Source organism: Silurus aristotelis, assembly GCF_946808225.1.
Source record: "Silurus aristotelis genome assembly, chromosome: 24".
NCBI classification, from domain to species: domain Eukaryota; kingdom Metazoa; phylum Chordata; class Actinopteri; order Siluriformes; family Siluridae; genus Silurus; species Silurus aristotelis.
Window position 1 is genome coordinate 12,220,794 of NC_139597.1, and position 72,089 is coordinate 12,292,882.

The 72,089-nt window shown below is 39.8% G+C and overlaps 2 protein-coding genes and 1 long non-coding RNA gene across 6 annotated transcripts in view; 1 reads left to right on the forward strand and 2 right to left on the reverse strand.

Moving 5' to 3' along the window:
• tbc1d22a (TBC1 domain family, member 22a) overlaps positions 1-2,529 on the reverse strand; it is a 188,100-nt gene extending 185,571 nt beyond the window's left edge. For 2 of the 4 annotated variants that reach the window (XM_083528471.1, XM_083528472.1), the window contains exons 1-2: positions 2,289-2,528; positions 200-256 (exon numbers count right to left, since the gene is read on the reverse strand). In XM_083528471.1, coding sequence (XP_083384597.1) covers positions 200-256; positions 2,289-2,350 — 119 coding nt within the window. In that variant the 5' untranslated portion in view covers positions 2,351-2,528. Of the gene's footprint in view, positions 1-199; positions 257-2,288 lie in introns of all 4 variants that reach the window. The other 2 variants (XM_083528470.1, XM_083528473.1) reach the window with 2 other exon arrangements.
• A 5,442-nt stretch (positions 2,530-7,971) lies between these two features.
• On the forward strand, positions 7,972-33,512 carry cerk (ceramide kinase). Its single transcript, XM_083528481.1, has 13 exons — positions 7,972-8,430; positions 17,876-18,010; positions 18,833-18,955; positions 19,597-19,722; positions 20,386-20,452; positions 21,075-21,220; positions 22,403-22,477; positions 23,489-23,641; positions 23,742-23,847; positions 24,043-24,113; positions 27,224-27,429; positions 28,497-28,720; positions 31,712-33,512. Exons 1-13 carry the CDS (start codon positions 8,253-8,255, stop codon positions 31,797-31,799), a joined length of 1,698 nt encoding a protein of 565 aa, XP_083384607.1. The 5' UTR covers positions 7,972-8,252; the 3' UTR covers positions 31,800-33,512.
• Positions 32,634-36,207, reverse strand: LOC310719246. The gene is made up of 2 exons (XR_014531413.1): positions 34,388-36,207; positions 32,634-34,126 (listed from the first exon to the last, which is right to left on the reverse strand). It is a non-coding gene; the product is annotated as an uncharacterized lncRNA (long non-coding RNA).
• Positions 36,208-72,089: the final 35,882 nt, after the last annotated feature.

The following is a 72,089-nucleotide window of genomic DNA, read 5'->3' on the forward strand; positions in this document are numbered from 1 at the left end:
CATGTACGTCAGACACGATGAAATGACTATGCATCACAATAATCCTTTATTATATTAAAATAAAATAAAAATTGAAAAGAGGTGTTAATGACTTGTTTGAGAGCATGCATGTATTGTGAAAACGTTAGCACATCCCCCACTGCACATGTGTGGTATGTAAAGCTGATAATAATAGGGCATTATTGCATTAAACACTTACTTAGCATGTAGGAGAGGATCAAATGGAGGATGCTGGGCTCCATAAACATGTTGTATACTGCAAACAGGAAAAGATCCATACAGCTTGGGTTAATGTACATGAAATGGTTTTTCCCCACCAATGACCCATTTTCAAGGGTAGAAAACTCACACTAAAATCCAACCACCTTTAAATCCACCTTTATAAAACATGTAATAAAAGCTAATTCATTCAACACTGCCTAATCTACACATGAAGACATTTTCTTGTTTGAAGAGTTATTCCTCCAAAGTATTTTGCATTCTGTAAAAAACTCTTTCAGAGATACACTATAGGGTAAAAACTGTGACACCTGTCCATAAGATTGTGTCCTTTTTGAACATCCTGTTCTACATTTAGTCCTCGTTTGCTGCGATAATAACCTCCAATCTTCTGGGAAGATGTTCCAATAGATTTTGGAGTGTGCTTCTGGTGGTCTAGTGGTTAGGATTCGGCGCTCTCACCGCTGAGGCCCAGGTTCGTCTCCGGTCAGAGAACCAAACCCAGCCAGTAGGGTTGCAAAAGCCAGTGCACTCTTAGTGCCGGTCCCAAGCCCGGATAAATGGGGAGGGTTGTGTTAGGAAGGGCATCCAGCGTAAAAACATGTGCCAAATCGAACATGCGGATCACGAATACAGATGATCCGCTGTGGCGACCCCTAATGGAAGAAGCCGAAAGAAAGTAGGTAGAAGGCTTCTGGAGATTTATGCTCATTCAGACACAATGTTAAATGTAACTCGATCACCATAATGCAGAATCAGTGCAGGAGATTGGGACAAAATGGGAATAAAATAAAACATTAAATGATTTTATGCGTCTGCGTGCCCCGGAACCGAATAAACCATGGCCTGTCAGTCACTGCAAAAATGTGCGCATCCGTTCTGAATGGAACAAAACGAATGACTTAAGGAACTTTGTACCTATTTTTTTAAACATGCATGAAAATCTATAAGAAGCACTTTAATACAAGTACAAGAATGCTGTCCACCACTGGTTGCATGAGGGTGGAGAGGGGTGTTTGGAGGGGAACGGTACCTTTTTAAGGCCTCTATTTCAGAAAACAAAGGGGTCATATAGAGGCTGCGGCGGTCAGTAAGTCCTTGCTCTGATAATACAACCCTGCTCGGTTGAAGCTGCCTGTGAAGTGGTAGCTCAATGGTTAAAGCACCGAATACTGATTGAACGATCGGGGGGTTCAAGCCCCGGTATCGCCACTCTTGGGCCCCTGAGCAAGGCCCTTACCCTCCTGTAATGTAATAACGACAAGTATAATGCACCTTTCGTTCTCTATATTTTAGAAACTAATGCTGTCTGAAAGAAAGTATATCCAAAGCGATTATTTAGGGATATTCCCCACATCTCAAATCTGATGTGGATTTCCTCAAATATCTTTACTAATAATACCCTGTTGTATACGGAAGTTGTTCCTGCGTCATGAAACGTGGCCTGAATTGTCGGTGACGTCATCAGACGCCGCCTAGGAACTTTTCCAAGCAGCTACTTTCACTAAAGTGAAAAGCAAAGTGAAAGAGCAACAGTTGAATGTGCTCTCTCTCTATCTCCCTCTTTCTCCTATACCGGGCCAATCAAAGTCATTTAAACACTGTGATGGGAGCAGATGCAATGGATATTGATAGATCAACATTTAAACTTAGTGTTTTCTTTCCCCCTTGTACATCAGCACATCCATGGCATCCTGCTCTATCCACAGGTGCCAGATTACACCTTCCAGCACCTGATCATCAGGTAGAGCATTTTTTTTAAAGGTGTTAGAAGTTCTGCTGATCTTACACATTCCACACGAAGGACTGCTTACAGGGTCATTACAGGAAATGTGTCATTTCTGGACAAGTAGTCTTAGCTAGCCACAGGCTAATCAGCTAGCTCAGCTTTCCGAGCTCATTCAAAACAAGCGTGTGAAATCTCCAGGGCTGACAGTATGTAGTCTAAAGCAGCAAGCAGACAAAATACTCCTCGATTTCTGCCATCTTTGAGCTTTTTGAACCACTGGAACACGTTAAAGTCCAACATTAGCAGCTAATAGGAAGCTAGCATGAACACGTCACTTTACCTGCCAGGAACCTTGGCTGTGTTCCTTTTCCAGAACTGCTTTTTACTTCCGTCACTCGCCATGTTTTCTTTTTCTCTCTACAACACACCATCAACGCCTCGAGCAGCCCAAACTACTAACACACTCCCGGAATTAATGTGCACTTGCGATTTGTACACATTAGCTCGCTTTTCCCCTCTTCGTAAACTCAGAAAGCCGCCATGTTGGTGCAGCCCTACGGGGAGAAAGCAGCGATCTGATTCGTCGGGCTGAAAAAGTCCAGTGTGCGCCGACCAATCAGAAGGCAGTCTCGGTCCAATCAGAAGTGAGCACTACTGTAAGTCTGCTGACAGCAGAACGATCCAAGCTCATGACTGATGTCCTTAAAAAAACAAAAGGTTGATTCTTTTCCTGCAGATATCTCACCTACACTCTCACTCATAATGCATACAGTCCACCAACATTTTTATATCATGCATACAGTTTGATCCAGACTTCTAAAATGTCTTTATTTTCTAAAGGAGAATATATGAACCATAACCATAAGATTTCTATAAGACACACACACACACACACACACACACACACATATTGCATTATTAAAATCCAATACCTAAATGCTTCTGTCTTTAAACTTATCATGAGCCATGACTGGTGTCCAGCAGGACAATGATCCAAAACATACATCAAAATCAACACAAAAACAGGATCCTGCCATGACAATTTCATTTCCCTGATTTAAACCCTATAGAAAACATGTAGAGTGAAAGGATAAGGAGAGTCCACAAGCATCTCATTTAAAAGTTGAAGGATATGGAGAGAGTCTATGTGGAGGTATGACATTAAAATATTGACATTGACATTAAAATATATCCAAGTTTCATTTCTATAGTATTGTCCTTCGAAGATACTAAAATTGTTGCTGAAATGTGAGGGGTGTACATATATATGTGAGATACTGTACACACACCCACACAAATATACAGTATATATATATATATATATATATATATATATATATATATATATATATATATATATATATATATATATATATATATATATATATACTCCCATTGATATCAAACAACTGCAAACACAAATGACACCCACATGTGTGTGTGTGTGTGTGTGTGTGTGTGTGTGTGTGTGTGTGTGTGTGTGTGTGTGTGTGTGTGTGTATAAAATTTGTGTTTGCAGTTGTTTGATATCAATGGGAGTAGATGATTTTTGTGAATTTTTGGAACATTAAAAAAAAAGCCAAATTTTGGAAAATAAACAAAATTACTCATAGCTTTATTAGCTCACAGCACCAGTGGAGGGCAATAATATTTTTGGGCATTAAGAGGAAACCAACAAACCGAGAGGAAACCCAGAATACGTGTGAATTGCACAAACAGTACTAATACCAAAGCTATGAGGCAAAAGCATTAAATGTGGCATCTCCATGATGGCCTTTTTTTTTTTTACTTTATTCTTGTTTAACTGACTGTTTTATTGTTGAAGCCTTTTAAAATGAATACTTTTTGTCCCTTTTTATTAAACACTAGAGCACAACTTAGTATAGTCATTCCATTTACTAGCAGGTTTGGGAGGCAGAAGGAATCCAGATAACCTGAAAGAATGCCACACAGACCCAGTACAGACAAAGAAGAACATACAAAACTACACACAAACATTAACCTGAGCTCAGGTTTGAACCCAAGACACAGGAGGAGTCAGGCAGCAATGCAATTATCTGTGTCACATTTACATTTCAGTATCAGAAATATTTTAGTATACTGTATTGGTCACCATTTTACAGCTCATTCATTACAAATGACTTAGCAGTATATTGAGACTTTGGAATTCTAAAGTGGTATCTAAGTGTTATTCAGTTTCATTGACCTCAAACCTCCTATACCGTGGAAAGTTTCTTTGGTTAAATATTACCTCAGTAATGATCTATGCAGCATCTTATCACAAAATGCTGAAGTAAGCACTCACAACACATAAACTCCCACAGCACAGTATGTGTGTGAATGGCCTCGTGAATGTCCAGACAATTTACCGTTTTAATCTTCCAGAAGTAAGAGCCGAAAGACAAAATATGAGCTTTAAATGAAGTCTTATAGAGTTGACCAGGACCGATTTCTACTTACCATTATCCTGAATTTTAATATCTATAAAAGTATTTATATTGTGACCACAGTGAAGACAGTTTGAGCAAAAAGCAGTGTACACTGTCTATTATTGGCAACTCACACATATATTACAAATACAGGCTTAGTGGTTAGCCACAGTACTCACACAAAACCCACAGGGCTTCAGAACGGTGAACATTCAGATGTAGAGAATGTGTAAGCAAACAGCAAACACAAGCAAATAACACAAGGGCATTGAACATATTAACAAGGTAGCCACAAGACCTCATGAGCAGACAAAGTTGCACTTATTTTAGGAGAGCTTTAATAATGAATGAGTACACAAACTAGAAAACAAAGGAGCAGGGTTTCAGAACCTTTGATTCACGACCTTCTGTCAAAAAACCTGTACTTTAAGAAGTAAAATTGCTTTTTGTACATTCTGTAAGTGCTTTCTGTTTTGCCATACTAAATGTCAAATTTATTTGAAAACCCTTAAAGTCGAATAATTAGGATATTAATATCTTAATCAGGCCAGCAAACAAGTAATTAACAGAACAGTGATGCAGAGTTACAGAGTAGTCGTTTTCAAAATAGGGTGTTTGAAGTATAGCCTATAGGGGGGTCTGTAATATTAGTCTTTTCATGGGGGGGCACACACACACACACACACACACACACACACACACACACACACACACCTTTTACATCTAAGGGCAACTTATCATACAGGCATATTTTTAAGGGTTGGAGAAAACCTGTGACTATAGAGCAAGTAATGAAGTAGCTACAATCTGTCTTTTGAATTCATACCTGGATTGAATTAAAAACTCTTTCATTAATAAATAATTGGCCTAATTATGGGAAATCGACTTGGCTGGAATGAATAGACAAAATATTATTGTATAGAAGGTCCTTAACTCCACAAACATTAAAATACTAGCTCTACATGCCCAAGGTTTTGGGCATGTATTATGTGTGTCTTCTGGGTTATAGTTGGCCATTTTATGCATTTGTGATAGTTCTGAAAATAGTGCCGCACACTCGGCATTGTGTTTCATCAAGTTAGTCTCATTTGCAACTATATAAGGTTTAATTATTGCTTTTCGATGCATATATAAACGCATTATTTATATATAATGCGTTTATATGCCTTATCCAGAGCGACTTACATTGACCTCATTTATACAACGGGGCAGCTATGGGGATAAGGGCCTTGCTCAGGGGCCCAGGAGTAGCAGCTTGGTGTGGCTGGGATTTGAACTTATGATCTTGAGATCTAAAGTACAATGTTTTAACCACTAAGCTACCACCTCCCCATCAGCTTCACTGCATTTCAAGTCAAATATTTTTTTTACTCAACTACATTTTGTGAAATCATTCGGTCCTTTTTATTTATGAGCAGATAAAAACATAACTGGTCAAACACGCAGCAAACCACTAATCAGGGTAGAGCGCGCGCTCTGTTTTAAATGTGTTTTGATTGCAGTCATCATTGTCATTTCAACAGCAAGCAGTGAATGATGAAAACTTCTGACTCTGAATTGACACAACACCCGTGGCCTTTATTTGCGTGATTATATATACAGTGAGGAAAATAAGTATTTGAACACCCTGCCATTTTGCAAGTTCTCCCACTTAGAAATCATGGAGGGGTCTGAAATTGTCATCGTAGATGCATGTCCACTGTGAGAGACATAATCTAAAAAAATTAATCAATAAAATCACAATATATGATTTTTAAACTATTTATTTGTATGATACAGCTGCAAATAAGTATTTGAACACCTGTCTATCAGCTAGAATTCTGACCCTCAAAGACCTGTTAGTCTGCCTTTAAAATGTCCACCTCCACTACATTTATTATCCTAAATTAGATGCACCTGTTTGAGGTTGTTAGCTGCATAAAGACACCTGTCCACCTCAAAATTGTACACCTTCACAAGGCTGAAAAGGGCTACGGGGAAACTGCCAGGCAGCTTGGTGAAAAAAGGTCCACTGTTGGAGCAATCATTAGAAAATGGAAGAAGATAAACATGACAGTCAATCTCCCTCGGACTGGGGAGCAAGATCTCACCTCGTGGGGTCTCAATGATCCTAAGGAAGGTGAGAAATCAGCCCAGAACTACACGGGAGGAGCTGGTCAATGACCTGAAAAGAGCTGGGACCACCGTTTCCAAGGTTACTGTTGGTAATACACTAAGACGTCATGGTTTTAAATCATGCATGGCACGGAAGGTTCCCCTGCTTAAACCAGCACATGTCCAGGCACGTCTTAAGTTTGCCAATGACCATTTGAATGATCCAGAGGAGTCATGGGAGAAAGTCATGTGGTCAGATGAGACCAAAATAGAACTTTTGGGTCATAATTCCACTAAACGTGTTTGTAGGAAGAAGAATGATGAGTACCATCCCAAGAACACCATCCCTACTGTGAAGCATGGGGGTGGTAGCATCATGCTTTGTGGGTGTTTTTCTGCACATGGGACAGGGCGACTGCACTGTATTAAGGAGAGGATGACGGGGGCCATGTATTGCGAGATTTTGGGGAACAACCTCCTTCCCTCAGTTAGGGCATTGAAGATGGGTCGAGGCTGGGTCTTCCAACATGACTATGACCCGAAGCACACAGCCAGGATAACCAAGGAGTGGCTCTGTAAGAAGCATATCAAGGTTCTGGCGTGGCCTAGCCAGTCTCCAGACCTAAACCCAATAGAGAATCTTTGGCGGGAGCTCAAACTCCGTGTTTCTCAGCGACAGGCCAGAAACCTGACTGATCTAGAGAAGATCTGTGTGGAGGAGTGGGCCAAAATCCCTCCTGCAGTGTGTGCAAACCTGGTGGAAAAACTACAGGAAACGTTTGACTTCTGTAATTGCAGACAAAGGCTACTGTACCAAATATTAACATTGACTTTCTCAGGTGTTCAAATACTTATTTGCAGCTGTATCATACAAATAAATTGTTAAAAATCACAAATTGTGATTTCTGGATTTTTTTTTTATATTATGTCTCCCACAGTGGACATGCACCTACGATGAAAATGTCAGACCCCTCCATGATTTCTAAGTGGGAGAACTTGCAAAATAGCAGGGTGTTTAAATACTTATTTTCCTCACTGTATATATATATATATATAAGTTGAAGTATGTAGTTAAAAAGAAGATTTTGGGCTCATGCTAATTGTAATAGATACCAATCAGTGTTTGGCTCTTAATATCATTTTGTTAATAGATTTGTTTGCTGAAAGAAACAGGGTCTTTTCACATAAACTGAGTTGATTAAGCAAAAATATTGTGATAAGAATAATATTAGGAACATTATATCCATAATAAATCAGTAATTCGGTCACTTAAGTCTGAAGGCAAATACTTTTGTACTTTTACTGAAGTGAAATGAAAATGAACTCAAGTACATGATTTGTGTACTTCATCCACCACTGTATATATATTTATATATGTCCTTTAAACATTACGTGCTCTATAATATATTTCCATTTAGGTAATAAAAAATATATATAAATAACCCTTGTGAATGTGACGGAGCGTGTGCTTGTGTGCGTGCGTGCGCTTGTGTGCGTGCGCGCTCCTGCCTCGTGCGCCGCCGCTCACGTAACCAGATTTGCGTGATGACGTAGGAAGCGCTCGCGCTCTGGCTGTGTGTGTCCTTTTTTCCCCCTGTTCCTTCAGAGAACCAGAAACCGCTATGTGTTGACGGTGTGAAGGCGAGAAGCCGCTTTGACCGCCCGAGCCAGAGAGCGAGCCTCCGGGGATTGTGGAGTCGCTTCAAAGATGAAATTTAGATAACTACGGTTGAAACTAGTCTCTCCTTCTTCCTTTCTTTCTCTCTCTTCGTCACGGAGTAATGGACAAGCCGCCGCCGCCGCCGCCGAAGCCTCCTCTGCTGCCGCTTCTCTGCTCGCAGCTCAGCCTCCAACACAGGGTGAATGAGGTGACCCTAACCAGCGCCTTTCTGTCCTGGAGAGACGTCGAGACGAGACCAAAGCGAACCTCTGGCAGCATTTATGGTCCTCTAAAGGCTGGTAAGTTTCACACCAGACTAATAAATTGTCTTATTTCCTCTTAAGACTGTTGACACCAAAACCCTTTGTTTTGTTTCCGTGCTTGTGTGTAAGAACAGACAATATGAAGTGCGTTCATTTTATTAAGCGTCAGTTCTCCCTCTCAGAAAGAGTGCAGGAGCTCCTGAAGCAGGCCATGTCTGAGAAAACAGGCCTCCTGATGTCCTCCTAAAAGGGAAGCTTTTGCACAAGGCTGGGAATATTTCATATAAACAAGAAATGTTGCAGAACAACATTAAGACTGTCCTTCATGACCTCAGGACAGGGCAGGATTTCAATCCCAAATCACTCCTTAACCCTTAACATAAGTGCACTACAGCTAGGGATTTATATCCAGGGGTCATACACGGTGTTCAGGGGTCATATGGTATGCAGGCCTGACCTGAATATTGACCAGTGAGGACAGAGATGCATTACCTGTAAGAGCTCAGTGTTCTCCAGGGGAAGCTGACTTCTCTCTCTCGAGTCACGTGTCCTCGTGTTTCGTTAATTATCTGTGCTCTAAATAATGCTTTAGACAGATCAGTGGACCTTTAAGTCTTTTCCCCCTGGTCAGAGTTTCTATAATTACCCAGAAGGCAAGTGCTAGTGAGAAAACATATGACACAACAGTTCCCTTTTCTTATTTTCACCATCCTTCTCTTGTACTCGTGTTGTTGCGGTTTGATGTCGAGCACTGGGTAAATTCCAGGTCCCGTGTTTCTGGACAATACTCGATCTGTCATATGGAACATCCCTAATGTGGGATGTGCATATTTTGGAATCACATCCTTTTCTCAAAAGGACCGTTGCCATAACGTAAACGAGCGCAAAGAAATATGTCCCGAGAGTTTGCAGTAGTTTACTGTGACGGTGTTTATAGGACAGATTATACGTGTGCCTAGTGATACGTGTCACTAAAGAAAGCTCACAATGAACCCAGTGGACTTGAATACAAAAGGACAAACTGGGTATTTTGTGTGTGGTTTTATTTCATTTTTTTTTTTTTTTTTTTACTTTTGTAGCCTACACGTATATTTTCCCAGGGGCCGTCCTGCCTCGGATTTAAGTTTCCTTCCTTTCCTCGTAAGATACTGTAGAGGCCCTGGCTTTTGTTAAATTACTTGGAAACTTAAGCACTGAAAGTCTTCGACTACTAAGGCTTCATTCAGGCTTGGTATTAAGAAGCGTCTCAAGTGAACAGGTCACAAGTGGAAAGCATGAGATACACGTCTGAACACAGGGCTCAATACATCTCATGTTCTGGGTGCAGATACATGCTATGTCATCTCTCTCTCTCTCTCTCTCTCTCTCTCTCTCTCTCTCTCTCTCTCTCTCTCTCTCTCTTTCTCATATATATATATATAATATATATATATACTCCACATTTAGTCCCAATTGTCTCTTATAATTCCCTCCACTCTTCTGGGAAGATGTTCCACTAGATTTTGGAGTGTGCTTATGGATATTTGTTTTCATCAGTTACAAGTATATTAAGAAAGGCAGGTACTGATGTAGGTGAGGAGACCTGGGGTGCAGTCAGTTTTCCAATTCATCCCAAAGGTGTTCAGTAGGGATGAGACTAGAGCTCTATAGCAGGCCACTCAAGATCTTCCTCTCCAAAGAATGTAAACCAGATCTTCAAGGAGCTCACTTTGTGCACAGGGGCATCGCCATGCTGGAACAGGGTTGGGTTTCCAAGTTCAAGTGAATGCAAAATTGTATTATTTCGCATCTAAAGACGTTCTGTACAACTGAGTGCCTCCAGTTTTGTGGTAACAGTTTGGAAAAGAACCACATATAGCAGAAAAGGTCAGGTGTCCCAATACTTTTGGCAATATAGTGTATTTATAAAACTTAATCATCCTTGTCCAGCCATTTTCATATTAATGCTCATTATTGTTTCTTTAGTAACTACTGGGACTAAAAATATTCTTTTTAAAAGCATCATTGGTACGGTAAGATTTCTGTTGGACGTGTATATAACATGGAGAAGAAGTCTTTAACTTAATAGAAGTCAACAGGAAAAGAGAAACTGATGAAGAAAGAGATGTTTGGTTGCTGTTACTCAGTTTCAAACAGGAACTAACTTGCGTCACGATGCATGAATTATACATGTCGGGTTTAATGTCAAAACGACGAACAAAATACGTTAGGAATTAAGGCATTGCACTGTTGCAACATATTAGACAGATGATTCTACAGAGTCTGGGTCTAGAAAGCAGCATGGCTCTGTAAGAAGTGAGTCACGTGTTGTGTTCGGATGCGTGAGTCTTGCTCATAAATACAGTCATTTCAGGCTGATCCTGTGGTCTTCGTGACTATTTGGAAATATAAGTTAATGTATCATTAAGTGGTGACCTTTCTCCGAATGCACTTAAACCACTTTACAGTAATTTCTACATGATGCTGGTAATGAAAAGATATCACTCGATCGTAGTCCAATAACGGATCATCTTAGATAAGGGCCCTATCAGTCCTCGAGTGTCTTTTATGCTCGCATTGACCTCTGTAGTGCAAACTATCGTTTTATGTAAATCGCTAGTGTGAAGGGCGCTCATATTTCTCGAGACACTCCAGCACCGTGTCTTTGCATTTCCTTTTGGGGCCATTTACATTTTCATTAACCTGCCATTTTATTAACAAAACAGGCTGGCTTTAAAGCTGATACGCTATACCCAAACCATGGATTCATCCAGCAAATATTCCAGTATAATGATGTCATTATACATGAGCACATAGTGTCATTGTTTGTGTTCTTTTATTCAGCTTGTCAAACTCATCATTCTAAAATGGGTGAAATAAACGTTTACATGTCTGGTGTTTGGCAGATGCTCTTATCCAGAGCGACAGAGCAGGTGAGGCTTAAGGGCCTTGCTCAAGGGCCCAGCAGTGGCTGCTTGATGATGCTGGGATTTTAACTCATGACCTTCCAAGCCAAAGTCCAATGCCTTAACCACTGAGCTACCACATTCAGCTTCACCGAACAAAGCCGTGATCTTGGGATGGAACTCGGGTCGCAAAAAAATAAATAAAACACCACTGGAATCTTTCAATGGGAATTAACAGGAATTAATGGGAATAAATTAGGAATTTACAAAATTGCAGGTTAGCCTATAACTGGGGTCGAAAAAACAAAAATCTTGGTTAAAATCCAGACCCCCTACATGCACTGTGCATTCCTTCATAACAGACATCAATTCTTGAATCCTGTACACAGAAATGACATAAATGACATACACTTTGCATAAATTTATATATTGACCAAATAAAATCAAAGTCAAAATGTCATTTTAAATCTGTATTAGTTTGTATGCATGCTATGACCAAAAAAAAGTTTTATATTTGTTTGTATATAATACAGTTTCACCAATTTTTTACTTCATTTTTATACATTTCCATTAGTTTCTGGTAAGTTTCCATCTCAGTATATTTCCCAAATTTCCCTGATGAAGTTTCCCATGGAAAGTTTCCAGAAGTTTTCCGTCCCTTTGCAACCCTTGATGGAAGCAACCTTAAGTTCAAGAGCAATCCAACACGAATAAACATGAGCACTGTGGGGCTTGTTGTTGGTTCGCAAGCCAGTACCCACATGCTAAGCAGTATGAGTCACAGGCTAACCTCCGTGCTAAGGCTAACCCAGGATTTAGCGTCTGCATGATCGTATTAGATGCTACAAGTCTTCCTGTCTGCTTGCAATAAATCCCCTGCTCTCCCAGTGGAATATAATAAATCATAAGAGGCATCATTGCTGATTCACTTGAAGTCCCATCCCCCCAAAAAATGCTCCTTTCTCGTTTCCTTTGAGTCACTTCCACGCATCTCATAATAACTGCAAGGAAGCTACAACACCTCCTCATACTATGTTTGGAAAAATAGATCCAGCTTGCAGAATGTGTACTTGATGTAACCCAACCCTGGCCCATGAAGCTCCTCCCAAACACCTTCTTTATGAAGGGTAATTTCATGCTAAACCATTGTCTGGCCGAGGAGAACACCATGCATTGGATAAAAGCCATGTGCGGCTGCTCAAACAGGGAAGGACAATGTGTTATGTGAGCTCCATGCACCGTCTGCGTCTGCCTGCCCCTCACGTGATGTGCCTGTTGGAGCTTGCATCTCCCCAGTGATGGATCCCAAGCATAGTCTTAGATTTCTTAGAAAAACCGCAGCAACAAAACCGTTTTCAAACCGTGCTGTATTTGGGGTTCTGTTTCCAATTAATAATTTAGATATGTTTATTTGAAACGGTCGATTTCTCAGAGTTCCTCGAGAACAGATCGATAAATTGAGTGGAGGTTTCATGTCGTGGTACGTGTACTATTGTAGGAACGTGAAATGGTGTCTTTGGTGGGATCAACATTTTATATATGATAATATCAATGACTTGACATGTATAATAATAACTTGCCTTGTTAATATAAACATAATTGTGTGCATCATCTTGAACCTACTACTAAATACACTAAGGTCAAAAGTTTGTAGACACCTGCTCATAAGGTTTACTGTCCCTTTACTTTTATAATAAGCTCCACTGTTTCGGGAAGATGTTCTGAGTGTGTTTGTGGAGATTTGTGCTCCTTCATCTATAAGGGTGTTGGTAAAGTCAGGTACTGATGTAGGTGAGATGAGGAGGCCTGGGGTGCAGTCAGCCCTCCAGTTCATTTCAAAAGTGTTCAATAGGTTTAAGGTCAGAGCTCTATATCAGGCCATGCAAGATCTTCCATGTGAAGCATATCTTGATGGATCTTTGCTTTGTGCACAGGGGCATTGCCATGCAGGAACAGGTTTGGGTCTCCTAGTTCAAGAGTAGGGAATGTTTAATGCCACCACTTCCACATGCAATTGTGTGGCTCTAACGTCATGGTAACAGTTTGGGGAGAACTTCGTATGGCTGTTGGGCTTTCCAAACCTTTTGTTCATATAGTGTAGTGTAGTGTAGACCGCTTCATATAACTGCAGCGCCATCTATAGCTTTGGCCTCAGTTTTTCCAATCTCAGTTACTTCTGTTCTGGATTCAATAATGACTGAACACTGCTGGAAAGATTGAATGTGAAGAAAAGCTGTTATCCCTTATGTTTAAGACGTGATAAGCGGTCAATCACTAATAATTCTCTCTCTCACACGCACACACACACACACACACACACACACACACGTAACATTTACACAGGTAGATATTTTGGGCTTCTGCCGCTCGTGTTGTCCGTTCGTCCATTCTAGATTTTCATTAGCGCGGTATCTCAAGAATGAGCGTTTGCGAGGTTATAATTGGAACCAGCAGATGAACAGATTATAGTGTGAAATTTATCCAGAAAGGTTCAAGGTCAGTCTGATCCACTCGGATACACTCGGTGTGGCTGCAGGCTTTCATTCAGACTGAGCAGAAGTGTTTCCTGTTTAATCAGTTCATCTTGGTTTCCAATCTACTATCAAGTGTATCCCCAGTCTGATGGGAAATTAGCACCTGCAGCTACCCCGGACCTTTGTGGTTAAAACTGAAGGTCTGGAATAAGTTTGTTTTCTTCATATTTGAGGTCCAGAGTCTTTAGAAAGCATTTACTCTCTAATCATGCTTTCACCTTTTTATGTGCTGAAACATCAGGAATGTTTCCTGCTCATTTTGAAGACACTCGATTATAATAATAATATGTAAAAAAAAAAAAAAAAAAAAGATTTACATGTACATTTACATCTAAATGTACAACACAAAGTGATTACGTTTGCTTTGCCCTTTGCAGCAGTGTTTGAGTCGTCTTGGCCGTCTCTCTCTGAGCTTTCCTGGTTCCTCGGTCAGTCTAAACATTGGTGTAGAGCAGTTTCTTCAGGTCACAGATTGATAAAATATAATTTATTTATTTATTTTTTGTACTCCAAGCCACTTCTTTATAGTTTTTCTGCTATTTTTTGACTCATTGTCTTGGTAGGTTATAAATGTTCACCAATTTCTGAGGAGCAGCCTGTCACCTTTGAATTTAAAAGTATTTCCCATTCCTCAGACTGAAAAGCAACCATAGAACATGATGTAATGTAATGTGATATATTGGGTCTCGCTGTAGGCTTTAGGCTGAACATGTGACGTAATGTTAATCCGTCTCAGAATTGGCCAATGTCCGATAGCGAAGATCTGATGACATTGTTGAAGTCTGCATCGGTTCTCCTGTTACTGCCACTCAACTCCTTTCTTGCCCTTGTCCTGCTTTCCTGTTTGGATTGATGGCCTGGTCTTTTTTTATTATTATTACTTATAATAACTTCAGTGTTATTAAGACTCTTCAATGCTGGTCTTGTATAAGTTTTTTCCAGCACTTATCCTCTAAACAATTTCATCTAAAATCTTTTAGAGCTTTATCCTTAAGCCGGACTGATCTGGTCTGCTGTTTGACCTGTGTGACCTCCCATTGATTATTTATAGTGTAAGGAACTGATTGGACACAAAGAGATGTTTAACAAATTTAGTGAGCACTCAAGCATTTTTACTGATAATATGAAGTTGAGGATTTGTAAATACTTATCTGAATAACGTATAAGGTTTATTTCAAAGGAGCAGAAAGGAAAATCACATCGTATCTTATAAACTTGCATTCAGTGTTGCAATACAGCAAAATAAATGCCGCAGTCAGTGGCGTGTCGATACACTTTGAAGGCTCTGTAAAAGATTTTTTTGCGGTATTTCATTCATCCAATTTAGTAACAAAGCACTAGACTTGCTGGCGGCAGACACGTCCCCCGTCAGTGCTGTCAAGTTTTACTCGTTCTCTTAATGACCTCTTGATCTCTTAGACATAAAGTAGCACATCAGATCAACCATTTAGCAGAAAACCACCTACTTTCAGAAGTATCGAGATGTGACGTCACCAGCGTACATATGCGTCAGAACCAAATCAATTGATTAAATCTCCATGCCTTGGTAATACTTAAATGTTTACTAAGAATAGCGCTTTGTGAAAACTGGGACGCTGGCAGGAAGGGATAATGAGATTTAGGTCTCAGTATGTACATGACAGATGGCAGTAATACGCTCCAACTAGTTTTATCAGGAATGGAAAAATTATAACTTTATCACTTTAGCTCCAGAGTGTTTGCCCTGTGCTAACAGTTCTGTTTAACATTCCGAATTCACGAGAGATCCATATCTATGTGGAAGGTGACTTCTTGTGAAAATCTCCCGTTAATGAGAATTAGTTTCTTTTCTTTTTTCTTTTCCTCTTTTTTTTTTTTTTTTAAATGGCATTTTTCCCATGTGCTAAAACAGCTGTTGTATAAAAAAAATTTTTGCTGCCACACTTGCACAACCAACTCAACATTTCATTCCACAGCAATTAACAAACAGGTTCCTCATGTTTAAGTTGTTCCACACCTGAAGGACAGAAGGGAACAGAATGGAGCGCATTCAGGTTTATGCTCACAGGCGATATGACCAGAAAATGTGTATGAGAGAAAGGATGAAATGAAGATTGCTGTCATATGGTTTTAGATCGCAAACCTTAAAGGTAACCTGAGAGCAGGTTTTTTTTGTACGCGCGCGCCCAGAGTCGAGTCAGAGCGCGCGCCCAGAGTCGAGTCAGAGCGCGCGCCCAGAGTCGAGTCAGAGCGCGCGCCCAGAGTCGAGTCAGAGCGCGCGCCCAGAGTCGAGTCAGAGCGCGCGCCCAGAGTCGAGTCAGAGCGCGCGCCCAGAGTCGAGTCAGAGCGCGCGCCCAGAGTCGAGTCAGAGCGCGCGCCCAGAGTCGAGTCAGAGCGCGCGCGCGCGCCCAGAGTCGAGTCAGCGCGAGAGAGAGAGAGACATTTCTCTTGAATACAGTGGAATGTTCTGCATTGTTACATACCATTTCCTTTCCTCAAACCTTATTCACTGCTCAGGGATGTTATGATTGCTAGATAGCAACCTTAAAGGTAACCTGTGAGCAGGTATTTTTTGTACAGCGCCCCAGAGTCAGAGCGCGCTCAGAGTCAGAGCGAGAGAGAGAGAGACATTTCTCTTGAATACAGTGGAATGTTCTGCATTGTTACATTCCATTTCCTTTCCTCAAACCTTATTCACTGCTCGGGGATGTTATGATTGCTGAAGCCAGGATGTCTTAACTTAGAACAGAGAGATATTCTGTAATCAGGACACTGGACTCAACAATACACCCTGTGTTAAACTTTTTAAAGCTGCTTTGAGACAATGTCTGTTGTGAAAAGCGCTATAGAAAAAAACATGACCTGACGTGTAGTAAATGTGCTCAAACATTTCTGACCAAATTCTTTTAATACATTTGTTCAGAGTATTAGATACTTAATGTACAGTAGGTGATGATTTCAAAAGAAAAACATGGCTCAGACATGGTTTGGGTCCACTTGTTCTTCTGTAATGTATGATGATGATGATGAAGATCGTATGCTATGAGCTGTATGGTAACCAGATCTCCACCACTATCAGAACTCCATCTAAGCGAACACGGTTTAGAAGTGCAGCATCATCGCATTATTAAGAAAGAGGGAGCGTTAAGATGGTGGAGGGAATGAATATAATGTATACATTAAGCTCTACAGAGGAAACATCGTAATTACAAACAGAACGCCCAAACTCTCATTTAATCTCAAATCAGACTCACTTTATCTTGCTCTATTCAACATCAGGCAACATCATACACTGGTGTTATGACAAAGAAAAACATTTTGGAATGAGTTCTCCTCTGTCAGGACTAGCCTGGCCTGTTTCACATTCTCACTGGCAAGATTTCATCACGGATTTTATTTTTGTTTTGTTTACAAGCCATGATCAGATCCTCGCGAAGATCATTTTCCAACTGTAACTGATGTTATCAGAATGTGGAACCAAATCAGCAAAAAGGTCTGTTTTAACAATCAACAACTTGTCCTTAAACAAAGAAACAGGTTCCCAGTATTTGTATTCTTTTTTTTTGTTTGTTTTTTAACGTCATTATTGAACAATCTGGATTGTATGGAAGCCCTTTTCTGCCACTGAATAAAATTTTTTATCATTTATAATTCGTTTATCATATAATAATAATAATTTTTCTCGCAGTTGTGAGTTCATATCTGACAATTGCGAGAAAAAAGTCAGAATTGCGAGTTTGTATCATGCAATTGTGAGAAAAATAACCTCGCAATAACCTTTTTTCAAAATTATTTATTTATTTATTTATTTATTTATTTATTTATTTATTTATTTATTTTATTCAGTGGTGGAAACAAGCTTCCATAGGATTGTCTTATACAACAATAGCAAATTATTTTTGCTCCAAATTTAGACTCCTGTGGAAAATGTGTTTGTATGTATGTATGTATGTATGTATGTATGTATGTATGTATGTATGTATGTATGTATGTATGTATGTATGTATGTATGTATGTATGTATGTATGTATGTATGTATGTATGTATGTATGTGTCTTACACAGTATATATTTTTTATTTTAGCAGGCAGCCACTACGTGCCAGTGTGCGAGATCATATCCGTCCAGGAGACGGAGGAAGACTGCCCGAACACAGATGTAGGAAAATGGCAGAAAGTTCCACATAATCCAGCTGAATCTAACCAGCACGCTTTCACAGGTACGCGTGATCATGTACCGTTGCTGATATATTTGTGCTTTCTCTTAGGGCTCTGCGATATTGACATAAAAATGATATTTATATAAGATATATAGATATTTTATCGATAACTACATTTAGACAATATTTTGCTGAGTATGTTATTGTACTGGTACCTCAAGGACTCTGACTTCTAAAAATGTTTTATATTCTCCATATTCTGTGTCATGGTCTGTTCTGAGCAGTGATGCAGATTCATCTTTTCCGATAAGTTTAAATAGATTTTTATAGTTTCTTTTTATGAGCTGTTTTTTTTTGTTTTTTTTTAACCTTTATAAAGTAATTTTTTCTTATAATTTTTTAAGTCAAATTCTTATTTAATTAGTCAATTAGAATAATAAGACATTTTTGGCAGTTACCAATGAAATGAATTTAATAGCTGATTTTGGGAGGGGAAAAAAACGTCACTTTTACGTGTGATATTAATTCGCTATACCGAATGATAAGAATGTACACATTGTCTGGCCCCAGAGCCTAAATTTTATAATCATTCTTAATGCATTTTAATAATCTGAATCATGCAGTGAAAGAACTCACGCTAAATACGCACCAGTCCAACCTACTAAACTTCCTCCTGTAACGTGTGTGTGTGTGTGTTATTTGGGTACACTCGGTCAAACCGCACATCTTTTAAAAAACAATTACGATCTCATGACGAACCATAGTGTTGACAGGAATGTGTGAGATCTGTCCAGGAATACAGATCAGCTGAAAGATTATATATAATGATATAAATATGATGTTGAACTGCACATTAAAGCTTTTGTGACCTCCTCTCTGTAGTGTCCTATGTGGAGAGGACTCCGAAACACCGCTGGCGGTGCAGTGAAGTCACCCTCCATTGCACTGATAGGACACTGTGTCTGCAATGGGTCCAAGCCATCAGGGAACAGCTCTCACTATTGAGTACGTCCTTAACGTTCTGGTTTTGCAACCCGACCTACACTTATGTCAACTTTCATAAATGCATGTGTCACTTTATTTTTCATACATATTTAGACGTTACCTGAAGGCTAGTCTGGTTCTAGGGTTTATGTGAAGTTTGTTGAAAATGTACTAGAAATGACTTGCACCCGAGTTAAACATTCACAGTTGAAGTGTTTCGAGCCTCAAGGAGACGACACTTTGGTTTTAGAAGTCCGATATTAACAGGTGAGGGTAAATTATTTTTACATGGTCACATGATGTTTCTAAGAATTAACTGACTACGGTTTTGTACATTATTTCTCAGGTAATGTGCATTTTTGCTATAAGCACTAATAAAAATGCAACAGTGGATTAATATGTTTATGCATATTTAAGGTTTTGGTAAAATTTTCATGCCAGTCTTTTTATATATGATAAAAAGAAGAACGAAAACATCCATTTATAAATCCCCAAAAAATATCACACATTCAGGAACTTTGTCTTGACAACGATCCGGGTGTCCTGGCTACGAAGGCAAATTTTGACCGTTTGTCACAATCGCTAAAGTTGTACACTTGCCGGAAGATTTTTGCAGCGCAGCAAATTAAGTCTGTTGTTTTCTCACCTCTCCTCGTTTGCAGCCATCCGACCGAAGCGATTGCTCGTCTACATAAATCCCTACGGAGGGAAACACCGCGGGAAAAGGATTTACGAGCAGAAAGTAGCCCCAATTTTTTCCCGTGCCTCGATTTCCACCGACGTGATTGGTGAGCGCACATCAGCCGTCTGCATTAACATTTGAATACAAAACGAGCGTTGACATTCTGCAGAAAGATATTTGTGGGCAAACAGCCGTAACTGCCAAGTGTTATCATGGATATGATTTTGTTTACAGGTTTATCCATCAGGCAGGATAATGATAATGGGAGCACTGATAGCTGGTAAACATGAGAAGATTATTAATCAGGATATTTATTTATTTTTTTCTCTCCCGCTCACATAGGCTGCGAAATTGTGAATGGAAAAGTCGCAGCACACAATCATATATTGCATATATAACTGTATAAGGCTTATTAAAGAAGTGGGTTTCTATCATATCGGCATTTCATGGATAGGAACTGAATCACGAGAGGAGCCAAGCTAGCTTTAAAAAGCTCCGTACATCTGTTTTGCATCTATAGTCACTACCACAAGACGCTTTCTGTGAGCCATCACTCGTCAATCCTGACCCAGTATGTCTCAAGTTATAATGTAGTTAAGGGTTTGTTTGTTTTTTCGGCTTGCCTACTTAACACTTGGTGTAGCTCAATTAATTGTGCCCATCAACCCCACCGGTGACGTAGCAATTTATTTTTTAAGATAAAGTCTGTGTCATTGCTTTCCCATTGTTCACAATAATCACTTTAATAACTTTGCATTTGTTTCCATAGTTACAGAGTGGGCCAATCACGCGAGGGACCACTTGAAAACGGAGGCGGATCTAAAGAAATACGACGGGTGAGTCGCCGTTAGCCGAGATCACCGCGGGAGGAATTTGCTCGTCCACAGCAAAGACTAGATTATCATTTCAGTGCACATCGGTCCGCTGGCACGGCTGCGCAGTTTGGCAGCGGCGAGTATTCGCTACGGAGCGAAACGAGCTTCGATGACAGCAATATGCAGCATTCATCAAAACAAGGTCCAGAAGCCAAGCGACTCTGAGTGGAACCGCTGTTTCTGGATCAGGGTTTTTATTTCAGCACTTCAGCGAATAGTGCTCATTAAGCGGGTTCCACCTCGAAGAACCGTAACCCTTATCCCTCATTATGACTGCTGCGCTGCCGTTCTCCACCATCACCTACTCACCTTCGACTCCGCGGTGCTGTCGAACTCTTACACGTGTGCACAGAAGGTGTTGGTTCCTATAGTAACCGTGACACGAGTTGTATCGCGCACGCTCTCGTCAGATATGATGGTTTCATAATCTCAGCATGAAGAACTAAAATAGATCTGTGTGAATTAGATGTTTCAGCGAAGGGTCATTTTGAGTCAGAAGCTCAAACACGTTTTGTTTTTCCTGGAGGTGTTTTGTTGGGCTTGTACGCTGCAACATAACTCATGCTTGTTGTTTATTCGGCAGGTTGGTTTGTGTCGGGGGAGACGGCATGTTCAGTGAAATCATGCATGGCCTAATCTCCCGTACGCAGCGCGACTCCGGGGTGGACCAGGACCGCTCAGACGAGACTCTGATACCTTGTGCTCTCCGTATTGGCATCATTCCCACAGGTGAGTTCTCCACACTCAAGCGAATAACAGCGCCGTTTCTCGTTTTTCTTGTTACCCCGGCCTGCCGAGGATCCTTGAACCACTCGGTACGTGTGGATCTGTTGCTTTCTAGCATTCTAGGTAGCTGTGATGTACACGATACATTCCACAGCTGCGGCACACATTACTTAGAAAACAACTGTTTGGCACCTGTAGCGTCTCCCCGATGGGAGATGGGTGAATCGTAAGAATGAAGCACTTACTGAAGATGAATGAATGAATGACTTAAACTGCTAATGAAGGAAGATGAGAATAACGAGAGCTGTTTTTTCCTTACAGCTACAGCTTGCTGTATTGTCCCGTTTTGTTTGGTTTTGCGCAAATGGCTTTCCCTACTTCAAAATAAAACTCTTTTCCTAAGCTTTTTCTTTCATTCAATCTTAAATGTAAATGTATTATGCTTTAAATTTTCATCTTGCCTCATTACCCCCCTTGCCTGCATTCATTCCCCTGTAGTAATCGCTTTATCCTGGTCAGAGTCACAACGGACCCCTTGGATGGAAGTCCCTTCACACTTTCCACCCTTTTTTTCCCCCCTTTCTTTTTTGTGCTTTTGTGTTCTTCTCCCTGTTGCTTTCTTTCTTCATCTTTCATACATTTTCCTCACGTCGCTCTTCGCCCCCGCTCTTTTTCTTTCTTTCTTGATTGTTGAAAGAAGCAGCCAGGTTGTATTCCAGACAGAGCGAGATCTGTGCTTACCGCCGCTCTCGCTGAGTTTTATATTAGCAATTTGAGACAGAAGAATTTCATTACCGAGTGGAGTGAGAGAAGAGGGATGAAGTCTGAAATCTCATCTCTGTAAAAAGCGATGCCTCGCCGCTAATAGTATTCTCCTCCATGCCTCTGTGCTTCGGCTAAATTGTTCTCGGCGCAAAGAAGGAACGGAAAGGTTTTTTTTTTTTTTTTGCTTACACAGAAGTGTGAACCGAAAAACCTCAGGCATATCTAATATTTGGTTAACTTTTTTTTTTTCTTTCTGATTGCTCATAGATCATCCCAGTGTGTTAACCGTGCAGGGTGAAGGTGCAAGAGGGAGATGGAAAGAGAGAGATTTAGATTTTCATATTTTTCCATTTAGAGAAATGGAGATTTTGATTTGTTTCGTGGCAAAGCCCTGACCTGTGAAATGTGTTTGTGAAACAGGTTCCACTGATTGCGTATGCTATGCAACGGTCGGCTCTAACGACCCCGTGACCTCAGCGCTGCACATCGTCGTGGGTAAGTGTACACATTCAAGTAAATACTGGTTTATATACACTGACCAGGCATAACTTTATGGCCACCTGCCTAATATTGTGTTGGTCCCTCTTTTGGTGCCAAAGCAGTCCTGACCCCATCGAGCATAAACTTCTTCAGCAAATTGAGCTACAGTAGTGTATGTATATTAGTTTTGGACTCCCCACGTGCATCAATGAACCCCTTCGCTGGTTCACCACTGTTCCTTCCTTGGACCACTTTTAATAGGTACTGACCACTGCAGACCGGGAACAGCCCACGAGAGCTGCAGATGTGGAGATGCTCTGACCCAGTCGTCTAGACATCACGTTTTGCCCCGCTTGCCCATTTTTTCTCCTTCTAACACACCGACAAAATGTTCGCTTGCTGCCTAGTTTATCCCATGCACTAACAGGTGCCATGATAAAGAGATAATTAGTTTTATTCACTCACTGGTCAGAATGTTATGCCTGATTGGTGTATAAGTGGTAATGCAAATATCTATTTTCTTTTCTTTTCTTTTCTTTTATTTATTTATTTATTTTTTGTAATCACCAGACATTTAGTCTATTAACAAGTCAAGATTATTTTTATTTTTACAGATCTTTGTTGAGTAAAGGTGAGAACAGGTTTATGCTACATACCACGCATCTACACCCGTACTTAATATAGCTGTAGGGTGGAGTTGGTAGCTGTGGTCATTCATCCTAGCAACAAATACCTGCAAGACAGCAGGGTTGAAATATCTTCAAGATGTGTCATTGTAGAGTAAGTGCTGATAATTGTAGATCTTCAGTAGAACTCGTATAGTGAAATATTTCTGGAAGGTTTTATACAGTATAACCTAAGAACAAGTGCAGTTGAAAGGAAGGTATTATTGCTTATCTCTTTTAGTCACAGCTACGCTTATCATTTGTGGAAACGAATTTCTAAAAAAAAACAACAACATTGTAATAATATTGTATAGGGAGCCACGTGCACGTCTTAAACATCTGTACTCTTTCCTTTTCCCAGGAGACTCCCAACCAATGGACGTCTGTTCCATTCACCATAACAACACTTTTCTCCGCTACTCCGTCTCACTGCTTGGTTACGGTTTCTATGGCGACGTGCTGACTGACAGCGAGAGGAAGCGTTGGATGGGCCCGGCTCGCTACGACATCTCAGGTCAGCAGGACCCCTATAATAAAAGACAAAGTCTAGGGGGGGGGGAGAAAGTTATTCTCATTGCAGTCATTCTTTCAATTGCTGTCATTTTTAATGGCAGGTGTTAAAACGTTCCTGTCACATCGCTACTATGAAGGGACGATCTCGTTCCTTCCTGCCGACGAGAACGTGGGAACGCCGCGCGACAAGCTGCAGTGCCGAGCCGGGTGAGATTTGCCACGTTTATCAGCCAGCATTTTTTTTTATTAATTGTGCAATTATCTCGAGCCCGGATCAATCCGAGCACATATCGAGCAGTCTCTTGTGTTTGCGCAGCAGTAACAAAAGCACTCGAATGATCTTAGTGTTCGATGCCGCGTCTGATACCAGGCTTGATGGATAATGTCTTGTTCTTTTGTTAGGTGTAATATCTGCAGGCTGCCTACAGCTGACAAGCAGGTTTACAAAGACCAGGAGAGCGGCTCCGATACCGGTGAGAATCCGTGACCTGTTACTGCCCTATAACCTGTACAATGATATTTAAATGAGGCAGAATTATAGTGTATTTTTTTGTTTGTTTGTTTGTTTTGTTTTGTTTTTTTATACTCACTTGATGGCTGCTTTGACATTTTGTTTGCACCCAGTTAATTTAAAAAGCCAATCCGATTAGCACAGGCTTAGCATCTATGGTTTAAAAAGTCTAAAAAAAAAACGATCACCAACAGCAGCTTTGTGTTATTTAAACAGGCCCTGTTTAGCACTAGTGTATATTTATAAATATAGACTCGATGCTGTATTCATCACCTTTGCTCAGGCACAAGTAATATAAGTGCTGCAGCAGCACCAGTGTTTTCATTAATTGTAATAATTGGCAGATGAGTATGTTTATGACAATGCCCCTGTGCACAAGGTGAACGCAATGAAGTCAAGCTTTGCCAAGTGTTTGAGTGGAAGAACTCTAGCTTCAGACCTTTCCTGAATCAAACTGACTGCACTGAAAAACTGCACTGTATGACGTTACTCATAATCATACTCTTTGGTGCTCATGATGTTACACTCTGCGGTGTTTGTAATGACTTTATGATTTATAATCCCACTCGCAATGTGTGCGGAGAAGTTCAACTTTTGAGTCTGGTTCCTCTCAAGGTTTCTTCCTCATACCATCTAAGTTTTTCCTTGCCAAAGTCACCCCAGGCTGCTCATCTCGGGTTTAAATACACATCATTCACTTATATTTACATTTCAGTTCCATAATTCTTACATTCTGTAAAGCTGGTTTGAGACGATGTCCGTTGTGAAAAGCACAATTGAAATTGAAATATCCTTCCAGAACTCTCTCCTCAAATGATATCAAGCACTTCAGATAGCTTATTTTCTTTTAATTAGGCTGTAGGATTTAATGCATGTTTTCCGAAGCTTATTTCTTTCATATTAATGACTTAAAAGAAAGCAATCCATAACAAATCCACAAATGAAGATAAGAACTGGAATTGGAGGTTAAATGCTGCCATATATAAGCAGAAAGAGTTGCTAGGCTTATTTTATTGAGTCTTTTTATTGAATTAAGGCCGATTAGCATTCATCTGCATTCACTTGACTATAAAGAACCAAACTAATTTGTATTGTATTATTGTGAATAAGTCATTTGAATTGGCTTTTAAAAAAACATACCACTTTGATAAAAGACTGATAAATGAGGCCTGTTGTCCTTTTGTTTACATTCAATCACAAGCTCCAAGTAGAAGCTATGATTTAAGATGCTATTCCTGAAAGTAAGCTGATGAGTATTGAAATGAGCATGGCGTCTTGTGGCAGTGGATGTTCTCCCACTCCTCTGATTATTCCCACTTTTCCACCTAGAGTGGGTGAACACATATAATATCCACTCCTATATAGCACTCCCATCTGTCCCTGCACTGATTATTCCCAGAAACTCTCTTACACACAAACTTCTTGTTGATTATTATCTGTCTCTTAGCTCTGAACAGCAGGCACCTTCATTACAGACTGGTCCGTCTGTTTACTGTGACACACTGATAAGTGCTGTTTACAGAGACATGTGGGGAGACCTCCAGGCCTGTAATTGCTATTTGGACATGGTTAGACTTAGGGGGAAAACCAAGTCAAAGGGAGGCAGAGGTGTGTGTGTGTGTGTGTGTGTGTGTGTGTGTGTGTGTGTGTGTGTGTGTGTGTGTTGGGAGAGTTACATTTACTTAATTAGTTATCTATATCACAGCCATACTTGGCAAGTCCTTTCTGTTTTATAGTTTCCTAATGATCTGATGAGCTTCCTGGAAACATGCCATTAAAAAGGAGCAAATGAGCATAAGCTAAAGGTTTCTGTTGTCATTTAGGTACTTGAGTGTCTAATCAGTCATTTCCAATTAAAATATATTGGCTTTTCCGAGCACTACAGGCCTCCGTTTAGGACTCTTAGAGCAGATGTGTTATTTATAACTGCAGATCACACAGCAGTGTTTGATAAGTGTGCATCAACGAGACACATCCTGTGCGGTCAGTTACAATACACAATTGACGTTAATTGATAATTAACTGAAGTTGACCTGTTTCCCAATACGACCCCCAACCTACGACCACTCAACTTACAACATTTTGGACATACGACAGTATATATGCATATACATATACATACATATTATTATACATACTGTATATTTGTACTATGTAAAAAAAAAAGTGCCCCTTTATGTCTGCGTCAGAACGCATCACAGAGTATTCACTCTTCTCGACCTGATGGACTTGCGACCGGTTTTTCAGTCCCTATTTACGTCGTAAGTTGGGGTCTACCTGTATTGTGAAATTGAAGTGAAACATAATAACTTGCCATGAAATAAATAAACAATCGCCATGATGCAGAACTGGTTAGATAAAGGTCATAAAAATACATATATAATATAGAATATATATAAGATTATATCTTGCCATAGCTGGTCTTCTATAGTTTTCTCTTTCTGCAACACTTTAAATGCAATGACACAGACCAGGCATAACATTATGAGCGGTGAAGTTAATGACACTGATCATCTCTTCGTCATGGCACCTGTTAGTGGATGGGATATATTTGTCAGCATGTGAACATTTTGTTCTCAAAGTTAATGTGCAGGAAAAATGGGCAAGCGTAAGGATTTGAGCGAGTTTGACAAGGGGAAAGTTGTAATGGCTAGACGACTGGATCAGAGCTTCTTTAAAACTGCAGCTCTTGTGGGGTGTTTCCCGGTCTGCTGTGGTCAGTATCAAAAGGTGCTTTAAGTGGTAAACCCTCGACAGGGTCATGGGCGGCCAAGGCTCAATAATGCTTGTGTGGCGTAAAGGCTGGCCTCTGTGGTCTGATCTTCTGTAGCTCAAATTGCTGAATAAGTTAATGCTGTTGATGCACGAAGGGTAAGGACTGTTTTAGCTGCAAAAGGGGGACCAACACAATATTAGGATGGTGGTCATAATGTTATGCCTGGTCTGTGTATGATTACCTGCAAAACCTGTAACGACTTTAGAACATAACTTAAGTACCCAGTTTCCTTTTCTGAAAAATGATCCTGGCAAATGCAAGGTTGCAGAACTATAGCTGTGTGTTTTTTATTACAGAGACTGATGGAGCATGGCAGGTCATCAGGGGAAAGTTTCTGGCAATCAATGCTGCATGTATGAGCTGTGCTTGTCCTCGCAGTCCAAAAGGCCTGGCTCCCTCTGCACACCTAGCTGATGGCACAGCCGACCTCATCCTGGTGCGCAAGTGCACACGGTTTGATTTTCTCCGCCACCTGCTTCGTCACACCAACAAAGACGACCAGGTACATGTTGTACACACATGTCCATGGGATGTACTGTTCGTGTATAAATATCGGGGCTATGATTACTTTCCTTAATTACTGTAACCAGATTCAATTTCTGCTTTGGCTTTAGCTAGCTTTCTACTGTCACAGTCAATTCTACACAATAATAGATCCAAAAACTGATTACAATTATAATACATTTTATTAGCCTGCGCTTTTAAAGGACACTCGCTTTAGGCTCCTCTGTCCAAGCCCCAGTGCCAAATGCAGTGCTCCAGAAAACAAGCATTTTACATTTTCTATTACTCTCTCGTTGAATTCCATAATTATATATTTCACTACAAAGGGAGCAGTTCAGGTTCAGAAAGCCTTTAATATGACTAGATGAATGCTCAGAGTTTTTCATTAGATTCATGAGCCATAAAACTAACAAGGCAGAAATATTAGATTTATCTCAAAGGTAATTGAGGAAAAATTCCCAGCTCCTGCCTGGTCTAGTCTCTCATCCGGGTCCCTTTATTCCAGCCTCGGCTGTGTCCTGAGAGTTGTGCGTCTTGGGTGACTCACTCTACCGACAGTGAAATTAGGTTAGATGAACACAGCTGTTTGTTAGCCAAGGTTTCCTTTCAGTTCACTCTGGTTACATTTCCATATTTCTCAGAAGCCCACATGCTTATAAGAAATGTTTCTACTTTCAGGGATGAAACCAAACAGTTCAGATTGTTCAAATAATTTTTTATTCATTGAACGGTCATCTTTTCTGTAAATTATCAATTTCCATCCATCCATCCATCCATCCATCCATCCATCCATCCATCCATCCATCCATCCATCCATCCATCCATCCATCCATCCATCCATCCATCCATCCATCCATCCATCCATCCATCCATCCATCCATCCATCCATCCATCCATCCATCCATCCATCCATCCATCCATCCATCCATCCATCCATCCAGTTGATAATTGTTATTATTAGAAAGTGTTTTGTAGAGGGCCAAATGAATGAAGTAACCTCTCTAATAAAGATCTCAAGTTCATGGCTTCTCTGCTCAGTGTGTTTATTTTCTGTTTGTGTTGCAGTTTGATCACCCTTTTGTGGAGGTGTACCGCGTGCGACAGTTCCGCTTCACGCCCAGATACGAGGACGGTGACTCTGAGCTGGAGCTGCGTGAGGCCGGGGGATCTGGTCACACACGCTTCTTCAGCCAGATATGCAGAGAGCATCCAGCATGCACCTGTAGCCTGGCGCACAGCAGCTGGAACTGTGATGGTGAAATCCTGCCTCATGCTGCAATTCAAGTCAGGTACAAGAACCTCATGGCACTACACTGTGTAGTGTCATGTACACTGCAGTGCATAAAGTGCATATTCCACTTTAAAAAGATTAAAGAAATAAACATGGTTGTAAACATTTTTGCCACTCGTTCAGCACGTTTTTATATATATATATATAGGTTGCACGCACAGTCACAGGGAGCACTGACCTTCATAAGTCCTTACTGTGTACATCGGGAGCTGTGCAACTGATGCTATTCTGACCACGTACGTTACCACTTCTGCTATTCTGACCACATACGTTTCTCCCTGGGAAACAAGATCTCGCTTTTACACCCACCCTACCTTCCAGATTTAGTTCCTGCGGACTTTGCCCTCTTCCCAAAGATGAAGATCAAAGCTCAAAGTTCGCCTTTTTGACACGGATGACACTTGACACTCTTCATTCCTGCCACTTCCAGGAAACATTCCAGAAGTGGCAGGAATGCTGGAAATGCTTTACCACTGTGCAAGGAGACTATTTTGAAGGTGATGGTGTATCAATGTAGTTAAATAAAGTATTTTTTGTAAACAGAGCTAGTCTTGAATCTTTGATACCACCTCTTATGTAAGAGTATAGTAAGTCAGTGGGCTTCACTGGACACTGACTTGATGACGGTGACAAAACCCATGCACCAGCAAAGTATCCGTGTCTTGCACGATGCACAATGGTGAAAATATCTGTGTATAAATACACTTATCTGTGGCACATGCTGCCATGTCAGTGTCGCTTCTGTGCTAAGAAAAGTCCACACTCAAATAATCAGTGCTCAGCAATCCTCCCTTTTCCGTTAAGGAATATAGTATATCGGGGGCAGGGATATTTTCTATGACGTCAGACGTACTTCAGGTAGTAATTGAATTGCTACAGAGTGCAACTATATGTAGATGTACCTAATAAATGTAAGTGTACTTAATTAACCGTTACTCCACTGTCATATTTTACCAATTCGGAAGAAAAAAAAAAGTTTTCTCTAAGCGATGAAATACCAATTACCTCAGCGCACCGTTGTAGCTCGTGATAAGTAAATCACTTTGAACTGGATGAACCGCTTCCACATATTAAAATATTACTTGCGAATCCTGTTGGGAGATGAACTGCATGGGCATTGCGCTGGAAAAAAAATCTATTTGTATAACGGCGAGCACTCGATTATCACAGGAAAATCTTTATGTAGCATGATGGCTTTCCTGAATGCAACATTTATTTCACGCTCCATTTGTCCTATCATTGATGCGTAACTGTCTCATGTCCTGTAATTTAATGGCCTTTCCAGTGTTAAAAGCTCCCTCCCTTTTAATTAAAATTTAGGCCCATTCATTCATCGACTTTCCCCCTCACTAGTTGTTCTTTGAACGATTCAGCAAACGAACTGTACAGATGAACAATGTGCCGTAAGACAGAGAGCAATAGAGAGGATTATGTCTCACCTGAGTGCTAAACATGAATCTTGTGCAGTTACAGGAAATTCAATTCTAAAGCCGCCAAAGTTGCATAGACCACATGTACAATTCAAGAAAATGGAGAAGGCTGAAAGGGAGATTCGAGGTTTGGATGTGCTTAATGAATTCGTCTGAATTTAAAAACGTGTAATGTGTTCACAAGTGTGCAGCACAGCATGGGGGGGGGGGGGGGGGGTTGTCATGAGTCGTGCATGAATAATGCAAAAAGCCCCAATACAAGAACAGCAGTGTGTGTTGTAATAAATTAATGTTTGGTTAACATAAGGCGTTACATTCATCTAATAAGCACGCACAATCTAAAGAGAAAATCTCTACAGGGAATTGATACTCGCAGTATTTAAAAACTGCAGGTGGCAGGATTGCAATAAAGCTTGCCTTAAAGAACCAATCCACCGAGCAGATTTATTGTGTAGCCTTTATGTAAAGCAAGGGAAGAGAAATGATGTAGCTTTAGACTACTAAAAGGCCATGTGCAGGATGGCAGGATAGCGGAAGATTGAACACAAACGAGGAACGAGTACAGGATAGACTGATTCCATTTTAATTCAAGTGGAACACCAAACAATCTAGTAATAAAAACGGGGTTCCAGCGGTTTTCATCCCACTAGTTTTGTTAACTTCAAATCCAAATAAAATTCTCACTGTGTCAAAGAATGCAGCACATAACAGACATATTCTTCTGGTTACTTTTCTTTATGTAGATGAATTCCTACTGTACGTTTCTGTACCTCCACTGTATGAGAAAATAAAATGCAGCCGAGACTGTGGTATCTTTGGTTGGTAAAAGCAAAGAAAAGCAATGCTGATTAGCAGCCACACTGGAATTTTCCTTACTGTTGCTTATTGCACTCTGTGGGGGTGGGGGGCGCTATCATCTACGTGTTGTTATAAAAGTTGTAAACTACTATTAGTAAACTATTGCATTTCACTATTACATTTTTGATATAGGAATATATTTATTTTGAGTCTGTATTATAAAAACTCTGCCCTGGTAGCGCTATGATTGCTACAGCAGGGGTTCCCAACCACTGGGGTGTGGACCGGCATCAATCTGTGAATATTATATAGTCACAGATTTCTTTTTTTTTTTACGCATTGACGAATTAAGCTTTCGCTGATACTGCATTATGCTGTTACAATTGCATTCTATGTAATTAAATGAATAATTGAATTATATGTATTATAATAATAATATAATAATAATATGTATATTATTGCATGTAAAAATATATATGGATACACACACAACCCGGGTTGTGGAAAAATTGTTTTGGTCCATGATGCAAATCTCTAGGGGCTTCTAGGCTGCAGGCTTGTAAACAGTCCAGACACATCATGTTTATATTTGCCTCACTTATGTAATGAACTTCTGAAGACATCGTTCTTCTCAGTAGGGCCCCCCCCCCCCCCCATTTATTTATCCATTTTTGTCAATTTGTCTCCATTTATTTAAAATGCTGTCGTTATCCAGAGTGATGTCTGACAGCTCTCTTTTTTTTTTCTCTCTGTCTTTTCAGAGTGCACTGCCAGTTGATCAAGCTGTTTGCGAGAGGGATTGAAGAGCAGTCTGTCTTTGAAGAAGCGTACGCTCTCGGTGCAATGTAAAGCTGCCTGTCACTGGAAAGAGAAAAAGGGAAAAAAAAAAATCAAACCTACTGGACCATAAAGAATCCTAAACCTCTAGGTCACATTTGGGTTAACAGTGCTGTTACAAGTTCTGTTACAAAGACGTTTATAGTGTTTGCAGGAAAAAAATGATGTCATTAGTTTGCTGGGATGCACAACAGTAGAGTAGATAGCACCTGTATTCCCACAGTGTATTTTATTTTATTTTTTAAACAAAAACCGCTATGCATGATTTCCATCTGTCTTCCTCAATTGTCAAGCTGGCCTTGATGACAACAATGTCCCAAACCGAACATGCAAATCTTTCCATTGCTGGGCATGAAGTACCTGACATTATCCTGCCGTAGGTATTAAACATATATTTGGTTATTATTTCCTGGAAATTGTATTTAACTATGAGTGCGTAATATTTCACTGTTCTATCCTGCAGCTAAAATGTGTAATATATATATAATATGTAACATCTTAATTGTTTTGTAGCAGTCGATCTCTGAGGCACAGTGTAGCTGATAACGATCAGTCTCTTAGTTATTTCCTATTTGGGACCTTATCCTGAGGTCAGTTACTTAGTAGGAACTTCAATCTCCTGCTAAAATCAAGCATGATTGTAGATATTTAGCTGAAATATTAGCATTGGTCATTTTTGTTCCCGGAGTCTCCGTTAAATGCATCGTGAGCTCTAGACTAAATGTAGGTGATGACCTGTTCTAGCTTTGTCTCTAACTCAATTCTCCAGGGTGTCGACCTGTTTTGGGATCTCGACCCTTCATAGCCTACGTGTTTCTTTCGTTCAGGTTTCTTCTCTCCCATCCCCCCCCCCCCTTATTTCCGCAAAGTTAAAAACAACCATCGGCCATCCTGTTCTCTTGCCTTCCGCTTTAATGTGAACTCTAAGGATGTGTCCTTTCACCATCAGGGAAATTTTAGCAGTCCATGATTTAATGAAATTGCCTCTTCACTATAGTGCATCTGCTGTTTAGCGAAGCCGAGGTGCTCCTCGAGGTTTTTTTGAATACCGAAAGATCTGATAAATCATTCATCTCAACTACACCCCTCGTATAATTCAAGTAAAGTAGAGCCGCTGTAGTATGTGATAACGCCAGTAGTCAATGCCAGGCCTTGAACTGTCCTCAGCATGTGTGGGTGTGTGTACAAACAGCAGCCATCTGACAGCTGCTGTGTTTGGCAGCCCGGTTCATGGCCAATCAAACACTTACATGCCCATATGCATCAACCGCTGCGTCAACAAACCTCCCTTTCGTGCACATGTACAGCCCCGAGATCGGACTTCATCAGCACCACAACCATAATTCAAAATCCTCTTTGTCCCAGCTGTAAATATCCACTGCCATCTACTCTCGCTCGCTCTAGCTTTCAGTGCTACAGCCGTCGCTAATTTACGGTCCAGCGCTGGTAGTTGTGACGAGGCTGTTTGCTGTACATTACACCATCATCAGTATCCATGACCCCGTATACATATAACCTGTGCAGCCTTAGTAGTGATCACTGTGAGAAAAGCAACCATTCCCTTCGATACGCTGCCTAGATCATAAAGTCTCAGGCGTGACTGAAAAGCGGGATGTTCATCTTGCAGGTTTCGAGATGACGCATGGAATGATGTATGACCTGAAATGTACAAGTTGATGTGTGTTACCAAAAAAATTCAAATCCTCAATAAAGTTCTTTAAAACATTTGTGGTGAGTCGGCTGGGCAAGAGACAAATTGAAGAAACAACGTGAACTGTGTTTTATCCTCTGAAAACCTGTCAGTCTTGCTTAAAGAGCTGATGACCGGGGTCTCCTTGGGACTTGGCAATATTGATGGAACCCGAGATGGTAAGAGAAAAGTTACATTGAGTTGTACTGAAGGATAATCTCCAGAAATCCTGTTTCAAGGTTGACCAATGCTACTTCCTTTATAGCATTCATGCATCCAGGGTGATTTATCTCTGAGTAACAAGGAGCAGTTCAACCGTGGGTCAGCCGGGATGTTGGCAAAGAGCCACAGGTTCTAATGTCCTTGTCATTTTTTGAGCCACTTTTTCAGTGACCTTCAGCAAGGTGTTTAACCTCAAGTAACACTATTTAAATAACTTTCCTTTCAATTAATACAATCAATTCGCTGAATGTTCCTTCAGGAATAACTGCTTAGGCTTGGGGCTTCTGCTAATATTTTCCCATCAGTCAAACTGATTTTATTCCTGGTGTCAGAAAATTAAGAAATCAAAACAAAGTAACATGTTTGTATGTGTTGCTCTGCTTAAGTGAGGTTTTTAATGGGACTATAGATTTGTAATCACCATAAACTTTCGGCTTCTCCCGTTAGGGGTCGCCACAGCGGATTCTCCGCACGTTTGATTTGGCATATGTTTTACGCTGGATGCCCTTCCTAACGCAACCCTTCCCAATTTATCCGGGCTTGGGACCGGCACTGAGAGTGGCTGGGGATGGTTCCCTGACCGGGGATCGAACCCGGGTCGCAACAGTGAGAGCGCTGCATCTTAACCACTAGACCACCAGGGGACCCACTAGACCACCAGGGGACTCAGATTTGTAATCACCATAACGTGGATTAATAGATACACCAATCAGGCAGAACATTATGACCACTTGTCTAATAATCTGTTGGTCCCTCTTTTGCTGTCAAAACAGTCCTGACTCGTTGATCATTAACAGCAGTAACTTCTTTAGCAATTTGAGCTACAGGAGCCTATCTCTGCGGACCAGCCTTCATTCTCCACGAGCATCTATGAGCCTCGGCTGCCCACGACCCTGTCGCCAGTTCACCACTGTTCCTTCCTTGGAGAACTTTTGATAGATCCTAAACACTGCAGACCAGAAAACACCAGACTAGAGCTGCAGTTTTGAAGATGCTCTGACCCAGTCGTCTAGACGTCTCAATTTAGCCCTTGTTAAATTCGCTCAAATCCTTACGCTTGCCCATTTTTTCTGCTTCTAACAAGTCAACTTTGAGGACAAAATGTTCACTTGCTGCCTAATATATATCCACCCACTAACAGGTACCATCATACAGAGATAGTGTTATTCACTTCACATCATAATGTTTTGTCTGTCGAGTTTTCAGTGTCATAATCTTCGTCCTTCGTTTTGTGCAGAAGTCATGGTTTACGTCTCGGTTCGAACCCGTTTTACCTACAAATGTGCTACTTGAAAACAATCCATGTTCCTCTATTATTCGCTTTTGGTAATGGTGAATGCTCCGCAGCCTTCTTCTCTGACAAATGCCCCAAAATGGACGAATAAAGCAATTTAATGGGTTTTATTGCATAAGAATGTTGGAAAGGCACAAATATATCCGCTTGCTTTGCTCATGTGCAGTGATGGGGAAGATATTTTGCTCGTATTCTCTGCCTCGCTTACTGTTTCTGTACAGCCCATACATTAGGCTTGCTGTCTGGTCCCACGTGGCGATTGAAGCCAGGTAATTTTCCCATCTACCGCCGAGCGAGTAAATTCCATCTACTCCCTTCCTCCCATGTCTTTATTGATTTATTCTGAGACCGGGGACTGTGGGTGGCGTCCCTCTGAGGCCCGCTTTCTCATTCTTGGACCCTTTTCCAGACACGTTATAGAGACAAAACCAACAAACAGCTGTCTGTGAGCACTCAAATAACTGGAGACAACTCATTGCGAGTGTGATTACAGTGGCGCCTTCCACTTCCACTTTTTAAGTAGCTGTGCTGAGATTGAATGCTTTTGGCCTGTCCTAGCCTTCAAAAACCCACCTGAGCCTCGTCCAAGGCTTTTACGCAGATAGCCGAGCTGCATGAACAAGGTGGGCTTAAAGACAAGAGAAGTGCTCGTCAGTGCAGGTTTTATACAGTTTTTAATACTCTCACCTCTCAATTTTGGATTAACAACAGTGAAAAGGGAGCTATTTGTGAAAATGTGAACATGCGATCCATCCCGGATTTGCACTACGATCGCTCAACTGTCTGGTTCGAACTGCAAGAGGTGACGTTCATCAAGAAAGGAGCGGCACTGGCTCGCTTCAGATTATCGATCACCGTCACATCCAGGCTCGGGTTTTCTTCTCTGGCTACACTGGGGACTAACAAAAGTAACAGAAGAGAGTAAAGATACAGACTATACCTGTCAAGGGCTATTAATTGCACTTGGCCCATTTTCCCCCTTTCCCCATACTTTTCTCCCCTGAACTTTTTCGTCTCTTCCCAAAGTGACCAGATCCATGGTAAAAAAAAATAACATTGTTCAGAAGTTATTTCCCATCATGTCAGAACAAACTTCCAGCAGACTCATATTTATCTTCTCTACTTATCTACAGTCAGAATTTTTCTATTTGTTCCAGGGGTTTTTGGGAAAAGTCCTTTACTATGTCGAGTCATGATGTTCTAAATGACACTTGAATATACAGTGGGTACGGAAAGTATTCAGACCCCCTTCAATTTTTCACTTTTTGTTATATTGCAGCCATTTGCTAAAATCATTTAAGTTCATTTCTTTTCCTCATGAATGTACACATAGCACCCCATACTGACAGAAAAACACAGAATTGTTGACATTGTTGCAGATTTATTAAAAAAGAAAAACTGAAATATCACATGGTCCTAAGTATTCAGACCCTTTGCTGTGACACATATTTAACTCAGGTGCTCTCCATTTCTTCTGATCATCCTTGAGATGGTTCTACACCTTCATTTGAGTCCAGAAATTTTTTATTATACTGATTGGACTTGATTAGGAAAGCCACACACCTGTTTATATAAGACCTTACAGATCACAATGCATGTCAGAGCAAATGAGAATCATTAAGGTCAAAGGAACTGCCTGAAGAGCTCAGAGACAGAATTGTGGCAAGGCACAGATCTGGCCAAGGTTCCAAAAAAATTTCTGCTGCACTTAAGGTTCCTAAGAGCACAGTGGCCTCGATAATCCTCAAATGGAAGACTTTTTGGACGACCAGAACCCTTCCTAGAGCTGGCCGTCCGGCCAAACTGGGCTATCGGGGGAGAAGAGCCTTGGTAAGAGAGGTAAAGAAGAACCCAAAGATCACTGTGGCTGAGCTCCAGAGATGCAGTCGGGAGATGGGAGAAAGTTGTAGAAAGTCAACCATCACTGCAGCCCTTCACCAGTGGGGCTTTATAGCAGAGTGGCCCGACGAAAGCCTTTCCTAAGTGCAGGACACATGAAAACCCGCATGGAGTTCTCCAAGATGGTGAGAAATAAGATTCTCTGGTCTGATGAGACCAAGATAGAACTTTTTGGCCTTAATTCTAAGTGGTATGTGTGGAGAAAACCAGGCACTGCTCATCACCTGTCCAGTACAGTCTCAACAATGAAGCATGGTGGTGGCAGCATCATGCTGTGGGGGTGTTTTTCAGCTGCAGGGACAGGACGACTGGTTGCAATCAAGGGAAAGATGAATGCGGCCAAGTACAGGGATATCCTGGACGAAAACCTTCTCCAGAGTGCTCTGGACCTCAGACTGGGCCGAAGGTTTACCTTCCAACAAGACAATGACCCTAAGCACACAGCTAAAATAACGAAGGAGTGGCTTCACAACAACTTTGACTGTTCTTGAATGGCCCAGCCAGAGCCCTGACTTAAACCCAATTGAGCATCTCTGGAGAGACCTAAAAATAGCTGTCCACCAACGTTTACCGTCCAACCTGACAGAACTGGAGAGGATCTGCAAGGAGGAATGGCAGAGGATCCCTGAATCCAGGTGTGAAAAACTTGTTGCATCTTTCCCAAAAAGACTCCTGGCTGTATTAGATCAAAAGGGGGCTTCTACTAAATACTGAGCAAAGGGTCTGAATAATTAGGACCATGTGATATTTTAGTTTTTCTTTTTTAACAAATCTGCAACAGTGTCAACAATTCTGTGTTTTTCTGTCAATATAGGGTGCTATGTGTACATTCATGGGAAAAAGAAATGAACTTAAATGATTTTAGCAAATGGCTGCAAAATAAAAAAGAGTGAAAAATTGAAGGGGGTCTGAATACTTTCCGTACCCACTGTATGTAAAATTAATATTTTTTGGTTGCAAGGTTTACAGTGAAAGATTGAACCATTCTCTAGGCAGTACACTGCATTCTTGAGGTTATATGCGTTATACTGATATCAGTATCTGAATCTTTTTAAACTCCGACAATAGATTCAATTTATTATAGAATTAATTTTCCTTTATGTGGAGAGCTTTTACATTGCTTATTCCATCCATGTTTTATCAAAGACACACACACTCTATGAACAGAACTTTATGGACACCTGGCAACAAGCTTTGTATTTTCTTTTTTTGAACTTCATTCCACATTTATTCTCCATTTGATCTTATAATAACCTTCACTCTTATTAGATGTGCTACTTGATTTCAAGATGTGCTTGTGGACATTTGTGTTTATTCAGCTACAAGTGCTTTAATAAAGTCAGGTGCTGATATAAGTGACGTGAGAAGGCTTTTTTTGTGCATTCATCCCAGAAGTGTTCAATGGGGTTGAGGTCAGAGGTCTATAGCAGGCAAATGAAGATCTTTCACTACAATCCATGTAAATTATATCTATTCTGTGTATACCTATATATATTGTACTACATCCTAAAACATCCCATACGAATGTTTGCCTCCAAATATGGTTGGAAAAGTCTGGTGTCCCAATACTTTTGCCACTATAGTGCATAGAAGTGATCTGGGAAGGATACGATGGTTTGCCTCTAGCAAAGCAAATGATAAAGATTCTTCTAAAGTCATAGCAGGTCCACCACATCGATGGCAGTTGAACCTGAAAGATAACAGGTTTCGATTTGATCCTAGTTCGCTCAATCTGAAACAGACAGAGATAAAAAGGACTATTACTTTTGCTGCCTCCAATTCGCATGGTGTGACAGAGCTGGACTTTGTTTCCCCCCTCCAAGTTATTGCATCCCTAATGGTCCTTAAAGTAATTACACTTTGTAATGTTTCTCTTTCTCCCCCCTTTAGTAGGCCCTTCCGAAGCGCTCTTGCATCCAGTGCCCACGTTGCCGTTCTCTGCTAAATGATGCCATTAACCATATTGCATTTGCTAACTCTCTGGCCACCCCAATGAGATTTGGTTCACAGCGAGTTTAATTGACTGAAAACAAGGTTGTGTATAAAATGGTGCAGTCGGAGTAAATTTGCCAGCAGTGCATGCTTTGTGTTGTAGACGTTTTTAGTCTAAATGGAAAGAGTCTGTCAGTTGAGACAGACATTCACATTGAAAAGGTGTTTTTTTCCCTCCTATAAAGGACATTTAATCATTTTTTAGTAACTGGTTTGTTCTGATTTGGGTCATTGGGGGTTGAGGTGCTAATATACCATTGATTGGATGACAGATTATTACAGTGCTTTTTGTGTGTGTGTGTGTATGTGTGTGTGTGTGTGTGTGTGTGTGTGTGTGTGTGTGTGTGTGTATATATATATATATATATATATATATATATATATATATATATATATATATATATATATATATAATGTGTGTGTGTATATATATGTGTATATACATATATACAGTGTTGGCAGTAACGCGTTACTTTTGACAGTAACTAATACTGTAACGCGTTACTTTTAAAAATAAAGTAACTCCGTTACCGTTACCGTATGGTGCGTTACCAGTTACTTTTTTGAATGAATGAATTTGGGCTGCAGTGTAGACTACAGTCTAACTTGTTTACAGCAGAGACGCATTGTAGGATTGGTGGATGAACCACTGTAAACACGAAGAAGACGCGCTGTGGGCGTGTCTCCGTTTATTCAGGTCTGTGCGGCAGTAATGGCGAGTCGAGGCGAGAGCAAGACGAGTTTCTCAAAGTGGAAATATGCTCATTATTTCACTTTAGTTGAGCATAAAGACAAAAACTTTTAATTCAAATGTAAGTTGTGTCTTCCTGGTTCGAAGCTCGTATCTACTGCGATAAACAGCAACTCCAATCTGTTGAAGCTCCTCCAGAAACTCCACGCCTCGACGAAGCTAGAAGCTAACCTGGTGTTCTGTTGTAGATTGTTGATAGTTTTCATACTTCAGCTGTGAAAGGAACATTTTAAGAGCTCAACACAACAGCAGAAGCCACTTTAGTTTTTGATTGTGAATCTATTATTCAGCTTGTTTTGTTGTTTATTTCAGAAATCCTTGTGATATATTCAGTTTGTGCTGCTCTGACTTCAATAAAATAGTGTTTAAAAATGACTTTGTGTTTAAGTCAGTTTTGTGTTTGTGTAGATCATAACACATAAAAGGGCATTAATGGGAACATTAAAGAACGTTCTTTAAAAAAGTAACTAAAAAGTTACTTTTAACAGTAACGCATTACTTATTGGTGTAAGTAATCAACAAAGTAACGGAGTTACCAATGAAATTTCCGAACGGAAACGAAAAAACGCACCTCACCTGTGTTCTGAGCTGCATGGCATCGAGAGAAAAAACTTTTTTTTTTTTTTTTTTTTAACGCACAACGATGCCAAAAGATAAACTGCCGAGAGAAATAGTTTTGAAAGGAAGGAGGAAGACAGTGAACAATGACTTTCTTGGTCAGCTACTGTTTAGATACAAGCCTTTGTGTAACGTGTCGTTCGTTAAAGCCTGTGTAAAGTTCATTAGTTTCAGTGTAGACAGGTGCGGCTTATTTATGTTCAAAATAAAATAATTTTTGAGAGTGGGGAAACCCAGTACACAGTTTGTGGCAGTTCATGCTCTCAGATTTATATCTGAACAGACACATGCATTTATTTTAATAAAATGCAATGAAAAATTTTTTTTATCCTCCTGGGCATGGAATTCACCAGAGCTGCACAGGTTGTTGCTGAGATCCTGTTTCACTCCTCCATAATGACATCATGGAGCTGCTGGATGTTAGACACATGGCACTTCTTCAGCGTCCACTTCAGGATGCCCCACAGATGATCAATAGGGTTCACGTCTGAAGACATACTTGGCCACTTCATCAACTTCACCTTCAGCAAGGCAGTTGTCTTGACGCCGTGTTTGGGGTCATTACTATATTTGGCCCAGTTTCTGAAGGGAGGGTGTCATGTTATGCTTCCGTTTTTTGAAGCGACCAGACGCACAGCACGAAGACTCAACTTCTTTGATGGCCCCTGGCGAAGCCTGTTCCAAGAGGAACCCGTCTTGGAAAACCTCTCTATAATCCTGGCCACTGTACTGTAACTCAGTTTCAGGGTGTTACCGATCTTCTTATAGCCTTGGCATCTTTGTACAGAGCAACAATTCTAATTCTCAAATCCTCAGAGAGTCTTAGCCATGTTGTATATCCAGTGTGTAGTATGAGAGAATTGTACTCAAAGCATCACATTTTACTTGCTGTAATACAAGATACACAAATATGTATGGTCCTGTCAATCAGACAAAAAAAAGAACATGATAAATAGGACATGTGGCTTTGCACGGTTACACGACGTACAGCTGTTATTACCTAGCGTGTAAATCTGAATTCAGTTCTGTTTCAGAAACGTTTGAAGCATTGTGCTGCATGTGTTTTTGGATGTCTGAAAGCAGCAGACTTTATACATTTTTATTTAATTTTGGACCAATTTGGATAATCAGGGAATAAAATTTGTACTCGTTGATATTATTTTGTGAACAGACATTTGTAAGCTGCCAGTGTTCTAAGCAAAAGGTTTCTTGCAGGTGACTCCTCCAGGTCTCCCACAGCATTACAGAAATTTTGAGGTTGCAACCCTTCTTTGTTCTGTGGTTATCAAATGCCTGTGCTATTGGCCCAAGGGCTATGACAGAATTCAGCACTGCAGCATTATATGAAGCATTTAGAGATCTGCGTACTACATTTCAGCACCTTTAATCTTTTAGCGGGATCAGATCTTAGAGTTAGATACAGTAGCTCATGTTTTACAAATACATGGTATGAGGACGTCAGTGTGAAACACCACACAGGCAAAAACTCCATGTATAGAGTTGAACTGGGGATTCTATAGCTGTTCTACATCAACACTCTCTAATCATTTCTTCTTTTTTTTTTATCTAAGTGTTATATACTACTATTTACAGTGGTGGAAAGTAACAAAGTAAATGTAATGCGTTACTGTACTTAAGTAGCTTTTTCGCGTATCTGTACTTTACTTAAGTATTTCCATTTGGGGAGTCTTTAACTTTAACTTCTCTACATTTTAAAGTCAAATATTTCAACTACTTTTTTTCAACTACATTTCATGAAATCAGTCGTTCCTTTTTATTTAGGAGCGGATAAAAACCGAACTGGTCAAACACACAGCAAGCCACCAAACAGGTAAGAGTGCGCGCTCTGTTTTAAACTTGTTTTGATTGCTGCTTGGTGGTATCTACTTCCTGTAGTACTAACATACAGTTCAGCAATCAGTTCAACAGCAAGCAGAACATTTTGAGAGCAATTAATGATGGAAGTAACTCCTGACTTTAACGTCACTCAAGTGAAAGTTTGTCTAGCACTGCTACTTACTACCACTTTACTACCTACATACACTCAAAGAACAGCAACCCTATTACTATAATGTTTCAATCATGTGTTGAAAATGGTCCACATTCCAAATATGTGGTCAGTGGTGGTCCTTTTGATTTGACACAAGGACAAGTTATAGGCTGACAAACTGTTTAACAACAGATGGGCTTCAGTCAGAAATGTAGTGTGTAAGAAGGTCACTTATGTGTGGGTGTACTTGATAAAATTGCAAATGTCTCCAGCTACAAACTGGCAACTCTGTGCATTTCTATTAGTCCAATCCATTGCATAAATGTGTCCATTCCTTTTACATAGAAAACTCAAAATATAAGCTGCAGACATTTCCGTCAATCCTGGTGCATCTCTAATTACCAACTCAAAGCGCCACATCTTTGTGCTGTGAAGTTGCGATTACCCATCAGTCTCTCCTATAGTGACACTCTCTTTCACACTTCTCTGCTCCGGCCGTCATCGTCGGCCGGCACAGGTCACTGCGTCAAAGAAAGAGCTCTGGGTAAACACGGCTCAACAAAGAGGAATGAATATTGTCCTTATCTGATGGGTTTAAACTGACATGCCCCCGGCAGGCGTCTTATCACAGCAGCAAGACACGCAGAGAAAGGAGACACGTTTCTGCCGGGCCTCGCACACACAAAGCTGAGACCCCGTCCCATTCCTCTTTACTGCGCAATGAAGCAGCGCCGCCTGACTTTCAGAGACACGCCATGGAGGAGGGAGAGAGGAGAAGGAGGTGTGGGAGGGGGATGAAGAAAACGAATGTGTCCCTGAATCTACCGTTCTGATCAGTTAAATCTGTCTGTGGTCAGGAGGAAGACTGTAAATCGGTCCTGCAGCTCCCCCACATGGTGTTCTGCCTTATCTCAGCTCCCTGACCACCTTTCTCTCTCTCTCTCTCTCTCTCTCTCTCTCTCTCTCTCTCTCTCTCTCTCTCTCTCTCTCTCTCTCTCTCTCTCTCTCTCTCTCTCTCTCTCTCTTTCTCTCTCTCTCTCTCTCTCTCTCTCTCTCTCTCTCTCTCTCTCTCTCTCTCTCTCTCTCTCTCTCTCTTGCTTTCTCTTGCTTTCTCTCTCTCTCTACCACTGTTATATATGCCTGGAGCCTTTCCATGCACCAAATCCATTAAAACAAGCAAACAGTCATTCAAGTCTCCAAACATGGTGCAGGCCAAGGAGAGAGAATGTAACATTTGGTCTGACTGTCGGATGAAGCGTGAAGCCTTCATGCAGCCAGGATTTCTGTTGCTTCTATTCCTGTGGGGTGAGCGCTAATATTTTTATACATTTGCGTCAGGATGCTGGCTACACACTCCCACTCCTACGTTAAAAAGTCTTCTCCAGAAAAGGTTACCTCAGTGTGAAATTGTCAAAAGTTTTTGCTTATGCATGAACTACAAATTTTCCGCTAAACCGATAACTTTTGATTTCATCCAGTGAAAAAAGTGTCACAGTCAGTAATAACCGAAGCCAGCTTATATATTTTTGTTCCGCAGCTTTTACATTTGCAACAAGAGCACGCCAGCTCCTCTTTATAGTCCATTTCCATCTAATTTATACCACAGGTCTGTGCTGGAGCGCTGGGCCAGTCAAGCCCAGGTGGAGCAGTAATGGCCACATTGATCATGGCAGTCCCTGATGGGATGGATCCGCTCTAAGAGCGAATGAACGGACTCTATATGCCCTTACCCGATCAAAAATCTATCTCGCATGTCCCCTTTGCCCCCAACCAATCAAACGTTCATCTTCTCTGCTTGCACGCTGTCAAAAGAATATCTCCTGCATATCAGTGATTAGCTCTGCCTAATCTCTTCCCCATCACCCAGACTTAACCTCTGACGTCTTTGCTTCCTCTAAAAGTTTTCTTATTGTCCAGAATGCAAATGGGAGACTTGCTCCACTCTTGCAAGGCTATGCATAAAATATTGCCCTATCAGCCTCAGCACCAGAAATTACCCCATGCAGGAGAAAATCCTCAGCGCATAGTTCCATTAAAATCTCCTAAAATTTATGGAGCAAACAGCTGTGCCTCTCTCAATAAAAGCTCTGCAATAATTCACACCGGTGCTCAAGTGTTAAAAGCACAAATGTGTACTCGCGCACACACACACACACACACACACACACACACACACACACACACACAAACACACAAACACGTCACACATTTCGGAAGATCACAGCAGGGACAGCTGATGATTTTCAGTCACTGACAGTCGAATTCTCACATTTACTGGCTGCGAAGTCAAACACAGCCCAATGTCGAGATCTATCACTGGGAAGGTTGTGAGAGGTGTCAGGCAAACAAGAAGAACACAATTTCCTCTCTGTGTGTGTGTGTGTGTGTGTGTGTGTGTGTGTGTGTGTGTGTGTGTGTGTGTGTGTGTGTGTGTGTGTGTGCGTTTATGCATACATGTGCATATATCTCTCTGTGAGGCTCAAACCACCAGGCAATTTGAGCTGCAGTGGACCCCAGAGATTCCTGACAGCTGCCATTAATGCAAGTGTACATATGATTACCGTCCGTCACTTTTATGGGGATTTTGTTGTTGGTTTTCAAACATCCTTGTCATATTGGGGAGAGACAGCCAGAAAAACTCAAGCTGTCTTCTCCATCAGTGCTGCTCACTATCTGAAACCAAACAGATGATCCCCCAGAAATAGATACAAATCAGAAATATGTTTATTATACATAGATTTATTGACGTATAACACATACGTGTATACATTTACTTCTTAAAGACATATGTTTATTCTTTCTGTTCACATGTGACAAATGCAAAAAAGAATTCTACTATAGTATCAATATACATATATATTGTTTGTTTGTTTTTAGTATTTGCTTGCTCATCAGGGACAAACGCACACCATTCACCTTCACTGTTGTTTTCTGTAAAGCTGCTTTGAGACAATGTCTGTTGTGAAAAGCGCTATACAAATAAACTTGACTTGACTTGACTTGACTATTTAATTAAAACACCATCTGTTTTACAGTTTCGAAAGCTGCAAATCTTATGATCTCTATATTTCATTTAAATCTTGATTTGTGTATATTAATAATTTTAGCTTTGTTAGTTTGTATGTATTTTTCTGCCATGTGCATGAAAAGTGCTAATAATATTACAATATCAGATAGATACTGTACAGTGCCTGTCAAAAGTGTGGAAACATCTAGTCTTTTATTGTTTTTGAGACACATGCATGTTCCTTAGATCATATGCAACAACCTAGGACAGTTAAAAAGTAGAAGAAATTTATGTGTCCAAATTTGACATTTTTAGCTCTAACAGAAGAACATCTGTAAGACTAAGAACAGGAGCGAGGATGTTAGCAGACTGCCTCACACTCACAGTCAAACATGGAGGTGGAAGCTCAATGGTTTGGGGTGGTTTTGGAGCAGGGAAGGTTGGAGACTAATTCTGGGTGAAAGGAATACCAAACCAACATGGCTACCGTTTCCACACAATTCCGTTTGGACTGCAGCTTATTGGAACCGACTTCACCATTTAACAAGACAATAAGCAGAAACCATACAACTAAGATGTGTAATTTAGAGAGCAAACAGTCGAATGTAGTGTTATCTATTATGGAATTGCCTGCCCAGTCACCGCATCTAAATCCTATTGAACTGCTCTGGGATGAACTGGTGACAAAGACTATTGGCACATTTACAAGCATCATGCCGAAGTATTTCAGCTGAATGTTTTAGAAAGCAACTGCCCAGATGTGTAGAGCTTTTATTCACGCTAAGGGAGGATTTTTCAGTGAAAATAAAGTTTACCATATTTACATTTGTTTGGCCAAAATAAATCTTCATCCCATTAAATTACTAGTTTGTTCCATATAAACAAAAGGAGCATGCATAGAAATCGTGCTGTGCTGTTATATCCCTAATGAGCAAACCAAAGGTGTGCAATGGTGGCAAACCGTGAGCAATGTACTAATTGTGATTGTAGTAAATGTTCTTGGTTACAAGTCTATGGTCTATGCATTAATTGTAGTTGTTCAGTGGTGTCCTACCTGAATCAATCCAATCAACCTTAATACCATCATTATGATGCCACAGCTATTAAAACCATCAATATTAAACAGAATTGCAGTATAACAGAGTGCTGCACTACAGACAGGTATTTCATACATATTCATTAACAAAAATATATTCAAACTCAAGTCAGTGATTCTGATAGAGTTTAGGCCAGCAGAGAAGGACTTGCTGGCTCCGGCGGTCCACCACTGCTTGTAGGAAATGATTTATTGATATGCCTTAGAACATTATAGAAGTGCACTTGAAAAGCTTCTTCAACTCTTATATGTAAAGTTAAAGGCCAATTTATTAGGAACATCTACTTTTACAGGCATTTGTTCAACCAGCTATTTATGTGGCAGTGGTACATACTCATGCAGACAGAGGTCAGGAGAATGGACTGATATTAATGGCAGACATCAAAATGCGATAAAATGTGATCTTGGTGGCTTTAAAACTGTATATCTGTGTCTCCAATAATAATATCAGTGAGAACCAGAACTAAAGTCTTTAGGGAATTTTTAGCATAAGATTAATTATTTACTATGGGTGCAGGATACTTTATCACTCTTTACAACTCTGATAACTTTATCTCCAGTATTGAGAATGGGTTAGTTTAAGTAAATTGTGTACAGTTCCAGTACAGCTGTCAATACCAATAAAGTTGTAGCAGTTCCACTCTATGGCTAACAGCTAACACAAGCCTCTAATCCAGTGTCTCTCAGTGAATGTCCTCTGGACCGATAAAGCACAAAAGACACGCTCACCTACACCTTTGTGTTCCAGTGAGCAAGAAGAGTCTCAGCCATGAAACAGTTCTTTTCGGACAATGGCAAAGGACACGAGTCACGTGAGACCGTGTCCTACACGGTGCGTATCCAGGCTAATCTATTCCCAAACCCGGTGATGAGCACATCTGTCAAAGCACAAAGTCACAACATGATACCGTGGCTGATGGATGTTCCCATAAGGAGGGATGATTATTTTCGAACAGTGGTGTCAGTGGCCTATGAGCTGTCCTGTCTCCGTCTCTGTCTCTCATTACAGCTGTTGGGAATTAACTGCTGGCAAAAGAGCAGCTTAGATCCATTATGTAATAAAAAACAGTACGATAATGATTTTTGATCCGGTTTACAAAAAGCTTTGCAATCAAGCAGTAGAAATAATTTTGATAAGTATAAAAAGAGTGTCTCACATTTGCATTTGCTTTCCTCCATTACAATTAATGTGAATATAGCACTGCCAGAAAAGCGAACTAATTCCTTATTTCATTTAATTGAGATTTCAAGCCATCTTGATAAGTTGCTACACTAATTAACACCTCCAAGTTGTGTTGCGAAAGAAGTGTACAGTAGATTTAAATGGATAATTGGTTATGTAGCATTCTTCTTCTTCTTCTTTTGGCTTCTCCTATTAGTGGTTGCCCCAGCGGAGCATTAATGTGTCAAATCTGAGCCTGAAATTGTTTCTATATATATTTAGCATTTTATACTTCTCCATTTCATTGTGCTCCATTATCCTTTTTCCTGGAAAAGGGTAGAAACATATACATTAAGTCAAGTCATGTTAAGTTTATTTCTATAGCGCTTTTCACAACAGACATTGGCTCAAAGCATCTTTACAGAATTTAACAGTTAAGGTGAATGATGTGTATTTATCCCTGATAAGCAGCCATGGTGACTGTGGCAAGGAAAAACTCCCTTAAATTTTATGAGGAAGAAACCTTGAGAGGAACCAGACTCAAAAGGGGAACCCATCCTCATTACACAGTGAAATTCTTTCTTTGCATATCCCAGCAATATTAGGAAGCTGGGGTCAGTGCACAGGGTCATTCATGATACAGTGGAACACAGAGGGTTAAGGGCTTTGCTCAAGGGCCCAAGAGCGGCAGCTTGGCAATACTGGGGTTTGAACCCACAACCTTCTGATCAGTAACCTAAAGCCTTATACACAAAGCCAGTTACCACTTCCCAACAAGAAAAGATTCTAGATTTGACTGTAAATAAGATTTAACTCGATTTAACTAGACCACTGTAAATTCTTTGGCTGCACCCATTTAAGGACCTTCACAGGGAATGATTGGTCTGCATATGTGATTTGGCATAGGATTTTATGATATAACCATGATACAACCCTCCTATTTTATCCAGGCTTGGAATCAGCACTGAGGATAGACTGACTTATACAACCCTCACCTAAAGTGGCCGGGTTGGTTGCAAGCTACACTGTTAATGACTATCATAACTCAGAGTGATCAATGCACATACTATATATAGACAAAAGTATTGGGACACCTCACTTTGCCAGCCATATATGGTTCATTCCCACATTAATGTATAGGATGTCTTTGTATGTGGTAGCAATCAATTAAACTAGAAGTCTCAAACCTGTTCCATCATGACAATGCCCCATGCACAAAGCAAGATAAGATATGCTTTACATGGATTGGACAGGAAGATCTTGCATGGCCTGATATAGAGCTCTGACCTCAAACCTATTGAACACTTTTGAAATGAACTGGAGGGCTGACTGCACCCCAGGCCTCCTCATCTCACCTACATCAGTACCTGACTTTACCAACACCTTTGTAGCTTAATAAGAAACAAATCTCCATAAACACACTGAAATCTAGTGTAACATCTTTCCAGAAGAGTAAAGGTTATTGTAACAGCAAAAGAGGACTAAATGTGGAACGGGACGTATAAAAAGCACATACCAATCTTTTGCTCAGGTGTCCACAATCTTTTGTCCATATATTATATAAATACAATGTTAGCATATACAATTTTCCAAGCTTTCTCATATGGATGATCAGACTGTTCACTTGAGATAACTGATTTTGAAACTGAGGGCACACTACATGGAAGAGACAACAGAGCCCTTCTTAAATCTCAATTACCATGTTCAACCCCAAGCCTCAAAACTATTCACACTCAAATCTTGAACAAACTCTAGTAAATAGCACACACAACTGCAAATGCGAAACTAGCAGAATTTCTGGTACAAAATGTTCTTTCATACAATCACGCTATATAATTCAGTACACAGAGCAGGGATCATTTCACATTTATTTAGTTTTAGAGGCAAAGAAGAATAGCTCTGGGAGAAATTGGGTGAAAATGGGATTGAGATATATATATATATGCTTTTCCATGGAAGATCTTGCACAATGTGTATTTGACTATAACATTTTAATATCTGAAATATTAATGTTATATGTAAGAACAAATTTATTATATGCAGTCTAAGAGACTGTACAGCTCTTGGGTGAACCTAGATGTAATAAAATATCTTCTTGTATCTCTCTTGTCACATTTTAGACATTGCTCAACACCAATTTGCATCTGTAGGGAGGAAAAAACTCCTTATATAGAACATTGTTCCTACAACGTCTTAAATTTAGAGGCTCAATAAAATCTCAAAGGAAAGTATATTATAGGCCAATCCTGAAAAGCATTTAAATGGAGGAAAGTGTGCTATTTTTTACAAATGCAACCCTACTCTGGAAAGCTATTATTGTAATAAATATTAAAAGACAAGTCTTGTTTTAGCAAATCTTTATATCTTTTTTTCCACCTAGGGAAATTTAGAATCATTTCCACAACATTAAATTTATCTTGTGTTCTTCATTGTACTTCACGGCATTCAGTTTCGGTCCGCCTTCCTTTTTTAACCTCAAATGCCACCCACAACATCCCTACAGAAACAACTGAATGCATTAGTCTGGGCTGGTGTTCACATCCTCTGGCCCAGTGGGTGAAGGATCATTTGTCTGTTTCCGCTTCAACTAAATTGAACACTTTCCAAACAATAGAACTAAGGCATCAGCATAAGGACGATGCATTAAAAATGGTCATTGGTGGGTTTGGATCTATAGATATACTTGAGAAACTTGAAATAGTTTGAATGGTCAGAAATCAATGTTGTTTTTTATACACAACTAAAGCATAGAGCTGGAGTTTTGCCAAATTTGGAAGCTTCATATGGAACTAGAATCAGTTAAAATTGATGTTCACTTGCAGCGATGTGAAGTATTTGAGTGAATGCACTTATTTACTGTTCTGAAGTTGTTGTTTTTTTGTCTACTTTCTAGTTTTACTGAGTATCAAAGATATAAGCAACTTTCACTCTGTACTCAAATACATTTATGATTTGATATATGTACTTTTTACTTCACTATATTTTGACCGACAATTACCAATTGCATTGTGAACCTCTTTTGAAGATGTATTAAGGCTCATCACTCCTCTGCCTGCTATTCTGCTTGTGAGTGACTTTATAGCACTGCTGGAATCATTCTCAATCCAAACAGAACTCGAATAAATTCTAAACACATTTAAAAAAAAACAGCTTTTGTTAAAGTTGAATAAAAATATCGCCCCTTTCTGAGACTGAGAGGTGCATTAAATCAGAGTCAGCTCTGAATATTTGGGGTTTACTTTATTTAAATGATTTACCTAAATTGTATTTATCCACTGAAAACCAATGGTTCATCTACTTTGTGACATGATACTGTCATTTTATTTGTTAACTGAAGATACCTTTTTATAAGATTGCTTTGCGACTTGTTTGATCTTTGTTTCATTCTGGCATTTTGAAAACGTTGATTTTGGTGAACGCAGTGTTGAGGTGTTCAATGTGATTTGTATTTAAGGAAATAGAACCTCTCAAATCAGCTGGATTTGGTTTTTTACTGACATGTTTCTTGGTTTTGAGGACTAGTGCATCAATTTATTTATTTTATATTCTAATAATATAATAAGTGCTGTTAAAATCTGGTCACTTTTACTCAAATCATATTGAAATTGGTGACTTTCTAACTTAGGTGAATTGTAAGGGAGTACGTTTTGCAGTTTTATTTTTACTCAAGTATGATTTTCAGGTACTCTTTACACCTCTGTTGTTTGTGTGTGACCCATTCCAACATGCCAACATCATCCCACACTCTTCCATACTGCAGCTCTACTGCAAGTGAACCACCTGACCACAAAACTCTCCTTGCTCTATTTATACCCCAGATATGCTTTTTTTGCTTTCTGATGTTTCGATCCAGATATCCACAGTAAATAATCCGTGTCGCAGGAAATATGTTTACACCAGCAGGGCTAAAGTCTTTAAACGCTATTTTAGCAAGCAGCATGAAGCCGTGTGCGAGAATCGCAGGATGGTGAGACATGAGTCTGAAAGCAAGGAGCTTAACAAGCATTATTATGACCCCCCCAATCACCCCCCCCCCCCCATCCCACCCCCTCTGGCTCATTCTGCATCAAGCAGCCATCACAATCGACTGACACTAAATGAGATTTGTACCTTTGTGATTTTTGAGTAGTTCCAAGACACACAAAAGATTCCTCCTATCTGTGTTGTACAGTCAGTCTATTGAGGCCGACAGGGGTCCTCTGCCTTGCAAATACATGAACACGTATACACACACACACACACACACACACACACACACACACACACACACACACACACACACACACACACACACACACACAAACGATTGAGCAGAAGCAGAAAGAGCTCTATTCAGATGCAGGGTGTCTGCAGGGAGCTGATCTCATTCTGCTGAGTGTCAGGGGGCAGGGCCTCTAAGAGCACTGCATAATAAATTAAGCCCGAGCCAAAGCATCTGTTAATTACTGATGTGACTGCACCATGGATTTCTGTCCCCTTTTCCCCATCCTGTTATATGTCACTTACTCTCTCTTTTCCTTTGATAATCCAAGAGCAAAAAAAATACATTTTTAAATAGCATTTACACACAAGCAACATATTATAATGTGTTGTGAAAGCTGAGAGTCTTACTAACTTTAGTGTGACATTTTTTTTTAATGATCTGTTTGTTGTTCATTCGACTTTATTTATACCCCGGCACGTGTTACTGATGTGTAAAGGTATTGAATTCACAGCATGACACCTTTCATAGCTGGTTAATATTTCGCAGTATTGCACCGATGCACTGGAGACTCATGTTAAGACTCGAGCAGCATGTTAATGAGGGTAGAGTCAACGTTTAGGGATTCAGGTGTCTGCTACTTTCTCTGTCTAATCTCTAATCATGGCTGGAGCAAACAAAAACGCTTGGTTCTCAGGTGAGATTGTGAACAGTATGGTGTTGGATAGTGTTTCGTTCGACTGAGTTGCGGTGTTTTTTTACCAGACAATTTCCTGCAGGTGAAAATAAAAGTATAGATCTGCTCTGGCTGAGGGGCATGTGACACACGGGATGGTGTTTTAATACTCCACTGCATCTCATGGAGTAAAGAAACGATCCAGGAAACTGTGAAAACTCAGTTCAGCCCTGAAGCATCTGCACTATCAGCTTCAAACACGTTCACTCCAGTGTTGGCGTCTTACCTGGCAAATTCACTCAAACACAGAGTGTTCTTCAAAGAAATGATCAAATTTAAAGACATTTTCCAGCATTTTTCTTCATTTTGATTTATCACAAGGGTGCATACGATTAGCACGGACTCGAATTTCAACACAGTTTGCTGCGGTTAGCAAGAAACCTTGAAAAACATTGGATTAAAAAGTTAGGAGAAAAGTTGTAAATAAATGTATACTCAGAAATCTAAGCCTGTACATTTTATCCCTTCATAGTAGTGAAGTTGTTTTTTAGTGAAATCTGTGTGGTAAAGGTAGCTCAAAGCAAACTCTGACCTGCTTTAATAAATATTTACAACTTATAAATGTTATGGAAAGTATAATTAAACCTGCATAATAAACTAGACTTCAATGGTTATTGTTTTTGCTGTGTCTGTGAACAGGCTAGAAAGCAAAACTTTTTTTTAATTTCAATAATACATTTAGTCATTTCCAGTTTTAGAAACATATATAGAATATGCATAACAAAGAATCATAACATAAAAACCACTGAATGGTGAAGTAAATAACACTGATTATCTTGCTATAATGTCAACGAGTGGGATATATTAGGCAGCACCTAACCAGCCGATTAAAGTTGATGTGCTCAAAACAGGAAAAATGGGCAGATGTAAACGTGACTAATTGTGATTGCTAGATGATTAGGTCTTGTGAAGTGTTCCTGGTATGTGGTAGTTAGAAAATACCAAAAATGCTCCAAGGACAGACAACCAATAAGTAAACAGGCGATATAGTTATGGGCATCCAACGCTGCGTGAGTGGGGAGCAAAGGTTAGCCGATCAAGCATCTGTGGGGTTTGCAGTACAAACAAGTCTGATCGATGGAGGCACCACTCTGAAAACTTACAGGATTAAAAGGTCCTTGGTGCCTGATAACACAACTTCAACCTTTAGGGTATTGTGTAGACCAGGGGTCTCCAAGCTTTTGTACACTATGTACAAGTTTCGATTTGAATATATTCTTACAGAATGGTGGGTGATCTATATATGTGTGTCTAGATAGATAGATAGATAGATAGATAGATAGATAGATAGATAGATAGATAGATAGATAGATAGATAGATAGATAGATAGATAGATAGATAGATAGATAGATAGATAGATAGATAGATAGATAGATAGATAGATAGATCAGATCACACCATATGTTAATTTGAATAGTGAATCTTATAGGGCAAAACACAATAAATAATACAAATAATGCCATTTTATATCTATAGACATTTGCCCCAGAAGGTTGTTGGCACCTGGTGGTTGGAGACCTCTGGTAGACCGTGTCTCAACAAGACACAACTGTTTTGGCAGCACAAGGACATACACAATATTATTCAGATGTTTTTAATGTTCTGGCTGATTGGTGTATATGGAAATGTATAAACTTATCTTAGCTGTCTGCAGAAATCGAGTTGGTTATTTAGATTTTATTTTATTGGCTTTTAGTTTAACAATACAATTTTAAACTTTACATTTACATTCAAGCTGTTTGTTCAAGCTGTTTGTCAAGCTACAGATATTACATACCATAGTTAAACACACGATTCTAATCAGTTCAGCTTGCAATCAGATACTTATTGTTAAAACTCCTGAGAGCTTCTTCCTCCCTCATAGCATCATCAAAACTTGCACACGAGTTTCCATATTCCATATATGGAAATATAATTCCATATTTTCAAGGTTTAAGGCTATTTATCTGTGGGATATTACATACACAAGGTAATGTAGTGAAATGTGTTTTTTAATTTCTCGTCCAAAAGTGTGACAACAAACAGAGAAACAATAAAAAAAATATATACATTTTGTGGACAAAAGGATTGAGGCAATTTACTCTTTCAGCCATATGTGTTTCTTCCCCAAACTGTTGGAAAGGTTCACACAAGTGTTGGAAGTTGGAGGCACACAATTGTACAGGATGTCTTTGGATGTGGTTGCATTACAGTTTTCCTTCCTGTGAGCTAGGAGACCCAAACCTGTTCCAGTATGATAATGACCCTATGCACAAAGCCAGCTTTATGAAGATATGGTTTACATGGTTTGGAGTGGAAGATCATGAGTGGCCTGCTATAAAGCTCTGACATCAACCCTTTAGAAGACCTTTAGAATAAATTAGAACACTGACTGCACCCCAGGCCTCCTCACCATGCATCAGTGCCTGACTTTACTAACATCCTTGTGGCTGAATGAGCACAAATCTACACAAGCACACTCCAAAATCTAGTGGAACATCTCCCCAGAAGAGTGAAGCAGGATATTTAAAAAGCATATACCAGTCTTATAGTCAGATGTCTACAAAATCTTGTCCATTTAGTGTATATTTAGAAAAAAATTATATATTATAAGGATTTTTCTAAAGGTGTAAAAGAGAACAAATGTGTAAGCAGGTAGGCAGACTTAAAAAATTCTAGGACAAACCCTAACTTTATTTCTGCTTAATATGTGTTCAACAGATTCATCCATAATAAATAAAAAAACACCAAAAAAAACCCTTTAAATTTGACAATGTGAATTTTTCACTTCAACAGCTGCCATTAGAATTCCATTATAAGATATTTCTCTATTTCTCAGTACAGTGAAGGTAGACGCATTTGTTCATGGTAATAATGTAAACACTACAGATGCAGTGGATAGAAGTTAGGCTGAAAAAATGTATAAGAATTCCTTACAATATGAAACACCATATGACGAATATCACAGTACAAGTTTGCTATATTTGCATTTACTTTCCCTTTCATTAATTTTCAGTCTCTATGTTATTTTTTGTTTGTTTATTTATTTGTTTCTAGTTTTAGTTGAAACAGTAGGAGTAAATTCATATTCAGGGCTCGGTTGGATTTTAATGGAAATAGAAACTACTCAGGTGGCGTGCTGAAAAAAGGTTCATATTCCATATATCACTAAAAATTTCGACAGCTAGTTCTCTGCCATATGGTAAGCAGCTGGTTTGTGGAAAAGAAGCCAGAGTAAATCTCCATACTTGCTCACGGTTCATGGCAGCTGAACGGAGGCTGCAGGCTAGGTGTGTTCATTTGCAGTGTGAGAGCCAGCGTGGACAGACAGGGCAGCAGATGTCTTTTTCCTGCTCCTGCGGCTTCGCTCAGATAGATGTCTAGGTTGTGACCAAACAACATCTTGAATAGTGTATCAAAAAGCTGCCTGGCATATTCACCGGTTTCCAGGAATTTAAACGACATACAAAAATGATGGCGCAACAGGAAACGTCAACGCATATAAAATATATAGTTGTATAGTAACTGGTGGCTCTTTTGTCCATTGTGTCCAGCCATGCAGAAGTCATGAACAACCTTGGAAAAGTCCTGCATTGTGCTCTCGTTAGGCCTCGGTGGAAAACCCATCCAAGAAAGTCCCGATGATCCCCTGAAGACAAAATCATTAGGTTGTTAGCAAGGAATCCATCTTGATTTGAAGCCTCTCTAAGTGAAAAAAACAACAATAGGGTGTGTAAATAAGGTCCAGGGCAGGCTGTGTGCAACTTAGCTCTGCTCAAAGCACGGTTCTGCTAGGGTGAGCTGGGCCTCTCAGTGCCGTGCTGGGAATGAGAGCTGACTGCAGGCCGATTGTGATTTATGTGGTGCGGAGTTTGTGCTCCAGGGCCTGGGCTGCTCAGCTGCAGGCACAAGATGAATACAAGGCCCAACTGCAGGAGACAATCTGATTACAGCATACACCTCACTTTCATCTTCATTCCATGGCATTGTAGCGTCTGGGACGTGGGCCCTCACGCTCTCACCAACAGCAATGACAGCGGCTCAATAACTAGCCACAGCTTTTGCTAATACACTAGTTTAAACTCTGTATTTTTGCAAATTAATCTTGGGAAAGACTGGAGATTAGCAACCGATCTACTAAGCATTAATTAATCCCTATGGTTTCATAATTGTAGAGTTATGGTATTCCATAGTTCATCTCACAAACTGAGTGTGTAGATTTGTGTGTGTGTGTGTGTGTGTGTGTTTGTGTTTTTTGGGGAGGGTTATATTCATTTTAGCATTAAGGAGTATAGTTTAATGGCAAAGAGATATTGATGAACATGATTATAGGTGTTAAGAGCGAAAATGTGTTATGTGACTATGAGTACAGTTAATCACGATCTGCCTTTATAGCCCACCTAAAAAAAGAGATTACTTCTAATGAATGATAATATCCTTCATGGTTAATAGTTTCAGTTCCTGAAGTGGTGCAAGCGTATACTCCAATGTATAATGATAATGCTTAACACGTGATGTCAGCGTGGCTTATGGGACTATTTTAAGGCTCATTTAGAGGCCGTGGAATTACACCTTCAAAGTAGCAGCACAAAAAGACACAGAAATAGAGAAGGACAGAAAACCCCACATGTGTAATTAAAAAGAAGGGTCTGCTCTAAATTTCCTAAGTACTTGAGCAGGTATTTTATTATGAAATGATGACCTCAGGTTGGAGGAATTAAAAGCTTTGTTCAGGAAAAATGCCACAAAGGAGAAGGAAATCCAGATGTTCTAACAAGGTTTTTCCAGTTGATCTATTGCAATGACAATATTTGACAATGAATATCTCTAAGTAGTATTTTAGAAGGACATTACTGTCTTAAAGGGGCAGTTTGTGATTTATTTCTAGAGCTGTTTGAAAAATTTTCACTGGCAATGAAAACTCTAAAGCCGTCAACTTTCTCCCTGATGTACCGAATGCCTTCCAGGGTATAAGAGCACTTTATGAAGTGTCACAGTTGAGCAGTGCTGTTCTAATACATAGTCAAGTTTGCTTCTGGGCCAGAAAAATGCAAACTGAATCCTGGGGTAAAGAAACTAGTGAAATCTATTGAATGGCAGTAACGCAATTGTACGTCATTTTCCGAGGCATATTTGAAATTAAGTATTTATTTGATTTACACTAGCAATACTTTAAAACTTTACACACTCCACCTTTAAATAATGTGCATTACGCAGTATATATTTGTTGCTCAGTAATTCCAGTCAAGAATGTGTGATGGTGTAGAGCAGCATCAGGATCCTCTCTAAGCTGACAGACATTAGTGATGGGTATACTGGAACTGTCAGGTTCATTCATTTTGGAGTGCAAATTCCTGGAATAAAGCGGTTCGATCAGGCTGATGGTCAGTTACATTTGGATGCCAGTGACATTACCTGGCGTGAAGGATTATAGTATATATGCAGGTTCTGAGTTAGATAAAGTCAGAACAGCCTTCAAAAAGGAGAGGCAGTGATTTCATCCAAAAATCCCAAGAAGTGAGTCATCTCTCTGCAAAAGCCACAAAACTGCCCTCTGTCTATCTCTGCACACTGCCAACTTATCGCTTTCACCAGACTTTCTAATGAGCCTCTGCGAGTCAAACAGTCCAGCTGAGATTCATGACCAGTCAGTGTACAGACAGAGAGGGTGTGAAAGAAAGGAAGAGGTCATAGTGCAACTCTCATAGTGCATCACTGGAATATTTCAATTGTTAACCCCAACAGCTTTAGCAGGGCAACAGTGCATAAATGCTGAACACTATTTTAAAAAGTATGATATGCAGTAATAAAAATGGAAGAAATAACAAAAAAAACCTCTTTCTGACAGGAACAAGGTAAAATCTTATAAATGAGAAAAAATATGCATGTTGTTACATGGTGTATTATTACCACCTCAACTCCTATGAGCTGATCTAAACCTAAGGTCAGTTGCACATACGTTCCTGTGTCTGTTTTCATCCCAAAACCATTGGTGTATATGCGTAGAGCATATTTCATATGATATTCCACTTGTAGAAATTACGTTTTGCCCTGTATGTAAGAACATAAATTTCATCACTGTGGCTGTAGATGGAACAGGAGGCCATTAATGATGACATAGTCTCAAAATTAAGTCAAGGAACTGTCATGCTTGTCTACATTTGTTTGCAGAACTTAGATTCGATTACAAATCTGATACAAATCGTATTATTTGCGATCAAATATTATCCTGGCATCCACAGCGTATTAAAAAAAATCCCAATTTGGCTAAAAAAAATGCAACCATAGGAAACCTCAACAGGGGCTGTTAATACACTGCATCATAAGTGTAGAACACCTCAATAATCACTTGTAACTATTACAATAAAGTATTTCATTGTAATGTATCCAAACTTTCTAGACTAGACTTTTTAGAGTTTATCAAGATAACCATTTGTTGAACAGCTGTATATAGTGCGGTTGTGGAATAGCCTCTAGAGTGAGTTCATCAATTACTCACAACTGCCTACAAATATTTAAAATCAGCAGATAGCATTCATTTGAATCCTGTTGAAAACAGTTAAGCAAACATAAAGAAAGTGTAGAATTATCTCTACCTCACATTGTTTTTTTTTGTGGGTTTGCATGGTAGTGAAGCAGATAACATTGTTGCTTCACAACATAAGCAATCCTGAGTTTAAGCTACTGGCTGTGTGTAGTTTTGCATGTTCCTCCTTATGGGTTTGCTCTAGGTTTTTTAGTTTCATCTGATTTCCCTGTAATATGCTTGGTGATAAACAGGCTCTACATTGCCCCAAGGTGTAAATGTGTGTGTAAGTGTGTGCCTTGTGTCTCTACATTGGGTTTGTTCAATCCCACACAGAGAAGCTCCAGGTCCAGTTTAACTCTGACCAAGTAAAGTGCTTACTGACGAAAGAACGAATTAATTAATGATTTCAGTTACAAATTCCCTATAACACGTGCACGCACTCCCACCTGAAAAACCCCAGCTGGTGTAGGATTTGTATGCTCTTAAATAAAGTAGTTCTAAAATTACATTTTATTAGTAATAACTAAAATGAAGATATGATATATGCGTTAATATCAATTTTACAATTTCATCGCCATACATTAAAAGTAATAGCTGTGGTCAAAAGGGAATTCATTGCTAAGTGGTACTTTATTCCTCTAGACTGGCATGCCAAGAAAGTTGAACTTTTACAGCTCTGGCTTTGTTTGGTGCTAAGCTTGTGTACATGGAAAGACTGAATCAGAACAAAGTATTAATAGTGTGCTTTCAGCTTGGTGCTCTGTACTCCAATCTCAGACATAGAGACTTAATGGACCAGACATGTGCACCGCTTAACAACCGAGTTCTCTCGGAATGGAGTTGAGACGAGCACTGCTCCCTTTTATACAATTTGGCACGGCACTGAGAGTATACGCCTGCTTTTTGGAGTGTGCATGTCCTGTTACAGGAGACTGCAGTGGACTCTTTCTGGCTAGTGCCACAAGCTGTTTTGTGCTCTGTGAGTGCCACAGCGTGGCCATCAGCAGAACTGCAGGATGGCATCTGCATCCTGTTTTGTCTCTCCAGTCCTGTGGTGAATAAACCTATAGAAATAAGGTGCTGAGTCATAAAAGTGACTTTTATAAGTGCGGAGGATGTGAAGCAATACATAACTGAGACGGTTAAAGGGTAGATCAATATGGCTGAAGAAGACATGTATTTATGTTCTGAAATCTGTATATGAGTAGGCAGAGAATTAATGCGTATCAGCAGGTAAACATAATCAAAAATGCCCTCTAGACCACGGCTTTTGAAAGTTGGATGGCGGAACAGAGTTATGTAGATGATTTTCTAAAATATATTTCCAGTTAAAAAATATGGGATTTATTGGTGTACTCTATTGGTGTAAATCTTACACGAATTTCTAAATGTGTTCATAATGGGAATAAAATCGTAAAAATCATGACCCTTGTCCACCAAGGTGTTACTTATGATTAATATCAAGGTATAGTCACAAAATTTGATATGTTCATCTATGATTTATTTATTGTTCTGAGAAAGAACTGGATATTAAGAATGCTATTTGTAAAGGAATCTTTCAAAGATAAGGAAAGAAAGGCGTTTTATACTTGTCAAATGTACTTTATAGTACAGTGAAATTCTTACTTTATATATCCCAATAAGGGTTAAGGGCCTTGCTCAGGGGCCCCAAGAGTAGCAGCTTGGCAATACCAGGACCTGAACCCCTAACCTTCAGATCAGTAACCCAAAGCCTAAACCACTACCTCAGGTTCACCTTTACTTGCGATTAATTTACTTGCGATTAAAAACTAATTTAGCAATAAAAAGTACAAATGCTACAGAAGCAAAAATTGGGTGGTAAATATATTTGGCTGATCAACTCCATATGGGATAAAGATGATTATCACATTCATATAAGAAAAAAAATTTTTTTTTTAAACTTTGTTTTACCTCAGATTGCCTTCAAAACTTTGTGATAAAAGCAGAACAGTGTAAACTGTTTACAGAATTACAGCCCCCCCCCACCCCCCCTTTTTATCTTCTCGCTCTACTGGTGTTGCGTTTGACTCCTCAACAACTCGTCTATAAATATCTTCTCAGCATTCAGTTGTGAACAAACAGCAGGTAGACACCCAGATTTCCATCTCTAGTGAATTATCAGATGATTTTATAGATGATTCGCACCATTTTGTTGCATATGCTTTATTTACAGCCTAATGATTTGCAAACAGGGCTGAAATGACCCCAGGATAATCAGGGGGAACAAATACAGAAACGGACCAGTCTTACTTTAAAAATAAATCAGGCTCGTTAATGCTTAAGAGTTTAGTTCTGGGCTGCTAAGCAGACCGAGTGATAGGCAGTGATTATGGGTTAACCCTATCAGACCTGACACACTGCCAGGAGGACGTTATCTTTATATCCCTGTGGCACCTTAGTTCTAGGAGTGAGAATTATTACCTTCTGACACCAAATCCTGTAATTTTATATACACAATTTGTGTAGTTTGCTCAATTGTTTTGCATATACAGTAAATCGGGTTGTTTTTGTTCGTATTGGTTCTGATCGTTTGGCACCATGAGCAAGGGGTTTTGCAAGAAATAAAACATAACAGTGCATGTTATTATAAGAAAATAACCAGTGGTGTGATTATGGACTGTAGCTTGATGTAAAGCATAAAAGCTACTTTTATCATCTGACCAATCAGAATCGCAAATTCAATAGCACAGTTGTATTATCCAAATTATTATTGTGCAAACAAAGGTGTGATGTGCAGCATAGCGCATTAACCGAGGGATAATATTAGCGCTTACTGTCAGAACGCAAAACACAAAGGTTGCAATGCTGCAATGAAAGACATAAAGACATTCTACAGTGTGCTCCTTTCCTGCTATATGCTATAACTCTGTCATAAATGGACTCTCCTCTGATGTCTGCGAATAAATTTTTATAACCCCCCTCAGTATTCGTCAGGCTCTTTGTCCCCTACAGTGCAGCTTTTGCTCGCTCTCTCTCTCTCTCTCTCTCTCTCTCTCTCTCTCTCTCTCTCTCTCTCTCTCTCTCTCTCTCTCTCTCTCTCTCTTCTCTCTCCCTCTCTCCAGCTTTTGTCCTTCTATGGCTTGTTTTTAAAAGCCTATTGAACAAACACAGCAGTTTGAAACTGAGTGAAAGTTAAAAGTTCTGTCAGGAGCCCAATGGTGTTCCACTCGAGGGGAGAAAGAAAAAAAAAAGTGGTGCAAAGCCTCCAGATGGCAGGAGCCCAGCAAACCAGAGCAGGAGAAAAATGTGCAATCAAGACCATGAGTGCAGTCCCTCAGCTTACAAACAAACAAAAGTTAAACATTACCTGTACTGCAAATACAAGGTGAGTGTATGTTAATGCTTATTTTGTGTGTACATGCTAAGAATTGGCAGATTTTCAGAAAAAAAAGAACCCTTTTACAATCTCTTGAGGTTTCCATTAGGGCTGGCTAAACATTTTTTATCTATATAGGGCACTTTAGAGCTGTAGAAATATCAGAACTTGTCACTGATAATGTATAATTCTTTTCTATTTGCAGAATATTATCTTCCTTATAATGATAATGATAATGTTTTATAGTATTAGTAATCAACAGAGTGAAAAAAATGAAGACATTATATTGAGCTATATTATTTAATTAGCACTTGAAAAGCAAGAGCATGATTGGCATTATGCACTGGTGATTTTTAAAGACCAGCGATAAGTACTTGTCTGGAGTCTTCAAAGAATAGAAAATGAGAAGAGCTAGCCCATGACATGGGAAATAAAACGCTTTATATAAAGTTCACAATGCTACAGAATCTGACTCGCCTTGTTCAAATTCCTCCCAGGTTATCATTAAAGTTTGTGCATGTGTTCAAGGCTTCAGAAGTGGAGAAAAAAAATATGGTTTCCTGACTCCTACTTTGTCTTTTTAACCATCCTGGATTCTAGGCCTGAGTCATTTTTATAGCTATGGCTTCATAGTGCTAAAAACTCCTCTGCTTCAACATGTCTATTAAAGAGTCAAGAGTTTAACAGCCATTTACTCAATGGAGCTTGATCTCTGATCTTCACTGAACCCCTGCTCCCTTTTTCTTCTGTAGCAACTAATGTAGCATCAAGGCAGCAGTGCCGAAGACCATCCAAGCACAAGCCCTGTTTCATTATTCAAAGGCAAAAAGGCCTGTGGGCATCCAGCAAAGTCGAGCATGTCCAGTAGCAAACACTGGTCAGAGAAAGCAGGTCTTCTCCTCTGGGAAGTCAGAGCTGAGTTCAGCAGGGGTGAAGTCTGACAGTAATTATTCAAAAATCAAGGTGAGAAAAGAAAAGTGTGCTGAGGGGCCGCGGGAATGATTTGCGGCGCTCTGCCAAGACGGCAGATCTCACACACCGCTGGGCTTTTTGTGTGTGTGCACTCATGTCCACCTTGCAGTGGCCAGTCGGTTCAGTGCACACCGTCGCGTTAAAGGAGGACCAGCACCCGAGGCTCCGAATGACAAGGCCATCATTAGGCCAAAGGCAGTGCGACTACACTTCACTTCAGTCGAGCGTGATTAAAAACGCTGCTCATTAGCATGGTTTAACTGGAGAGCACTTTCACGGTCTCACAATTACATTGACTCCAAACCCCTGTGACTGGGAGAACGGTCCGAATGAAATGAACCTCTGCTTTGAGAGGTCTTATATTACTACATGGTGAGTCGCAATAACCTCGAACTACAGAAAAGCGCCAGGTAATTAAATCAACTCCAGCGTGGACACAGTGAATCGAGGCGCCATCCAGAAATGGTGGGGGGAGGAAATGAAATCGTGACGCTCGTGGCAGAGCATGTCGCCATGCTCATTACGGAAAAAAGAACCGTGAACAGAAAGAATGATGAAAACAAGAAGTGATCGCCTTTGCACAGGAATAGATTCGGCACAACAGGAACACATCGCCAGTGACAAGCCAAGGGCTGCAAAGACATTCTTCGTCAATCCATCTCTTCACTTTTAGTGCTCCGAGTCAAGGAGGACCCTAAGACTTTTCAACAGCCATCAGGTACAGGTGTCTATGTTCAGCTTTTTTACAATTCTTGACAAACCATATTTTGAGTGTGTAGTCTACCTAAAGGCATCAGAGAGCATCTGGCACAGAGCATAAAGCCATTCCACTGTCCCTATGACCCATCGCTTACGTCCTGCATCCACCAATCTGTCACACACTGACACAAACCTGCCTCCGGAAAGAAATCTGCTGTAAACTCTCCAAGTCTGCTCTGACAAGTCCAACCAAACAACAAACAAATAATAAAAGCCTTCTCCTTCTGGGTGACAGTAAGAATTAAAGCAATGACAGTCTACAGAATCTGTAGTCCAGAACTATGTGTCTTACTGGTGACAGGAGGAAACAGTATACGCTTTTATAATCAAGCCCAAAAAAAACCCTCTTAAAACAAAAGAAGCCCTGGCAAGGCAGCAGCACAGGAGCATTTCAAAGTGGCAAGAAAAAAAAAGTCCATAGCAACGTGCCGTACCTGAGTAATTGAGGAGTATTGATATTCTAACTCATTCTAGGCAGTTGTGCCATACAGTAGGTACATCAATTTAGATTAGCTGCATGCTCTTCACATCGGCCACCTTGCTTGTAATTGTAATAAATTATATATACATCCAAACCTGATGCCAAATGATTGAATTAAGAAATTAGACAAGGCAGCCCAAATAAACTATTACAACTTTCAGCTAACACATGAACAGAACAGATTTACACTTTTGTAGAAGATTTCACTGAGCCTACAATATATATAGATAGAAAGAGAGCGAAATAGAGAGCATATATAGATTATATAGAGTATATATATATACATATTGCCCCATCAAATTTAATGTCCAAGATTGTTACTATTAAAAACACGTTTAATGTTTGGCAGCTGACTATGTTTTAAGTCAAGTCAAGTCAAGATTATTTCTATAGCGCTTTTCACAACAGACATTGTCTCAAAGCAGCTTTACAGAATTTAAGAGTTAAGGTGAGCGATGTGTTTTTATCCCTGATGAGCAGCCAGGGCGACTGTGGCAAGGAAAAACTTCCTTAGATGTTATGAGGAAGAAACCTTGAGAGGAACCAGACTCAAAAGGGAACCCATCCTCATTTGGGTGACATCAAGAGTGTGGTTATAATCTTTAAACAATACAGAACACTGGAGAGTGAGAACTAACATGAGCACTGGAATATAAGATTATAAGTAATGTCCTTTCTACAGTCTTATACAGTCATTTGAGATTATAGAACCAGGAGCTACTGAGCAACGCATACAATAGCTCAGCATTTGCAATCATCACAGATCCAACTTCAGCTTCTCCATGCCAGAGCCTTTAAACACTCAAAGAGGTCCAATGTCCAAACACTACATGAGATGGAATCCAGCTGGCGCTGGTACATCTCTAGATGGTTCGGGATGTTTGTGGCAGTGACATCTGCTTCTTTAAAGGTCCACAATCTTCTTGAGCTGGCGCAAACTCAGGATGGGTAAAGAAAGAGAAGCAGTGGAGAGGAATTAGCATAGCTGCTGTTCATGGTATTAACAAGCACAAGTTGATAATGTGCATGTGATCAGATGTTCTGGAGCACAAGGTTATGATGTGAGACGTGTTATGTGTAGAACTCGCTAAAAAGATACGTCTTTAATCTGCACTTAAACTGGGAGAGTGTGTCTGAGCCACGAACACTGTCAGGAAGACTATTCCAAAGTTTGGGAGCTAAATGTGAGAGTGATCCACCGCCTTTAGTGGACTTTGCTATTCTTGGAACTACTAGAAGTCCAGAGTTTTGAGATCTCAAGGAGCGAGCGGATTGTAGCATGTTAGAAGACTGGAGAGATACATGGGAGCCAAACTATTTAGTGTTTTGTAGGTAAGTAGCAGTAGTTTGTAGTCGATTTGAAACGTAACAGGTAGCCAGTGTAGGGATGATAAGATTGGGGTTATATGGTCCTATTTTCTCGACCTTGTGAGAACTCTGGCTGCTGCATTGTGGACTAACTGTAGCTTGTTTATTATTGATGCAGGACAACCACCTAGTAATGTATTACAATAGTCCTGTCTGGAGGTCAGGAATGCATGGACAAGTTACTCTGCATCAGATATAGACATGTTTCTAAATTATTATATTATTATATTATATTATTATAATATATATATATATATATATATATATATATATATATATATATATATATATATATATATATATATATATATATATATATATATATATATTATTATTAAAGATGTGTGTCATGTGCAGAAACTTTGCAGAAATAATGCCATAGGAAATGAATCAGCACCTTCTGACCAATCAGATTTGAGAATTTGACAATTGACAATTCAGAATTGTCCCATCAGCTGAGTCTTTATTTTTTTTTATTTGCACAGTATTCATGCATTTCAACTTTTACAATAATTCGTGTTTATTGTGTATGCTTATATCACTAATTTTCTGACATTTGTTGGTATAAAACAGAACTGGGTCAAGGTGATGTCGTTAACCTATAAGTCTAAGTACTTTGTAGGGTAAATGTTCTCCTGTGGCAAGCCTACATCATTTGTTAGAGAAGTTGACAGTGAATGTGCGCTGCTGCACAGCCTAAATAAGCCTGTCATGAGCGTGGTTTGAATGCACCATTGCTGCTTAGTGTGGAGTCTGCATGACTGATGGTTAAGTAGCATGTTGTAAGACTGCAAGGGCTCTCTGACATCAAATAGCAATGATAATGACCTCATCAATATTCCCTGCACCTCTCTCATTCATTTTGGGACTGGAATGTCACATCTAGTCCTGCCACAAAACTGCAAAATTTCCTTCCCCCTTGTGCACAGACATAACAGATTCAGAAATACATCAAACCAAAGTTGACGATGTCTGAACTCATTCAGATAAGCATTCACATGCACTGCAGAATGGCAGTCTGTGTTTGAGTTTAAAAATAATTGTTCAGATTCATATTTCCCTTTTCTTTACAAAGCAGACCATGGTCCATTTTGACAGAACTCACAAAACTGTTTGCAATATCAGGCTTCAGGTGAATTGGGGAAAAAACCTCTGTATTTTTCCACCTAGGAATCAACACTTCAAACTCTTTAAGATCATTCAGTCGTTGATCTCCATGACATTCTGGTGTCTCAAGATGTTCCCATAGCTATGTTACCTTCTGGCTCTCCCTTTTAGTCAGACCTAAATCTGACTAAAGTACCTCCATTTACACCACTGTAATTGCATACCCAATAATCTGTCCTTCTCTCTCTGAATGTAAACAGTCACCATGTGCTTTACCTCGACACACTTCTAATATTGTGTCTTGTTTCTTTGCCAAACCTGGCTGATTCATTCAGAAACCACGGATAGCATAAAATAATTCTTGATCATTTCCAATTCTTACTCATGCCTTAGAGGATAATTGCAGTGAGTTAATATAGATTTGTGCTTAAGAACTGCTGCTGTAATCATTAACAATATTGAATCATATCAAATATACTGCTTATCTGTTCATATAGAAAATACGCTGTATAGTGGCCGTATATTGGGTATATACACTCACTGGCCACTTTATTAGGTATACCTTACTAGTACCGGGTTGGACTCTCTTTTGCCTTTAGAACTGCCTTAATCCTTCCTGGCATAGATTCAACAAGGTACTGAAAACATTCCTCAGAGATTTTGGTCCATATCGACATGATAGCATCACGCAGTTGTTGCAGATTTGTCGGCAGCACATCCATGATGCGAATCTCCCGTTCCACCACATCCCAAAGGTGCTCTATTGGATTGAGATCTGGTGACTGTGGAGGCTATTTGAGTACAGTGAACTCATTGTCATGTTCAAGAAACCAGTCTGAGATGATTCGCGCTTTATGACATGGCGCGTTATCGTGCTGGAAGTAGCCATCAGAAGATGGGTACACTGTGGTCATAAAGGGATGTACATGGTCAGCAATAATACTCAGGTAGGCTGTGGCGTTGACACGATGCTCAATTGGTACTAATGGGCCCAAAGTGTGCCAAGAACATATCCCCCACACCATTACACCACCACCACCAGCCTGAACCGTTAATACAAGGCAGGATGGATCCATGCTTTTATGTTGTTGACGCCAAATTCTGACCCTACCATCCGAATGTTGCAGCAGAAATCGAGACTCATCAGACCAGGCAACGTTTTTCCAATCTTCTATTGTCCAATTTTGGTGAGCCTGTGCGAATTGTAGCCTCAGTTTCCTGTTCTTAGCTGTCATGAGTGGCACCCGGTGTGGTCTTCAGCTGCTGTAGCCCATCCGCCTCAAGGTTCGACGTGTTGTGCATTCAGAGATGCTCTTCTGCATACCTCGGTTGTAACGAGTGGTTATTATGTGAGTTACTGTTGCCTTTCTATCAGCTCAAACCAGTCTGGCCATTCTCATCTGACCTCTGGCATCAACAAGGCATTTGCACCCACAGAACTGCCGCTCACTGGATATTTTCTCTTTTTTGGACCATTCTCTGTAAACCTTAGGGATGGTTTCTGAAATACTCAGACCGTCTGGCACCAACAACCATGCCACGTTCAAAGTCATTTAAATCACCTTTTTTCCCCATTCTGACGCTTGGTTTGAACTGTAGGAGATCAGCTTGACCATGTCTACATGCATAAATGCATTGAGTTGCTGCCATGCGATTGGCTGCCTGGGGTATTTTTTTTTTTTTTTTCACATCACAAATTATAAAATTGACAATAACTTGAAAAGTAGAATCTTAAAACTACTTAAACCAATTTCTTATTATTAGCTATGTTTTTTTTTTGCTTTACTGACATGTACATTACTCCAGGATGAGCTAATTACTTCAATGAGAGCTGAAGTGGACTCCACAAATGTGTGTTAAAACTTATGATCCATTTTAGATGAAATCCATCTTGAATGTCGTCTGAACACACACTTCAATAGAAGAGATTAGTCACGAGGAAAATCTGACCTTTTGTACAAAGCAGTTAACATGGTCAATATTACACAGTTGCTCTCATTTAAATAGAGACGAGAAATAAGGCAGAATCCTAAATGTTTACCATTTAGGAATATTTCACATGCACTTTGTTTAAAAATAAATAAATAAAATAAAATAAAAATTATTTAATTGTTTTCATGGTTTGACTGACTGACTTACTTATTGTGCTATGACATATGAAAAAGAAAATTCCTGCAAAGAAAAATGTTATCTGTTTGCTGTCATTTCTTATGAATAATATTGCTAACAACTTGTAATTATTGATATTTAAGCACAATAGAATAGACAGAATAAAGCTGGTTCAGCCAATGCTATTTTAATCTGATACAATACTTCTTTTGATATTTTTCCTCTGCTACACTACGTTCTCATTACTAGTCTTGCACCCTGGTGGTTTGCAGTTTTTAACAAGAAGAATACAAATACAAAGCTTTAGAGAATGCCGTCTATCCGTGGAAATCTCTGACTGTGAGACGGCTTAACAAAAATATTAATGAGGCTGCTGGCTGTTTTCTAAAGCCACTGAGGTAAAAAAAGAATAAAAAATGACGGGACAGCTTGTGTATAAATGTTAAGATTGGCAGTGCATACATACAGTACATCCTGCGCATACATTTTTAAATAAAATAGATCTGGCACAAAAGGAGAGTTCAACATTCCGATATTTCTCAGGAGTCTGTTATGCTAAGCGTTTTAGGTACGCATGAGCCGACACGAAGTGTTCAAGGAACATTAAAGCATCAGTGGAAGGTAAACGGGTAAGTATAACGATAATCAGGACATAATATCGATCTAAATAACTGCATTGTAATTGCATTATTTATAAACCAGCAGACGTGCACTTGTTGAGTGTTGCTTAGCTATCTGAGTGGAAATTAGAAGGTATCTATGCACACCGATGCACTCGGTTGCGCACGGCGTTCCCTTTTCAACTTAAACATCTGTTGATTGAAACCAAATAGTCCCTCTTCTAGTATATTCAGACAAAACAACATCATTAAAACCACACAGGCATTAGCCATGTGCACTGGTGCAGTAGGCATGATGGGTAAACACAGCTCTTCCTCATTAGCGATCGACAATGAGATGAGCTAACATCAAAAATGTTGAAAAGTGTAGGATTTATTCCCTTAGAGAGCAGAATACAGTTAATGAAGGGGATATGCTATTGACGTCCTGTTAAAATACAAAAAAAGGATGCTTCAGCATGGGCATGGTAGAGACGATGAAGCGTGAAGGAGTAAAGAGGTTTGGACTGGCTGGCCATCTAGCAAAAAAAGGACTATTAGCCATGGCAGCTACATTGTACTTTATAGCAGTTATTAATTCCCATATTTAAAACCAAATCTCAGAGAAGACCAGAATACTAACGGCTGCTTGGTCCAGGCCTGTGGCCAGCTGTGAACAGAACTGTGGTGAACTTTCCTCTACAGGACACATGAGACAAGCAGACGTACATCAGACGACATGAGTCTCACAAGAATGTGAGGCGTATGAGAGGACATCAAGCAGAAACATGAGCACCGCTGCCAAGTTGTTCCCAGATATGCTGATGCACATAAGGGAATTCAAATGACAGACTCCTGGGGAGAGTAGGCTCTTTGACTGTGTAGACGTTTACAACTGTTCATAAAGGAAACACAAAGGCAAGGCTGTGTCATTCAGAAATGCTAGTCACACAGCTCCGGGTCTCAGTGTTGAGAGACAGTAAAAAGCACCCTAACTGTCAGTGAGTAATGGAGCACCTCAGTGGACTACACAATACTGACTAGCTAGTTTGTATAATATCCTAGCTAATTTTCACTCTTTTTTTTTAAAGTTATTAGCCTATATAAAATTCGACAACCTCTTAAAGTTGACGTGTCTTCAGCATCTTTAATGTCTTTGAGTCAGTTTCTATTTAAGCCTTCAAGATGAAGGTAATTTAAATCAATAATGTATATTATATTGCATTTTTATTTTATTTTTAAATATATAAATATCTATATTTACACCATGTTCATACATTTTTACTGATAATGGACAGAAAGTCCAAACCATTTTATATTTCTCCTAAAAAGTAAAACCTGCATTTAGTAAATGTGTAAACATGTCGGCATTTTTATTCATCTAGTATTTTATCCTTGTGATGTTTTTTTCAAGGTGCAAACTTTTTTTTTTTTTACATGACCTTGACTGTTTGCTGGCCATGTCATTGAGTTAATATGCCTTTCCTGAAGAAAAGCTTTCACTTTCTACTCTGTGACAAGACACATCATAATCCTAAACAAAGCTTCAGTACATTATCTACCTATCACAACCTATTTTCTATCAGTGAAATGAGACAAGCATCCAACATTTCAATGTACATCTGCACAATTTACAATCTCATTTGACCCTCTAGCTGACTAGTAATCCCTTAACATGAACGAGTGGGGAAATTTGAAATTTCCTTTCTTCAGGCATGTTTATATCCTTCATTAGAACAGCACCAGACAAAGGTTATAGCAACATATTGGACCTGTGTGAATTTGTGATTCATCACTGAATATCTCTTTTATCCAATAATCCATATTCTATTATTGCTTCTTTTTAGGCAACTGTTACTTCTGTGCTTTATTCTGTTGACTGTTAGTGCTGATTTCATTTGATTATTCAATAGCATATAATCCCATTTCACTAAGACGATTTCTTACAGTTCTGCCACAAGCACACAATTGATTTCATCAATTTGGTTTTCATTTTTGTCAAAGGCACAATGTTTTGAGCTTTCTATCCTAATGGTTTGATGGTTTTTCTTGGTCTACTCTTATGTTTTTCTTTTCAGAAAACTTCAATTTTGTTTAAATTTGCATCATATTTTAGACACAGCTGACTGGGAACAAGCAACAAGCAACGAACATCTTTTGCCAGATGACGTGTTGGATTTGTTCTATAATCCTTGCCATTGTTTTAGAGTCATGGGGACCTGGTTTCTTTCTGTTAGCTTGTTACGGTTTGTGTGCAATTTCTTTTAAAAACATACAACTTGGAATGTTTAGACTCGGGCCAGTGTTTGTTTGAGAAATGCAGTTTAAAAGTTAATTTTATAATTTTTTTGTCCTCAGCTTCAACTGGAAAAGAAAAAAAAACATAAATGAATGATGCATTAT

What these genes read in the sequence shown, in the direction of transcription:
- cerk (XM_083528481.1), top strand. Translation starts at nt 8,253, where the DNA reads ATGGACAAGCCGCCGCCGCCGCCGCCGAAGCCTCCTCTGCTGCCGCTT. An exon ending in GATCTAAAGAAATACGACGG is followed by an intron (nt 20,453 to 21,074) that starts GTGAGTCGCCGT and finishes TTTATTCGGCAG; the next exon opens with GTTGGTTTGTGTCGGGGGAG. An exon ending in CATGCTGCAATTCAAGTCAG is followed by an intron (nt 28,721 to 31,711) that starts GTACAAGAACCT and finishes CTGTCTTTTCAG; the next exon opens with AGTGCACTGCCAGTTGATCA.